The sequence below is a fragment of the Convolutriloba macropyga genome, chromosome 5 (genome assembly GCF_964194025.1).
Source record: "Convolutriloba macropyga chromosome 5, txConMacr16.3, whole genome shotgun sequence".
NCBI classification, from domain to species: Eukaryota; Metazoa; Xenacoelomorpha; order Acoela; family Convolutidae; genus Convolutriloba; species Convolutriloba macropyga.
Window position 1 is genome coordinate 40,343,280 of NC_134472.1, and position 72,089 is coordinate 40,415,368.

At 36.3% G+C, this 72,089-nt stretch overlaps 1 protein-coding gene across 1 annotated transcript; it reads left to right on the forward strand.

Annotated features, from left to right (window-relative positions):
- Window positions 1-2,206: 2,206 nt before the first annotated feature.
- LOC142339393 (GRIP1-associated protein 1-like) lies at window positions 2,207-58,846 on the forward strand. Its single transcript, XM_075389408.1, has 16 exons — window positions 2,207-2,300; window positions 2,422-2,488; window positions 2,551-2,609; window positions 2,676-2,831; window positions 3,050-3,182; window positions 3,458-3,499; window positions 3,573-3,664; window positions 3,917-3,964; window positions 4,043-4,300; window positions 11,360-11,587; window positions 13,606-13,701; window positions 13,826-14,164; window positions 30,914-31,501; window positions 31,882-31,978; window positions 32,964-33,208; window positions 57,950-58,846. Exons 1-16 carry the CDS (start codon window positions 2,265-2,267, stop codon window positions 58,004-58,006), a joined length of 2,541 nt encoding a protein of 846 aa, XP_075245523.1. The 5' UTR covers window positions 2,207-2,264; the 3' UTR covers window positions 58,007-58,846.
- Window positions 58,847-72,089: the final 13,243 nt, after the last annotated feature.

The window sequence follows — 72,089 nt, forward strand, 5'->3', positions numbered from 1 at the left end:
TTTCATTTTTTTTGTTGTGCAGTTCCATCAAGCACAGGTAGGAGTGTTATAGCCCGCAGAGAAGTCGGAAGTAACAAAAGTCAAAATTTTTCAAAAAATCGTGATTTTTGACAATTTTTTCGTGATTTTTGACTTTTCTCGGAAATGAATGACTTTTGGACTTTGACCTTTATGGTAAAAGTTGCCTGTCGTCGAAAAGTAGTGGGGGTCACAGAAGTGTAGTTTTGGCGTAGGAGCACTCTAAACGTCATTTTCGATCAACGTTTTTTTAACGGTTGGGGGGCACAAGGGCCCTTTTCATAAGGAGTTTACTGCTAAACTAAAATAGCTATTGATGTTCTGTAAAGTTCAGTCGGTCATCCAAGTAGTTAGTAATGCACGCGATGAATAAAAAACGCAAAAAAACTTAAAGTTTTTGAAAAAATTGAAAATCAATTTTTGAATTTTTGACACAATTTTTCGAAAATTTGACCAAAAAACGCTTAAGTCCGAAAAAAATTAAACTTTCGAAAAAGTGATTTTTGATGTCAAAAACGTGCTTCTCGGGTGAAAATTAGTACTGGCTGATATATTTTGCCCAAAAAATCAAAGAAAAAACGCTTTTTCAAAAATTTTGAAAAATTTGCGATCTTATGATTTTTTCATTATAAGGCAAAATCGGGACTGGCTGAGGGGCTTGTCCCTGAAGACAGTCCCCACATTAAACAGAAGGACATGATGATGCTGACCCTAGAAAACTCATTCCTAGCCGGAACGGCTCGGCCAGGTACACTTTGATGATATGACAAAGAGAACAAATTTTGTGCTTTCCTATCTTCAGTTTGATTGAAAAGCATATCAGATTTCTTGTTTTAGAGCAGGCAGTCAACGCAGTTTGGCGAACGCGTGGCACTACTGTGAGCGGCAAACACCTGAATAGTTTGACCGCTTGCCGAGAGGCGAAACTCCTGACCCGCTCTAGATGATGACACATAGGGCAAAAAACATTTTGTGAATGACAAAACGAAGTTTGCAAAACCTCCAAAAGAGGGATACTTAAGTTTAGGGCAAATTCGGAATAACCCTTAAAATACAAGAACATGGCCAAAATCGAAAAATCCGGAATAGGAATGTTTTTAAGTAAATTGATAACGGATGTAAATATGAGTTGTAAATAAGCTACATATTGTACATATGGAAAAATTTTTGATTGAATTTTTTAAAATAGTTCCTAGAATTGTTTTAAGTGTGGTCTCAGACAAATGTAAATACATATTTTTTTTATCTTTTAACAATTTGTAAAACAGCTTTAACCTGACGATGAACGTAAAGTTCGAAAACGTTTGTTTTAAATATCGGAAATAATTTTAATTTGACAAATCGGTTTCTTTTGCAATAATAATAGATATATTAGTAGTAGTGTGACTGCCTATCCACAACTTGCTTGTGGAGCGGCGACCTGTGTGCATATACGCCATGGTGAATGACATGCGTTCTTTGGGTTAGGGGCAAGGAGGGCGGATTATTCTGTGCAGTGTTCGTGTAGGACTGATGGTATTAATTCCAGCCATTTGGCTATCTCTTGGTCTTTCCCACAGGTCAATCACGTAATGATATTCCCTCTCCTCAGCCCGAGCCTAACCCTGTAATCTTTCCGTAAGTAACAGTATGCTCTGTCATGCTTATAATCTGTTGAACTTGTTCATGCCTTGATACGTTCAGTAAGACTTTGCATTGTGAACTCAACACGTTTATGAGAAAGTTGAACCGATCTCCCGTGGGACTGAGCATACCGGTACTTACGGAGAAATGACTAACTTCTATCTGGATTATCTCTGTAAGTAAGATTGTCCGTTTATCGAAATTATTATGAGTCGATTAATTTTAAAGATTTTCCGTTTATCCAGATGATTATGCGTCGATTAATGTAAAAGTCATGAGAAACGACCAAAGTTATGTTGAGTAAAATTGGCTTCTTGAACGGATAGTTTACCATGTGAAATTGTTTTTTGTGCGTTTCCTTTTGTCAAGATTGTATATTCCCTATTTTGAAAACTATGAAGAAAAGTTAATTTTACAGGCCATTGAAATAAACCAGTGCCATTGCCATAGCTTTTGCATATTTTGAGGGACGATCTTTAAGACCATGTAAGTGAATAATGACATGCGTAAGTTTTGTATGGAATATATCAACAAAGAAAATTCTAACCTCATCTAAACGATCCAGTTGCCAAGGTTCTATATTTTAGAAGAATGCAACTCTGACGTGTATAATAACATGACCCATGTCGCTGTCAGGAGAAGAGTTTTCTCGACTACAGGTAATTCCGATTTCTGTTATATAGCAGTGCTGGGGCTTGGCTTATGAGATTAGTGTTTGATGGAAGTTATTGCCTCTAAGTAAACTCTCTTAGACAGTGATGGAAAGGTTTTAATGTTCAGGGTCAGATCTTGGATCTCCGAAAAGCTAACTACGAACTCAAAGAGAAGCTTGACAAGCAAACAACAGGTTAGAAATTTTAGAGATTTTACAAAAAATTTTCCCAAAGCATGTTGTTGTTTGCGTTCTAGAGAATAATGGCCTGAGAGAAATTCTACAAAGGCAGAAAGTTGAGCTAACTAAGAACAAGGTATGTGTTGGCGATGGGTTTACTAAATTTTAAAGCTTGACAATTCTTATATACTTATTACAATAGGTCCAAGGTTCACTTTTGTCTACAATCAGCAAAGTTGGCCGTAATCAAGATGCGGAGCAAATCAGTCAAGAGAGAGATAAGCTGCAACAAAAATTGCAGCAACAAGAAGAGGAATTCAAACTTCAGAACAACACGCTCATAGCCGAAGTGGAGAAGGTTTGGGCCCTCAGCCTCTTGTCTATTTCGGATTATAACCTTGAAAATATTGACATCCGGTAGAGTGCATTTGAGCCAATGAGGGTCTTTAAGTCCAGCAATAAAAGCGGAGTGGGTTATAATAAGAGCTAACGCAGGATTAATCTTCGTGTAATTCTACCTATAAAGTTTTGACGTTTTTTTCAAGCGAGATTTTACGCTTCATTTCCTTGCTTTAGCTACAAAGTGATAACAATGCCTTGTTGAAGCAAATAAGTGATCTGCAGTCAGATGCCGAAGGCAGCCAGTCTTCTCTTGAAGTCAGGAGGTTGCAGCTGGAAAACGCCACTCTGCGTAGTCGCATTCAAAATGGTTGGTCCCCACAACTTTTTGAGATATGATTCGTTTAACTAATGTCAGTTTGCAGAAAGATGATTGAATCCATGCACGAGCGCCGTCTAATCGCCCGTTCTCAATTTTCAGCGAAAATTGTAAATAGGTATCAAGGTTGCCGTTAATTTTTAACACGGATCTCAACTTACAACACATTGTTTAATGTGGTTTCACCATAGTACTTGCAGCATGGATTGAACGCTTGTTACTTGTTTACTGTAATGATTGAATGACTATACCTGTAAATGTTACAGGTGACAGTGAAGTGGTGACGGAAGAAAATTCTGAATGTGCATGTAAGTTAACCTCGAATCTTGACTGCGAACTGTTTTCCTGTTCTGCTGTGATTTTGTCATGTTTTGTTTACAGCTGAATGTTCTTCGGCCGCGGATGTGGATGGCATGATGCTAATGAACAACGAAGAGAGGCGAATGATATCTGACCAAATGAGGGATGCGCAGGTCGGTAAACTATGTATATCGCAATTTTACTAAATGAGCTATGCAAGCGTTAGAGAATTATGAGTCGATCTCAAATGATATCAGTTTTTCAGCAGTAAATCGATAGCATTGTGTGATATCCGATTACTTTGAGATAAAACTAGGCCTTTTCCCGTTATCAATAAAACAACGAATTATTTAAAATGTTAGTTGAGAACTTAGATATACAAACACGCAGTCATGATCGTTATAAAAAGCTATATCATGTTTCAGGCTTCATATAAAACAGAAAATGATAAGTTGAAATCGGAGGTAGAAAAGGTAAGTAAATTATCCTACGTAATTTGATATGCTTTTTGGTTATGCATAAAGATTGCAAATGTTACTGTTTCATTTTAGCTGCAAGAGAAAGTGCGCAAAAAGCAGGAAAGCATAGTTCTATTGCAAGAGGAGAAAGAGCACCTCTATAATGACAATGCGAGGTTGCAGGAGGAAATAAAACACATGGCAATTGACAAACAGAGGGAAATATTACAAGAAAAAGAAAATTTAAACAAAGTGATCAGCCTAAAAAGTGACGAGGTCGATCAGCTGAAGTCTTTCTCAACCAATAGGATTCGAGAGTTGGAGAACATTATTTCATCACTAAATAGAGAAGTAAGCTTGAAATGTATCATGTTTAAATTTGAGAATTCAACTTGAAAGTACGTTTTACTGACATAGAGAGCAGAAACTCGACTTATCATAGCTGTGAAGCTGTAAGCTGAGCGTAGCTATTTGCGGTGCTCTTGATTTTTGCGGTGCTCTCCTCTTTTTTAAATGCTATTCTCTAAGTGTAGAATTTATCGGTCATTTGTTAGCAGTTGACCCGACGTTATTTGGTTATTAATAACCGCAAAGCAAAAACTGGGGCCCTTATTAGCTTTCTCTTGGTTTTTAAAATTCAAAGAAGTTGAATTGTATTGGGGAGCTGGTTTTTTTAAGATCTGTTCACTCATTTGCACGATGTTTGAAGTCAAATTTGAATAGTGATTTTGGTAACGTTGAAAAGGGAAATGGAGCGAGAAAGCGAGTGGTTATGCGGCGTGAACTTTTGTCTGTCGAATTTTCAAGTAGAGTGAGAAAACGGTGTTTGAACAAAACGGTGCTTTCTCGATTGTGATTTTTTGTTCACGTGCGGCAATTTGACATAGATTTTCTGTTTTTTTTTTAAGTTTTTTCCTCAATTCACTCATAGTCCGTTCTAGGTCTAGTTTTTTGTGTGGTCGATGAAAATTCTTTGATTTGTACGTCAGGACTTGTCCTGCTATGTTTTTTTTTCGTCAAGATTGTTGTTACGACCATATGACGTCACCACAATCACTTCAAATCTGCTTTTTATTCGTTCGTTCATGCAATTTTAACTAACTTGCGTGCGTGACGTCGTTTTTCGAGCTCAGTGTAGCGATTTTTCTATAGCTCTGAAGCTGTAAGCTGAGCGTAGCTATTTGCGGTGCTCTTGGTTTTTGCCGTGCTCTCCTCATTTTTAAATGCTATTCTCTAAGTGTACAATTTATCGGTCATTTGTTAGCAGTTGACCCGACGTTATTTGGTTATTAATAGCCGCAAAGCAAAAACTTGGGCTCTTATTAGCTTTCTCTTTGTTTTTAAAATTCAAAGAAGTTGAATTGTATTGGGGAGCTGGTTTTTTTAAGATCTGTTCACTCATTTTCACGATGTTTGAAGTCAAATTTGAATAGTGATTTTGGTAACGTTGAAAAGGGAAATGGAGCGAGAAAGCGAGTGGTTATGCGGCGTGAACTTTTGTCTGTCGAATTTTCAAGTAGAGTGAGAAAATGGTGTTTGAACAAAACGGGGTTTTCTCGATTGTTATTTTTTGTTCACTTGCGGCAATTTGACATAGATTTTCTGTTTTTTTTTTAAGTTTTTTCCTCAATTCACTCATAGTCCGTTCTAGGTCTAGTTTTTTGTGTGGTCGATGAAAATTTTTTGATTTGTACGTCAGGACTTGTCCTGCTATGTTTTTTTCGTCAAGATTGTTGTTACGACCACATGACGTCACCACAATCACTTCAAATCTGCTTTTTATTCGTTCGTTCATGCAATTTTAACTAACTTGCGTGCGTGACGTCGTTTTTCGAGCTCAGTGTAGCGAGTTTTCTATAGCTCTGAAGCTGTAAGCTGAGCGTAGCTATTTGCGGTGCTCTTGGTTTTTGCCGTGCTCTCCTCATTTTTAAATGCTATTCTCTAAGTGTACAAATTATCGGTCATTTGTTAGCAGTTGACCCGACGTTATTTGGTTATTAATAGCCGCAAAGCAAAAACTTGGGCTCTTATTAGCTTTCTCTTTGTTTTTAAAATTCAAAGAAGTTGAATTGTATTGGGGAGCTGGTTTTTTTAAGATCTGTTCACTCATTTTCACGATGTTTGAAGTCAAATTTGAATAGTGATTTTGGTAACGTTGAAAAGGGAAATGGAGCGAGAAAGCGAGTGGTTATGCGGCGTGAACTTTTGTCTGTCGAATTTTCAAGTAGAGTGAGAAAATGGTGTTTGAACAAAACGGGGTTTTCTCGATTGTTATTTTTTGTTCACTTGCGGCAATTTGACATAGATTTTCTGTTTTTTTTTTAAGTTTTTTCCTCAATTCACTCATAGTCCGTTCTAGGTCTAGTTTTTTGTGTGGTCGATGAAAATTCTTTGATTTGTACGTCAGGAGTCGTCCTGCTATGTTTTTTTTTCGTCAAGATTGTTGTTACGACCATATGACGTCACCACAATCACTTCAAATCTGCTTTTTATTCGTTCGTTCATGCAATTTTAACTAACTTGCGTGCGTGACGTCGTTTTTCGAGCTCAGTGTAGCGAGTTTTCTATAGCTCTGAAGCTGTAAGCTGAGCGTAGCTATTTGCGATGCTCTTGGTTTTTGCCGTGCTCTCCTCATTTTTAAATGCTATTCTCTAAGTGTACAATTTATCGGTCATTTGTTAGCAGTTGACCCAACGTTATTTGGTTATTAATAACCGCAAAGCAAAAACGGGCTCTTATTAGCTTTCTCTTGGTTTTTAAAATTCAAAGAAGTTGAATTGTATTGGGGAGCTGATTTTTTTAAGATCTGTTCACTCAATTTCACGATGTTTGAAGTCAAATTTGAGTAGTGATTTTGGTAACGTCGAAACGGGAAATGGAGCGAGAAAGCGAGTGGTTATGCGGCGTAAACTTTTGTCTGTCGAGTTTTCAAGTAGAGTGAGAAAACGGTGTTTGAACGAAACGTTGCTTTCTCGATTGTGATTTTTTGTTCACGTGCGGCAATTTGACATAGATTTTCTGTTTTTTTTTTTAAAATTTTTTCTCAATTCACTCATAGTCCGTTCTAGGTCTAGTTTTTTGTGTGGTCGATGAAAATTTTTTGATTTGTACGTCAGGACTTGTCCTGCTATGTTTTTTTCGTCAAGATTGTTGTTACGACCACATGACGTCACCACAATCACTTCAAATCTGCTTTTTATTCGTTCGTTCATGCAATTTTAACTAACTTGCGTGCGTGACGTCGTTTTTCGAGCTCAGTGTAGCGAGTTTTCTATAGCTCTGAAGCTGTAAGCTGAGCGTAGCTATTTGCGGTGCTCTTGGTTTTTGCCGTGCTCTCCTCATTTTTAAATGCTATTCTCTAAGTGTACAAATTATCGGTCATTTGTTAGCAGTTGACCCGACGTTATTTGGTTATTAATAGCCGCAAAGCAAAAACTTGGGCTCTTATTAGCTTTCTCTTTGTTTTTAAAATTCAAAGAAGTTCAATCTAGGTCTAGTTTTTTTGTTTAGTCAATAAAAGTTCTTTGAATTGTATGCCAGGACTTGTTCTGCTATGTTTTTTTTTTCGCCGTCGAGGTTTTTGCTACGACCATGATGTCACAATCATTTAATTGCTTTTCCATTCGTCCATGCTGTTTCAACTGAATTGCGTGCGTGACATTTTTTTTACTTTTAGTGGAGAGAGTTTTTATTCATTCGCGTGAATAAATTTTCGGTCACACGTGACTTTCTTAACTCTCAAAAATGAGTTCCTGATTCTGAAATTGACTTTTGTTCATTTCAAATAAGGTCAAGTGAGTGTGTGTCACTTTAATTGAAGATTCCTGAGAGCAGCTAATTAAGCAGCAAAATTTGTACAGTTTCTTAATCTAAAATCTCAGCATTCAATAAAATGATTTCTTTGAGACTGCTGATCTACAACGTTTTTGTTGCTGTTTTCTGGCAATCTGCCACCTGTTATTTGTTTGTATCAAATTTTTATGATTACTAATCCGATTTAGTCAGTTTTGTCCAATTCTTCTGTTTTGTTTGTATTTGGGTTTTATTTGTATGTCTTTGTGTACTGTCTGGGATTTAAATTTCTTGTGAGAGTTTTTTTGTCGTTAAGTGTTTGACATTTAAAGGAAATTTGTTTCATAAGTGCAGTTTTAACAATATTTTGGCAATTTTTTAAAAAATATATTCACTGTTTCAAATGTTTGCGCAGTTCTTTATTTTTTGGACATGAGAATAGCTGTATTTTTCCTAAGCCTAGAATGCGAAATAATGAAATGTGTTTGGATCTTTATTCAATTTCATTTTTAACTTTCAAAAGTTACGAACTTGTCTTCTTGTTTTTATCATGTGTCTGCGTTTTCCTCATTTTAGGATGTCATTCTAAGATTCTGGTAGGACCTATATTTTATTCGGTATGCTTTTATTTTCCGCTTTAACTTTTACAAAAATTTTTCAATTTTTTGCTTAGCAATTGGATGTTTTTGACTGATATTTTAATGAAGTTCTCTTAATGTCAGAGTTATGACTTAAGATTAAAATTTGTGCAACTTTTTTTTTCGTCATTGTTTTTGTTTTAGCTTGTACCTGTTTTGATTTTAGCGCACAGAGAATAATTGTTGTAAGACTTTTTGCCTCTGAAAGGTGTTATTGATAGAGTGACCAATTAATATAGATAACCCTTCTTAGCCGTTTGTTTGTCCATTTGTCTAATTTTGTGTAATTTGGTTTTGTCTAGAAATACTTTGACGGATGCTGCCTTACTATGTAAACCTCTGATATCACAAAGTTGTTTGGGAGGCTAATAATGCGTTTGAAGTTTTTTTTATTTATAGTTTTTTGTTAACTTTCTGTCTTTTCCGCGCGGATTTTTTTTAAAAAGAAATCAATGTGTATGGCAACGTAATTTTGCTAATTGATTCATTGATCGCCTCTTTTTGACGCCAGTTTTTTTTTAATAATTGTACACGTACTAATCCGATTTTGGTGGTTTTTATCCAAATTTTTCAAACTATTCCAAAGTTTTTTTGTGGGGTTCACTTAAAAGAAAAATTCTTTCAGTGCACCATCAGGGATTTTAGATTTGTCTTATTTCTAATTGAATTTTTTTGGCTTTTTGTATTTAATATTCAGTGAAAATTTTTCGTGTACTTTTTAACAATACCTTGATAGTTTGTTTGGCTAAGTGTTTCAATGTATCGAATCTTTGAGTTGTTTTCTGGTTTTCTGATGATCATTCCTTGTTTTTCTACTTTAGTTTTTTGTCAATTTGATTTTTAACTTTCAGAAATTAAGAGGTAGTGGGTTTGTTTTTCAATTTGTGAATTTTCCCCATTCTGTCTTGTGGCATTCTAATATTTCAACTAAGAACTGAAGTTTTAGTCGATCTGCTTTTAGTTTTAGTACAAAAAGTTACGATTTTAGCCTTTTTAAAATTTTTTCAGGTTTTGCTTTACAAGTTCATTAAATTTTATGAACCTAAATTCATTAAGAAGTTTTGAAGTAATATTTTAAGTGGTTTTTTTGTCCCGAGTTTCATTATGTATCATTCAGTTCAGTTTTTGAATATTAGCTGACTTGTGATTTTGCAATGTGTCTTTCGGGTCGCCGAGTTAATTGCAGATGTGCAATTTCGGGAAACCATTATCTTTGGAATTTGTCCATCCTAAGAATTTTGCCCTTTTTAATATACGAAATATGACATTTTGAGGTATCAAGATTTCACTGTCAGTTCTTTCTGTCATAATTTTTTGACAGATTTTGGACTGTGCGGCTGTTTTCGATGTTTTCTGAATGATATTGTAATCGTTTTTCTAGCTGTAAGCTGAGCGGAGCTATATTGTGGTGATCTTGGTTTTTTACAATCCAAGAATTGGATTGTATTGGGGCTCTTGTCTTTTTGTTTTGTTTTCACTTATTCTTCAATGACTTTGATCTTTCAAAACGGGATAAACAGGTAAAGAGATGGGCATTAACTTTCATTGGAGGCTTTAGTAGTCGTTCAAGTGCTTAGTTGTCCCGACTATCATGACTATATTTCGATCATGCGTTACCAACCTCACCCAGAAAATCGATCTTTGCACTATGAAAACTTAAATTTACTTTAGTATATTGTTTAATAGCCGCCCTCATCTTCTCAGCCGGCTATTATAGCGCTCCTATTTTTTTTTACAATTCAAAGAATTTGAATTGTATTGGGGCGCTGTCTTTTTTTTAAGATCTGTTCACACATTTTCATGATTTTTGAAGTCAAATTGGAGTAGTGATTTTGGTCACGCCGAAATAGGAAATGGAGCGAAAAGCGAGTGGTTTTGCGGCGTGAATTTTTTTCGCTGTAATTTTAAAGTGGAGTGAGAAAACGGTGTTTGAACAAAAATTCGGTTTCTCAGTAGTGGTTTTTTGTTCACATGCGGCAATTTCACTCTGATTTTTACTGTTTTTTTTTTTCGATTTTTGGATCGGATTTTTTTCCAAATGGTTTTCCCAATCCATTCACAGCTCACTCTAGGCCTAGTTTTTTGTTTGAATTAAATTTTCATTCCTCGCTAGTGGTTTTTTTTGTTCACATGCGGCATTTTGATATTGATTTTCTGTTTTTTTCTTATTTTTTTTATCTGATTTTTTTTTAAATGGTTTTCTCAATTCACTCATAGTCCATTCTAGGTCTGGTTTTTCGGTATAGTCAATGAAAATTCTTTGAATTGTACGTCAGGACTTGTCCTGCTATGTTTTTTAACTTCGTCGAATAAAAAAATGTTTCGCTTTACCTCATTTTGCCGCTTTTTCAACATTTTGCGTGATATCTTTTTGACTTCTCTAGGCTAGTTTCTCTCTTCTCTCATTCTGCTAAAAGTGATTTTGAACATAGGTTGCTCAGCAAAGCAATTCAAAATGAACAGATTCAGTATAAAAAATTGAAGTCAGAAGTAGAAACGGGATAAACCCATAAAGCCCAATTTTAGATGCCCGCTATTTGAACGTCGTTCCTATAAGTCTTAGTTACCATATCTAATGCTTATTGGTATTGATAGTAGCCCCTGTAGCCTCTCTCTGAGAAACAGAAGTACGTTATGTTCAACTACGAAATGCCATCAAAATAAATCGGACTTAAAAAATGTTTTTGTACAAAATTTTTTTTTTCAATATCTTCTATTCTTTCAATCCCAATCATGCTTATTGGAATCAACGGCGGCTATTTTCCGGCAATCTGCCGGGTATGTTTTTAAGAGGCGTCGATAACTTTTTCAACTCATTTTTATATCTGTTTATATCAGTATTTTACTGTGCGGAAGTCTTCTTCGCAGCTATTCCGGCAATTTGCATTCTATGTTTCGCCCTTGATCGATAATTTAGAGTTTCTGGTTGCTCTAAAGGTTTTTCATTGCTCTGAGATTGAATATAGCAATCAATTTGCAGACAACAGAGACAGTGAATAATTCTTCAAAACAAGCAGCAGAGCTCGAAGTGGCATTGAAAGAGGCGAGTGACAGGTACGACAATCAGTGTATTCTCTACAAGCAGTTGCAGGCATCACACGATGAGTTAGTTGCCACTAATGACTCGTTGAGGTCTCATTCGGAGAGTGTACAGGATGAGCTGGACAAGTTCAAAGTGGAGAATCAGGAGTTCCGAAATGCCCTCGATGTTAGTATGCTCTCACACCCAGTTTTTAGTATCAGGAATAGATGATCCCGAAATCGAAGTGGACGTTAGGGAGTTATTAATAGCCGCACAGTGATAGCTGGGGCTATTATTGGCCTTCTCTTGGTTTTTTACAATTCAAAGAATTTGAATTGTATTGGGGCGCTGTGTTTTTTTTTTAAGATGTGTTCACACATTTTTCAATGACTTTGATCTTTCAAAACGGGATAAACAGGTAAAGCCCAGCGGGCATTAAGTTTCATTAGAGAACCACAGAGTGCTTTAGTAGTCATTCAAGTGCTTAGAGTGGTACAGCTGCTGGGATGGCCTTAATTGAAGGTTAAAATGTCGTTTTTAGGAGTTTTTGGGCTCAAAATGCTGCAATTTTTCATGTTTTTGTTGTGATTTTTTTAGTTTTTTGTTTGATTAGTCTTATGTTGAAGTTTTTAAAAGTTGACGAAGGCCTTTTTCGAGACAAATTTACTTTTTATGACTATTTTATGAGCTATATGTTTTGGTTTTAAAAACACAAACACGCAAAATGATACTAATTTTTGCAATTTTTTTCAAGTTTTTTAAAAAATTTGTCATTTTTTGAGTTTTTCCAGCTTCAGGGGCCAAGGAATCTCCTTTGAGGTTTGATAATAGGGCACTGCATAGTTTCTAATAACAACGGATTAGTCTTCAACATTTTAATGTCTCAAATTTGAGCACACTTTTGATAAAATTTGCAATTTTTTTCAAGGTTTTTAAAAGTTTCTGTCAGTTTTTCGTATTTGTCCATTCTCAAGTACCAAAAAACCTATTCTACGGTCTGATGAAAGTTACTGAATGGTTGTTAATTTCATGGGATTTGTTTTCAACAATTTAACCTTTCGAATGTTAGAAATTTCTTGATAAAATTTGCAATTTTTTTAAGTTTTTCCAAAACATTTGTCTTTTTGTCAGATTTTAATATCACGATTTTCCGTAACATTTCATTAAAATTTGCAATTGATTTCTTTTTTTTGAATTTTTTGGTTATTTTCGAGTTAATCGATCTTCAAGGTCTAATGAATTTCTTTCACTTATTGCAGATATAATACTGGACTGATTTCAGAAACGAAAATTGGTTTTGAACATATTTTTAAATAGGTTTATTTAAAGAGATCAAATTTTGCCTTAGGGTAAAAGCTTCTAGAGTTTTAGCAATGAGTATATTTTTGTTCAGTTTTTTTGATTGTTTTAATTTCTCAGTTTTTTGGAGATGAGTTGTTTCTGTTTTCGCTGGCATTGTTCACGTGATCTGCTATTCAGTTAGAGTACTTCTAAGTTTTTCATTCAGTTCTTTGAATTGTATTTCAGGACTTGTCCTGCTATGTTTTTTTTATTTCGTCGTCATGATTTTTGTTACGACCATATGACGTCACAGCCACTTTTTGTTCATTCGTTCATGCAATTTCAACTGAATTGCATGTGTGACGTCATTTTTCGCTCTTAGTGGAGCGAGTTTTTTTTTGTTCATGCGCGTGATTAAATTTTTGGTCACACTTGAATTACCTCACTCTCAAAAATGACTTCCTCACTTTGAAATTGACTTTTATTTACTTTAATTCAAAGAGATAAGGTCAAATGGGTGTGTGTCACTCTAAATGAAGGTTATTTGAGATCAGCTAATAGAGGCAGCAATAACTTATACAGATTTTTAATCAAAATATAACAGATCAGCTTTCAATGAAAAGACAAATTTTTTTGGTCTGTCTTTTTTACTGTCTTTTTAGACTGCCGATCCACGAATCTATTGCGGCTATTTTCTGGCAATCTGCCAGCTATGTTTTGTCTTTTGGTCAGTCGCCGGTGGATATTTCAAACTTGCTTCCGAAACGGGGAATTATAGTGATCAGAATAGCGCCTTGAGAAATTTACAACATTTAAATTTGAGACTGCTTTGGAAGTAATTCCAATTCAGTTTTCTCCTTATTCCTAGAAACTCTGTCTGGAACTATGCAAAAGTTAGAACGATTGAACAGAACCTGTTTTAGGACATGAAGTTGACTGTGGGAAACTTGACGGCTGAAAATGGGAAGAATGTTGCCAGAATTCGACAGTTGGAAGCGTCACTAGAAGAGACAACTGCGGTAAGCGAAAAGGAAAGTCTCCCAATTGTTCTAGAATACTAATCAACTGAACGAGCAATCATTAACATAAAGGACATAAACACTGATTTGCGATCTCATTTAGCCATGTGTGTATCATTTTCAGCTGGCCGAGAAGCGGAAGAACATGATGGAAGACATCGCGAACCAGCATTCAAAAAATCTAGAGAATGTGAAAGCAGAAAATCAAAGTGCAATCAATGCGGAGTCCCAGTTACGCGAGGACCTTAAAGTGAGTCAGTTACAGAACTGCGACTTAGAATCACAAATCCAAAAGGTCGCAGAAGAAAACACGGCACTATCTGGACTCCTGGACCAACTGAAAAAGCAGAACTCAGAGCTACGAAGTAAACTTAGCACTTGTGAGGAGCAGTTGAATGCAGTTAAAATTGAGCTGGGAACCAAAGTGGAAGCTTTAGAATCACAACATTCCAATGCATGCAAGGTATGGCAAAAATTAGATGTGCATTTTTCTGTTTCCCAAGGTTTAGAAAAGTGGCTGCTGGATATTTTTCATACATGGTACTGTAAGTAAACAGGGCTTTTATAATTAAGCTGAACCCAATGGCTTTATTAATAGCCGCCCTCATCTTCTCAGCCGGCTATTATTGCGCTCGTATTTTTTTACAATTCAAAGAATTTGAATTGTATTGGTGCGCTGTGTTTTTTTTTAAGATGTGTTCACACATTTTTCAATGACTTTGATCTTTCAAAACGGGATAAACAGGTAAAGCCCAGCGGGCATTAAGTTTCATTAGAGGCCCAATGTGGGTTTCAGTGGTCCTTCAAGTGCGTATAGTGGTGCAGCTGCTGGAATGGCCATAATTTAAGGTTAAAAGGTCATTTTTAGGAGTTTTTCGGCTCAAAATGGTGCAATTTTTCATGTTTTTTTCTGATTTTTTTAAGATTTTTGTTGATTAGTCTTAGGTTGAAGTTTTTAAAAGCTGATGAAGTCCTTTTGCGAGACAAAATTGCTTGTTATGACCATTTTATGAGCTATTTGTCGTGGTACTACAAACACAAAAACACAAAAAAATACTAATTTTTGCAATTTTTTTCAGGTTTTTTGAAAATTCAGGTTTTGAGTTTTTTAGCCCTAGGTGTCACGAAACCTCCTCTAAGGTTTGATGAAGGTTTTGATGATAGATTACTGCACAGTTTCTAGTGGTAATGGAACGGTTTTCAACTTTTTGACATCATAAATTTTAGCATTTTTTGATAAAAGTTGCATATTTTTCATGTTTTTTGTCATATTTGTTGACATCATTCAAGTTGTTTGAGTCCCAGGAGCAAGAAAACCTCATTAGGGAATGGATAATAAAATACTGAAAAATTTTAGTTGCCATGGAATAGGTTTCAACTTTTGAATATCACAAAATTTAGCAATTTTTTTGAACAAATTTGCATTTTTTTCAAGTTTTTGAAGTTTCAGGGACGAGACAATCTTCTTTGAGGTTTCAGGGACGAGACAATCTTCTTTGAGGTTTTTTAATAAGAAACTGCAAAGTTTCTTGTAACAATGGAATGATTTTTAACTTTTTATGGTCTCGAATTTTAGCATTTTTTTGGTAAGATCTGCAATTTTTTTAATGTTTGCTAAAGTTTTTGTCAGTTTTTGATATTCGTCCATTCTCAAGTGCAAGAAAACCTATTCCACGTTCTGATAAAAAGTTACTCTATGGTTTTAGTTTCAATGGATTTGTTTTCAACAAATTAACCTTTCGACTTTTAGAAATTTTTTGATAGAATTTGGAATTTTTTTCTGCAAGTTTTTTTAGCAAGTTTTTAACACATTTTTTAGCAAGTTTTTATTGACACATTTATTTTTTATTTATTTTTTCTGGCCTCAGTAGCCAGGTAACCGCATCCAGGGTTTGACAGTATGTTTTTAAATAGTTGCTAGGGGGCAATTGAATGGCTTTCAACATTTTAATAGAACGAATTTCTATTTTTTTAAGTTTGAAATTTTTTCTAAAAGTTATTGCCTATCGATCTATGAGCCATTGAGTTTTTTAAATCTTGAAATTGGGTTACTGATTAGCCTCTAGAGACACAGAAATGATTCTGAAGATATTTATATCACGATTTTCAGCAACATTTCCTTATAATTTGCAATTGATTTTTTTTTTCTTAACTTTTTTGGGTCATTCTCGAGTTAATCGATCTTCAAGGACCAATGAATATTTTTCAGGTCTTGCAGATATAATACTGGACCGATTTCAGAATAAATTGGTTTTAACATATTTTTGTAATAGGTGTTTTTAAAGGGAAAAAAATTTTGCCTTAGGTTTAAAAGCTTCAAGAGTTTTAGCAATGAGTTTGTCTTTGATTAGTTTTGATTCTTTTAGTTTCTCAATCCTTTGATGGTTTTTGTGTTCTGGCTGACATTGTCCGATTGATCTGCTGGTCAGGTGGAGTACGTCTGAGTTTTTCATACAATTCTTTGAATTGTATTTCAGGACTTGTCCTGCTATGTTTTTTTTTTACTTCGTCAAACTTTTTTTCGCTTTACCATTTTGCCGCTTTTTCGACATTTTGCGTGAAATCTTTTTGACTTTTCTAGGCTAGTTTCTCTCTTCTCTCATTCTGCTAAAAGTGTATTTGAACATCAGTTGCTAGGCAAAGCAATTCAAAATGAACAGAGTCGGTATAAAAAATTGAAGTCAGAAATAGAAACGGGATAAACCCATAAAGCCCAATTTTAGATGCCCGCTATTTGAACGTCGTTCCTATAAGTCTTAGTTACCATCTCTAATGCTCATTGGTATTGATAGTAGCCCCTGTAGCCTCTTTCTAAGAAACAGAAGTACGTTATGTTACACTACGAAAAGCCATCAAATTAAATCGGACTTAAAAAATGTTTTTGTACAAAATTTTTTTTTCAATATCTTCTATTTTTTCAATCCCAATCATGCTTATTGGAATCAACGGCGGCTTTTTTCGGCAATCTGCCGGGTATGTTTAATGACTGCAAAGCGATAGCTTCGGCTATTATTGGCCTTCACTTGGTTTTACAATTCAAAGTAGTGATTTTGGTCATGCTGAAACAGGAAGCGGAGCATAAAAGCGACTGGTTTTGCGGCGTGAATATTGAATCTATCTATATCTTCTTTCTATCTATCAATATCTATCTTTTAAACGTAACTCGAATACCTATACCACCATGTTTGAGCTGCCCTCTCATTGGGTGAGTCGAGAAGAATCAATAAATTAAGTTCCCTCCCATTGGGTGACATAGTGGTTCAGCTTCAAAAATGAAGCGATCATTCTGCGATATTATCACTCGATCTACTCATCTTCTATATATCTCCCCACTTTTTGGGCGAGCAATTATTAATTTTGGGCGCTATCCCCCTCTCGTTGGGCGGTAAAACATCAAGGTAGCTTCTGTCGCCGTTGGCATCTCGTACCCAGCTCTTGCTACAGGCTCACAGGTCTACCTTTCTTGCTATCAACATTATAGCGTTTCCTCGCATTAGTGTGACTGAAACCGATTTAGCAGCCTGCTGAAAGCAACTGACAAACCAGCTGGGTGAAAACATCTGTTGTCAGTGAGTAGCGCTAATCAATTCAATGTCTTCCTCACCAATTCAGAGTCTCCACCAAATGAATCAAAAGCCATGGGAATGAATTGAGCTCCTAAATCTTTGAGCTCCTAATCTTCAGCATAGCGTTTTGCAGGCATTTTGAAAAAGATCAATGAACGAAAAGTTGCTCTTGCCAAAAGAGTCCATGACCGAAAAGCTACCTATGCCATGAAGGTTAAGACCGAAAAGCTGCCATTGACCGAAAAGTTCCCTGTGCCAAAACGGTAATGCCCGCAAAGCGGCGGATGCAAAAATAGGTCAATGACCGAAAAGCTGCTAATACAAAATGAGTGAGAAGTGCTCTGATGCTTCACAGATAACGACAGAAAAAAATTTCTCTAAGTAAACTCAATTACCGAAATGCAATCGAAGTTGGAAAATTTTCCACATAAAATTGTTTAATTTGGCTAGGTAATGCGACGGGGACAGGTTAGACGATTTATTGCGTTTTCTTTTTCACGTGTGCTTGATCTCAATCTCATAATAGTTTAAACAACTTAGTTTAAACAACTGAATCATATGTTGGCAGTTGTTTTGTTGATAAATTAAGTTATTTTTACTCTCGAACAAAGTACGTTTCTCTCTGTGGCATCTCTTTGATTCTCTTCTTCTTTTCTCTTATTTCTTTCGTTTCTGTCTTTATTATTCTTTATTCGTTTCTGTTCTTTTCTTCTGTTTTTCTTTTTTTCGTTTTTTTTTCTTTTGTCTCTCATGTGTTTCTCTTGCTTTTTTCTGTATTCTTTTTTTTGTCTTTCATTTGTTCTTTTCTGCCTTTTTTCGTTGCTAATTTTTAAATCTTTTTGTTTCTCTTTCATTTCTCTGATTCTTTTCTCTTTTTTTGTCTATCTCTCGTTCTGTTCTTTCCTTTCCGTTCTTCTTTTGTCTTTCTTTTTTTCTTGTTTCTTATTTCTTTCTTATTCTCTTTTCTCTTTCTTTCCTTCTTTTCTTTTTAAAATCTCTTTCCTCTGTTTTATTCTTTACTCTTTCTTTCGTCTTCTTTGTGTATTTTTCTCTTGTTGTTTTTCTTTCGTTTTCTTATTTTTTCTTTCTTTCTTGTCTTTCATTTCTGTTTCTTTTCCTTTCGTATCTCTTTCCTGTCTTTTTTACTCTTTTATCTATCTGCTTCTCTGTTCTTTTGTCTCCTTTCCTTTTCTCTTTCTTATACTTTTTTCTTTTTCTTTCTTTTCTGTGCTTTTGTTTCGTTTTTCCTCTGTTCTCTTTGTTTTCTGTCTTGGTTTTCCTTTTTTTTGTCTTTCAATTCAGCTTTCTTTTCTGTTCTTAATTTATTCTCTGTTGTCTGACTTTTCTTTTTTGTTTCTTTTTGTTTCAGTTCTTTTCTTTCTCTTGTCTGTCTTTCTCGTTTTACTCTTTCTTTTCTGTTCGTTTCTTCTGCATATCTTTCACTTATTTTTTGTTTGTCTTGCGTTTCTTTCTTTTTTGTCGTTTTTCTCCCTTTCCTTTCTCTCTGTCTCTACTGTCTTTTCTCGTTCTGCATTGTTTCTCTTCTCTATTTCGTCTTTTTTCTGTCTTTCTTTTCTCTCTATTTTCTCTCTTTCTTCTCTTTTTTTTCTCTTTCGTTTCTGTCTTTATTATCTTTTTTTCTTACTCTTTTCTGTTCTTTTCTGTTTTTCATTTTTTGTTGTTTTTGTCTCTCGTGTGTTTCTCTTCCGTTTTTGCTTCTATTCTTTCTCTTTTTTTGGGTCGTACTTTTTTTTTCTCTTCTGCCTTTTTCTTACTTTTTTCATTGCTAATTTTTTTAATCTTTTTGTTTCTCTTCATTTCTCCGAATCTTTTCTCTTTCTTTTTTCTTTCTCTCTTTTTCTCTCGTTCTGCTCTTTCTCTTCCGTTCTTCTTTTTTCTTCCTTTTTTCCTGTTTCTTGTTTCTTTTTTTTCTCTTTTCTCTCTTTCCTTTCTTTTTCTTTTTTAGAAATCTTTAGTCTTTCTTTTCTCTTTATTTTTTCTTTCTTTTTTCTGTTGTCTTTTTTGTGTATTATTCTCTTGCCGTTTTTCTTTCAATTTCTTATTTTGTCTTTTTTTCTTGTCTTTCCTTTCTTTTTCTTTTCCATCTTTCGTTTCTCTTTCCTGTCTTTTTTACTCTTTTATCTATCTGCTTCTCTGTTCTTTTGTCTCCTTTCCTTTTCTCTTTCTTAAACTTTTTTCTTTTTCTTTTTTCTTTCTTTTCTGTGCTTTTGTTTCTTTCGTTTTTCCGCTGTTCTCTTTGTTTTCTGTCTTGGTTTTCCTTTTTTCTGTCTTTCATTTTAGCTTTCTTTTCTGTTCTTAATTTATTCTCTATTGTCTGACTTTTCTTTTTCGTTTCTTTTTGTTTCATTTCTTTTCTTTCTCTTGTCTGTCTTCCTCTCTTTTTACTCGTTCTTTTCGGTTACTTTTTCCGCATATCTTTCTCTTATTTTTTCTTTGTCTTCCGTTTCTTTCTTTTTTCTTTCTTTTCTTCTCCCTTTCCTCTGGCTCTGTCTTTTCTCTTTCTGAACTGTTTCTCTTTATTTCGTCTTTTTTCTGTCTTTCTTTTCTCTCTATTTTCTCTCTTTCTTTTCTCTTTTTTTTCCTCTTTCGTTTCTGTCTTTATTATCTTTTTTTTCTTACTCTTTTCTGTTCTTTTCTGTTTTTCATTTTTTGTTGTTTTTGTCTCTCGTGTGTTTCTCTTCCGTTTTTGCTTCTATTCTTTCTCTTTTTTTGGGTCGTACTTTTTTGTTCTCTTCTGCCTTTTTCTTACTTTTTTCATTGCTAATTTTTTTAAATCTTTTTGTTTCTCTTCATTTCTCCGAATCTTTTCTCTTTCTTTTTTTCTTTCTCTCTTTTTCTCTCGTTCTGCTCTTTCTCTTCCGTTCTTCTTTTTTCTTCCTTTTTTTCCTGTTTCTTGTTTCTTTTTTTTCTCTTTTCGCTCTTTCCTTTCTTTTTCTTTTTTAGAAATCTTTAGTCTTTCTTTTCTCTTTATTTTTTCTTTCTTTTTTCTGTTGTCTTTTTTGTGTATTATTCTCTTGCCGTTTTTCTTTCAATTTCTTATTTTGTCTTTTTTTCTTGTCTTTCCTTTCTTTTTCTTTTCCATCTTTCGTTTCTCTTTCCTGTCTTTTTTACTCTTTTATCTATCTGCTTCTCTGTTCTTTTGTCTCCTTTCCTTTTCTCTTTCTTAAACTTTTTTCTTTTTCTTTTTTCTTTCTTTTCTGTGCTTTTGTTTCTTTCGTTTTTCCGCTGTTCTCTTTGTTTTCTGTCTTGGTTTTCCTTTTTTCTGTCTTTCATTTTAGCTTTCTTTTCTGTTCTTAATTTATTCTCTATTGTCTGACTTTTCTTTTTCGTTTCTTTTTGTTTCATTTCTTTTCTTTCTCTTGTCTGTCTTCCTCTCTTTTTACTCGTTCTTTTCGGTTACTTTTTCCGCATATCTTTCTCTTATTTTTTCTTTGTCTTCCGTTTCTTTCTTTTTTCTCTCTTTTCTTCTCCCTTTCCTCTGGCTCTGTCTTTTCTCTTTCTGAACTGTTTCTCTTTATTTCGTCTTTTTTCTGTCTTTCTTTTCTCTCTATTTTCTCTCTTTCTTTTCTCTTTTTTTTCCTCTTTCGTTTCTGTCTTTATTATCTTGCTTTCTTACTCTTTTCTGTTCTTTTCTTGTTTTTCATTTTTTCTTGTTTTTGTCTCGTGTGTTTCTCTTGCGTTTTTCCTTCTTTTCTTTCTCTTTTTTGGTCGTTCTTTTTTTGTTCTCTTCTGCCTTTTTCTTACTTTTTTCGTTGCTAATTTTTTTTAATCTTTTTGTTTCTCTCTCTTCATTTCTCCGATCCTTTTTCTTTCTTTTCGTTTCCTTTTGTCTCTTTCTTTTCTTATATTTTCTCTTTCTTTTCTATCTCATCCTTTTTTCATCTGTTTGTTTGCTGACTTTGTGTTCATTTTTCTTGCTTTCTTTTCTTATCTCTTCTTTTTGTCCTTCTTTTCTCCTTTGCTCTTTTCTTTTCGCTTTCCTTTTTTTCTCCATTTCTTTTCTGTCCTTTTCTCTTTCTCGCTGTCTTTTCTCTCCTTTTTCTGTCTTATCTTTTCTCTTTCTGTTTGTTCTGCCTCCCTTTTCTCTTTTCTTTTTTCCTTCTTTCGTTGCTCGTCTTTTATCTCTTTCATTTTCCTCTTTTTTCACTTTCTTTTGTTCTTTCTTTTCTGATCGTGGTCCTCGTGCTCTTTCTTTTCCGTTCTTCTTTTGTCTTCCTTTTTTTCTTGTTTCTTGTTTTTTTTTTCTCTTTTCTCTCTTTCCTTTCTTTTTTCTTTTTCAAAAATCTCTTTTGGCTTTCTTTTATCTTTATTTATTCTTTTCTCTTTTCTGTTGTCTTTTTTGTGTGTTATTCTCTTGTCGTTTTTCAATTTATTTTGTCTTTCTTTCTTGTCTTTCATTTCTGTTTCTTTCCCATCTCTGGTTTCTCTCTTTCCTGTCTTTTTGACTCTTTTCTCTTTCTGCTTCTTTTGTCTTCTTTCCTTTTCTCGTTCTTATTCTTTTTTTCTTTTTTTTCTCTTCCTTTTCTGTGCTTTTCTTTTCGTTTCTCTTTCGTTTTTCCTCTGTTCTGTTTTTCTGTCTTTGTTTTCCTTTCTTTTTTCTTTTCTAGTTTTCTTTGCTGTTCTTAATTTTTTCTCTTTTCTCTTACTTTTCTTTTTCGTTTGTTTTTCTTTCTGTTCTTTTCTTTTGTCTGTCTTCCTCCTTTTACTCGTTTTTTTCGGTTCGTTTTTTCTGCATCTTTTATTTTTTCTTTGTCTTCCGTTTCTTTCTTTTTCTTTCTTTTCTTTCTCCCTTTCCTTTGTCTGTCTTTTCTCTTTCTGAACTGTTTCTGTTCTCTATTTCGTATTTTTTGTCTTCCTTTTCTCTCTATTTTCTCTTTCCTTCTATCTTTTCTCTTTTTTTTCTCTTTCATTTCTGTCTTTGTTTTCTCTCTTTCGGTCCTCCCTCCTTTGCTCTCGTTTCTCTCCTCTTTCTTTTCGTTTCCTTTTGTCTTTCTATTTTCTCTTTCTTTTCTATCTCGTCCTTTTTTCCCATCTGTTTGTTTGCTGACTTTCTGTTCATTTTTCTGTCTTTCTTTTCTCCTAACTTTTTTCTTTTTCTGTCCTTCTTTTCTTCTTTGCTCTTTTCTTTTCGCTTTCTTTCTTTCTTCATTTCTTTTGTCCGTTTCTCTTTTTTCTCGCCTTCTTTTCTCTCTTTTTTCTGTCTTATCTTTTCTTTCTGTTTGTTCTGTCTTCCTTTTCTCTTTTCTTTTTTCCTTCTCTCGTTTCTCTTCTTTTATCTCTTTCATTTTCCTCTTTTTTGAGTTTCTTTTCGTTCTTTTTTTTCTTTTCTGATCGTGGTCTTTGTGCCTTTCTTATTTTTTCTGTCGTAAGTTTCTTTGTTCCCTCGTGTCTTTTTTCCTTTGTTCTTTCTTTTTTGACTTTCTTTTCTCTCTTTCTGTTCACACTTTCCTCTCCTTTCTTTTTCGTTTCTTTTCTTTAGTCTCTTTTTTCTATTTCATTGCTTTTTTCTTTATCTTTCTGTCTCTGATCTGCTTTTTTCCTATCATTCTTGTCTATCTTTTTTTTTCTTTTTCGTTCTCTCTTCTCACTTTCCTATCTCTTTAACAGCTAAGAAGTGTTAGCTGAGGCTATTATTGGCCTTCTCTTGGTTTTTATTTCGTCAAGATATTTTGTTACGACCATATGACGTCAGTTACTTCAAATCTGCGTTTTTGTTCATTCGTTCATGCAATTGAAAATGAATTGCGTGCGTGACGTCATTTTTCACTCTTAGTGGAGCGAGTTTTTGTTCATTCGCGTGATTAAATTCTTGTTCACAAGTGATTTACTACTCCACTCTGAAAAATGAATCCCTCACTCTTGAAATTGAGTTTTCTTTACGTTAATTCAAAGAGATAATGTCAAGTGAGTGTATAGCACTCTAAGTGAAGGTTATTTAAGAGCAGTTAATAGAAACAGCAATAAGTTATACAGATTCTGAATCAAAATGTAACTTCTTAGCCCTTAATGAAAAGAAAATGTTTTTGTGGTCGGTCTTTTTTTACTTTTTTTGAGAATGCAGATCTAGGAAGCTATTGCGACTATTTTCTGGCAACATGCCAGCTATTTTTCTATTCTCTTTTTATTCCATTTTTTGCTCTTTCTTTTCGTCTTCTCTTTTTTCTCCCTCTTTTCTTTTCTCTCCTTATGTTTTTTTTTAGTTGTATTCATTTTTTGTTTTTCTTTCTTCTAAATCTTTAATAGCCGCATATCGATAGCTGGGGCTATTATTGTCCGTCGCTTGGTTTTTTATTTCGTCGCGATTTTTGTTATGACCATATAACGTCACAACCACTTCAAATCTCTCTTTTTGTTCATTCGCTCATGCAAATTCAACTGAAGTGCTTGTGTGACGTCATTTTCCGCTCTTAGTGGAGCGAGTTTTTTTGTTCATTCGCGTGACTAAATATTTGGTCACACTTGACTTACCTTACTCTCAAAAATGACTTCGTCGTTTTGAAGTTTACTATAATTCAATGAGATAAGGTCAAATGGGTTTGTGTCTCTCTAAATGGAGGTTATTTGAGAGCAGCAAACAGCGATCAGATTTCAATGAAAAGTCGAACTCTTTTGGTCTGTCTTTTTTACTGTTTTTTTGAGGCTGCAGATCTACGAAGCTATTGCCGCTATTTTCTGGCAATCTGCCAGCTATGTTTCATTTCTTTCCCTCATTTTCTCCGTTTTTTTCTCTGTTTCTTTTCTCTCTTCCTTTTCTGTTCTTTATTTTTCCTTTTTGTCTCATTTTTCTTTTTTTTTGGTTTTTGACTTTCGTTTCTTTGTTTCTTGTCCCTCTTTCGCTTCTTTCTTTCTTTTTTCCGTCTTTTTTAATATTCAATGTGTTATTTTTATTACTGTCTTATCGCTTTGTCTGAAAAATAACAGTTCTAGAATTTCGATTGTCTTAGTTCTCTGTCTTTTTTGTAAGATTTTTGTTCACACATTTTCCCATAACTTTGAGCTCTCAAAACGGGATAAACAGGTAACAGTCAGTGGACCCTAAGTTTCGTTAGAAGCCCTAATCTGGTTGCAGTAGTATTTCAAGTGCTTAGGGTGTTTAGCTTGCTCGGAAGTCCTAAATTCAAGGTGAGAAGGTCATTTGGTAGTTTTTGTGCCCAAATTGGTTCAATTTTTCACGTTTCTTCGTCTTGAATTATTGGTTTTTATAGGCCGTAAGTCTTTTTTATATTGGTTGTTTTGCTATATGTTGTGGTAATAAAAAATTAAACACCCAAAATGGTGATTTTTGCCTTTTGTGAAATTCGTTGTAATTTTTTGAGTGTTTCCTTTTTTAAGGTTTAGTTCAACTCTTTTATGGCGTCAAAATTGATAACTTGATAGACATTACAGACAACTAATTGGTCTTATCAAGTTTTTCGTTTTCGGGTTTTTTACTTAAGAGGCCAATGAAACATGAATGAATTTCAAGGAATGAAACCGTGCTATTGAATAGTTTAGCCAAAAAACTTCTTTCAAAAACCATCTTTAACTTAGTGAATTTTAGATTGATTTACGTAATATAGGGAATACGGTCAAAGACTAAAGAGCAAAATCAAAGAAAAAGTAGAAACATATTTCATTAAAGCGATTGCTAGCCGGCATTATTATTGATAAGCTGTGTATTGATGTGTGTGAGAGAGAGAGAGAGAAGTATTAATCAATGTTTCAATTGGCGGCAAGATTTGTTACAAATCAGTCGGTTTATATAGCATTATGTTCCCGCAATCATAGCTTAATGGTTGTGACATTCTCAACTCGAACTGTAACTTTTAAATCAAAAATCGTAAAGTATCGGAAGTCATTCTTGACTTCCTTCACCCCTCCTTTCGGGTTGGGTGTCACCTCAGAGAGCCGCGGAAAACCTAGCGTGTTTTTCCCTAGCTCTTGGTGAGGACATCTGCGATCTTTTGGTCAGTTTGTAAGTATTTCAATTCAAGCTCTCCCCTTTCTACAAGCTCCCTTATGAAATGAAGTTTAAGTGCGAAGTGTTTTGTTTTTCCATAGTGAGTGGACTCCTTGCTGAGCGCTATGCATGCCTGGTTGTCAATGAAAATCTCAATAGGTTTTTGTACCTCAACGCTTAAGTCCTGAAGCAGATCTCTCAAGTGAATGGCCTCCTTTGTTGCCTCTACTAAGGAATTAATTTCGGCTTCTGCCGTTGATGTAGCAACACATCTTTGAACCTTTGTTGACCAGCTGACAACGGCTGAGGTACTACTAAGTTTGAAACAATATCCTGAAGTGCTTTTCCTATGGTCTAAATTTCCCGCCCAATCGGCATCGGAGAAACACTCTAATGTTAACTTGTGTCCCCTCCTAAAAACTAAACTGTTTGACTTAGAACCTTTGAGTTATCTCAAAACTCTTTTTCCGGCTTTCCAGTGCGTTTCCCCTAGATTCTCAACAAAAGAACTTAAGAAATTTGCTGCAAAAGCAATGTCTGGTCGACTTGAGCAAGCTAAATAATTCAAGCAACCCACTAAATTTCTAAAATCAAAATTTTTCATGCGCTCTTGGTCTTCACTCCCCTCCTGAGGGCAGTCTTCTCTTGTTAGTTTCATTTCTGCAAGTGGTGTCTCTACTGATTTGCAACTTTCTAGTCCAAATCTCTCTAACAGCTTTTCAATATACTGTTCTTGGTTGATTTCAATGGAATTTTCCTTTTTTACAATTTTCATTCCAAGAAACCAACAATGATCCCTACAATCACTTATTTTGAAATTCTTAGACAGCTCACTCTCGAACCAAGACGAGAAGTTTTCCTGAAATTCACAGCTTATTATATCATGTACCCACAAAGAAACTGCGCCTTGAAGTTGTCTTTCACTTTTCTTTATGAACAAACAATTATCATGAACCGAAGATTCAAAACCTTTAGCTACCAAAAAGTTCCTAAATGTCTGATACCAATTCCTTCCTGACTGCTTAAGACCGTAAAGACTTTTCTCCATTAAACAAATAAGATGTTTTCCTTTGTTGTCTAATTGCTCAAAACCTTCTGGTTGTTTCATGTAAATTTCTTCAGCTATAAGTGCATTAAGATATGCCGTTTTTATATCCATTTGTCTTATTTTCGACCCTTTTTGAACAGACAAGCTCACGATTAAACGAATTGTTGACAACCTAGTTGTTGGTGAGTATGTTTCATGAAAATCCTTCCCTAAGACTTGACCGTAACCTTTGGCCACGAATTGTGCTTTGAATCTACTTATCTCCCCCGTCGGACCATATTTAACTCCAAAATACCATCTACTACCCACTACTTTGGCTCCATTATCCTCAACTAGATCCCAAACTTTATTTTCGCTCAGTGAGTTATTTTCGTCCTGCATTGCCTTCTACCAGTTTTCATTCTTAGCGCCTCTTTTGCGTTTTTAGGTAACAAATTTTGATCAACAATTTCACTTAAAAAAACTATTTCACTCATCTCTTTGTTTACCTCATGTTCTAGATTTGCCTGTTCATTCACTCCGAAGTAATAGTTGTTCTCGTTGAACCTTGCATTCCTTGTTTTTTGAACCTTAAGCTCACCGCGATCGTTATCTATTCCTATCAGAAATGATCTACTATCGAGTGCATGACCTAAGAAAATTCCCTTCTTCGCTTTTCTGTCTATTTTGTTTCTGAACTGTTTCTCTTTGAAAGGGTAAGCAACACAACTGAACACTTTCATGAAACTAAGATTTGGTTTCTCACTATACATGGCTTCATGAGGGGTTTTCTTTATTGCCGAATGATCGCAAAAATTTTTCAAATAGAACGCCATGTTTAGCGAATAAGTCCAATACTTTTTCTCTAAAGAAGCCTGATCTCCTTAAACATCTAGCAGTTCCAACAGTGACGTCCCAAAGTTTTTCAATTTTACCATTTCCTTGTGGCGTGTATGCCGCAGAGTTGTCAAGCCTGATTCCTTTTAGCCGGGCAAACTTTTTAAAGTCGTTAGATATGTACTCTTTTGCACCGTCTGATACTAAAGTTAAAGGTCGGCCTACATCTGCACAAAATTGTTGAAATTTCTCAAGAGTCTCGTCCCTTGACTTCATAAAGTAAACCCTACAAAACCTAGTGAAGCTATCAACAAAACCTATTGCGTACTTGTGGCCATCTACAGCCTCGGGGGTAATGGGCCCTAAGATGTCTGTGTGCACAATGTCCAACACTGCTTGTGCTCTTGTTGTGCAATCTTTTGCTATCGGTTGTTTCTTAGCCTTATTCAACTCACAAATCTCACATACATCTACCGAACTGTCGCTGATACGCATTCCTTCAACGTGTTCAACTAGTTTGCTAAGGTCCGTAAAACTGTTGACCCAATCTTTTGTGCCACATTTTTAAGCTACTGGACAGTAGGCAATTTTCCTTGCAAGTTTTATCAATCTCACTAAAGTCCCAAATGAACAAATTTTTCTCCTGCCTAAATGGGTACTCTAGACCGCTTTTGTCAATTATGCTTAGTTCTGGTCCTATCAAAACTTCAGCTCCTGCTTCTCTAAATTTACGAATTGACATTAGACTATGTGAGTTTTCAGGTATAAACAAGGCGTTCTCTAAGATAATTTTTCTGTTAACCTGATTACTATCCTTAACTAAAAATGCAACTGTACCTCGGCCACAAATCTCAGACTCTGTTTTGTTTGCGTTCTGTACTTTGCCCGAAAAACTATCATCGATATCGATAAACATTTGCCTGTTGTTTATCATGTGACTTGTTGCCCCGAATCTAGCACTAGTCCTACTCCCTCATCATCAACTGGGCATAAAAAGAAACTGAAGTATTCTTCGTCTTTTGCTAAATTCTGTTTCTCATTTCTAACGCTTCGCCTGGCATGACTCAAATTTTTTATTCCTACACTCTATAGCTATGTGTCCAAACTTATTGCAATTGTAGCATTGAATTACTTTGCTGGTATTAGGCTGTGGGTTATTAGGCTTCCGGTTATTATTTGACCGACAGAATTTTGCAATATGTCCCAACTTGCTACAGTTATGGCACCTCTTCTGCTTTGTTAGGAAGACACTTTCACTTGCGTTTTTCCTATCACTCTCTATTCTTCGCTCAGTGTCGAAGTTGATCAGATCTCGCTTCAACTCATCAAGTGATTTATCCTCACTACCGTACGTAACAAGTGTGACAAAATTATCAAATTCGTTCGGCAGACCTTTCAGTAGAATTGATGTGAACATTTTTTCATTCAAACCCTCGTTGACTTGGCTAAGGTTAAATTGTAGTTCCTCTGCTCTTGTTATATACTCTATTATATACTCTTTCGTCGGCTCTTTTAACAAGGCTAGTGAGTTCGCTGACTAACTTTTGTAATCTAGGTCTCTCAAAGCTACGGAATCTCTTAGTTAACACATCCCATGCTTGAGCCCCATCTTTATATGGCCTAAGATAAAGAACTGACTGCTTGTCCAGCGCCGAAACAAGCTCATACCATGTTTGCATTTGTTTTTCTTTAGAAATTTCTCTCCCTTTATCTATAGCTGCGTCTTTTTCGGCTCGTGAAGCGTTAGGGCGTGTAGAAGGGACATAATCTTCAAAAGTGCTACTATACCATCAAGTACCTTGTACAACTTAAGGACAAAAATGCGAGCTTCAAATTGCTCCGAAAAGTACAAAAAGTCTTCCTCTTTCCCGCTGAATCGGACACGTTCGTTCTTATCTCTCATCTCTTGTCTAACCAGTCTATCAATTCAAAGCAAAAATTAGTCTAATCAATTTATCAATTCAAAATTTTTTCACTCGTTACATTCATACAAAAACCAACTCTTTGGAGAACTAGGATTAAAAGGTCGGCAAACAGAGAGGTCCTACATGCACACACTACCCTCTTGTCTATGTCATTACTGGTCGCTGAGAAACAGCCAGGCCACGTCTTTACAAGGTTCAACTGTAAAAGGATCCTCTAGGTCGGGTGTTATCCTAAACGGAACCCAGGTTGCAATAACTTCAGACTCAAGGGCAGTCTCTACATGTAGCGCCCCTTATTAGCATGATTATTTCTCCAAAGTTATATCATTTTTCAATCAAGTTCAACCATATTTGTAGAGTGTTTAAGTTTTGCACTGCTCTACAGGTTTATTACAATTTTTTAAAATCAAAAATCTGGACGTTGTTCAGCAAATCAGCGCTTTTTCAAGAATTAAACGGTGTTCGATTAGGTTGCGCTTTTTCAAAAAAATGTCCGAACGGTATCCGGATATGCACGCGCGTCACAACCAATAAGCTACCTTTTAGGAAAGTAACTTTTTACAAATTTAGAACAATTAATGTTTTCAATCTTGGTTTGGCACTTTGCCGGCACTCAAACAGACTCCTTCAAAACTAGGGCCTGGAACTTCACCCTGTTGATCCTTGCTAGCTACTCTTTTTCGGGACTCTCCTTTGCTCTCTCTTTCTGGCTTTTGTCTCTTTGGCCCTTTCTTGTCTCTTTGGCAGTGTCTTGTCCCTTTGCTGTTTTGTCTGTTTTTGTTTGGCCGCCTTGCAGAAAAATTTTTGTGTGCAGCTGTGCGTTTGGCTGGGCACAGTAACCTGATAAGCTGGGTATTGATGTGCATAATGTTCCCGCAATCATAGCTTAATGGTTGTGACATTCTCAACTCGAACTGTAACTTTTAAATCAATAATCGGAAAGTATCGGAAGTCACTTCACTTCCTTCAATTATTAAGCTTAACAGCCTTGAGTTTAAAATCGGAATTAAATATAGTTTTAGAATCTAGCCATATTGCAGAACTTGCACACCAAATGAATTTCAATATTTGGAAAAATGCTGTCGTCTTTATCTCTTGTTTTTTTTTCAATCCCGATGTTCGTCAAGAGGGTCAACGGCGGCTATTTTTCGGCAAATTGCTGATTATATTTTTGTGACAGTAATTCTCAGTTTTAATTCTACTAATTTTTGAGTCGGTTATGCTTGAGATTTTAATACAGTCAGTCGATTCGTTTGATGGCATTTCATTTTGTTTTGTTTTTGTGTTTAATTGAATGTTTGAGTCAAAAGTCTGTGTGGCTCATTTCGGGAAAGAAGTCTGTGAAGTATATTTTATTTTTGTCGTCTCGATTATCCTTGCGGGTCAATATGCTTAGCAGCTAAATTAATGCGTGGCATCCTTTCTCTTTCTTTTTAGCGTAAAAGTTTTAGATAATAGCTTGATTAGTTTTTTTTCCGTTTTTTTGTTTCAATTGACAAATAACTTGGTTATCATAATTTTAGTCATCAACCCAACAGATTAGCAGTTTAATTAATCTAATATCAGTAGTCCGTTTCTTTTCTTCACAACAAGAAGTAGGCCTTTATTACAATATGCGTTTTTTCTCACCACTTAGTAGTTGTTTGATTATCTGTGACTTACCTCACTCAAGAAACGACCCTTGCATGTTTAATAATCTGCCGAGGACATGTTTTGTCGATGGTCAAGGAATTGCAGCTATATAATATACAAGGAATTGCACCGGCAATCTGTCGCTATGTTACAATTTTTTTTCGATTTCTTATGCTTCCTGAGGTTCTTACACTTCGTAAAGATTGTAGTTGTCTAAAATGTTCTGTAAAAATATCTACACGAACTCATTCTATCCTAATTTCAGGAGCTCAACAACCAAATAGCAAATTTGAAGAGCGAAATTGAGATCCAATCTGGTGCTATGAAAAAGTCCTCTGCTCACATAAGCGATCTCGAGCAACAGATTCTGGACAAAGTCGAAGAACGTAGAATAGGCGAGCAGAAGCTGGTCGTCAAATTAAAAGATATCCAAAAAATTGCCAAGCAAGAGAAACAGCGAGCTGATAAACTGCAAGCCAAATTACAGGAGTTCCTATCAAACGCACCGAAATTGGATTCCCACATAAAAACTGGTTATGACGATGTCTACCTGTCAGTGTCCAAAGCTAAAACGTCAAACAGTGCAGTGGGTGGCGCTGGTGACATTGACTCACTAAGCGTTTCATCTTTCGGTCAATTAAGCGATTTGCCGTTTTCGGTCTCGCCAAACCCTCAACAGCAACTTCATACTGCCAATGCAACACTTATGCCTCAAGAGGGCGCCACAGGGATAGTAGTGGGGAATAGCCAATCACATTCTGCGGGGGTGAACGGATGTGCGGCTGAAGACATTCAGCACCTGTTTGACAGAATTGCAAACTTGCAGCAGGAAAAATGGATGCTCGAGGAAAAGGTTGGTCGCATGAGTTAAGCTCACAAACAGGAGATCAATAGAGCTTAAAACACTCACGTGCATATTTTAAAATGCCGAAAGTCTGCAGTGCCAGAAGTTAAAATGCCAGAAGTTGCTACTTAGCCAGAAGCTCCCTTCCGTTGACTTTCGACATTTTGAAACGTGCGGCGCGTTTCGTGTTTTAAGCATGGTTACGTGACTCTGCAGAACTCACTTCGAAATTGTGACTTAATCTCTCGAACCTCTTCGCGGTTCTCGATAAACGCCAGAAGTTCTCAGTGACTTCAACCAGAGTCACTTAAGCATTACTTAAAGGGCTATGATATAGAGCTGTTACTAAAGTGGATTTATGGGTGTTTGTGATGAGCGTGTGTTTTCAGCTCTCTCACTTGGAGGCCAACTGTGCTAGTCTGTCAGACGACCTCATAGAGAAGTCTCGCATCATTGAGAACTATATTATAGAAAAGGGACACATTGGTTAGTGGTAGTAGTCTTCATAACAAATGGATTAGACGATTAAATCAGGTGGACAAAAAAGCTTTTCTAACTAACCAAATGGTTTCGTATAGAACTAGAGTAGATTCTTAGACTTAAAAAGACCACCGAAAAATCGAATAAACCTTGCATTTGTAGTTAGTTTGCTTGTTGAATACTAATCAATTGGCTCTCGAAAGTAACATCTTTTAGACCCGTGTAAAAGCATTGCTTTAATAGTGGTAAATAAATAAACGTTTGGACAATCAACCAGAAAAATTTTTTGGTAGATTTTTTTGAAACTAACCGAATTGTTGCGATAAGCTTATTAAACAGAAACAGAATTGAAACTAATTGTATTCACACGAGGCCGGCATTGTGTCACTGCGATACCTTTGACAATCTTTTCCCAGGCCTGGCTTACATTTCGTAATACACATTTGAGAGCTGCTTGGAACCAATTTCAATGCCAAATGATTAATTGCTCTCAAAGTTTTGTAGCAATTATATTAGTCCTGTTGGTCTTTTTATGCGATTTTTCACTTGACCAATTTTTCGTCTGACGCTTTTGACTTTTTGTCTTCAAAAACGGGATAAACAGGTAGCGCCCCGAGCGCATTAAGTTCACTTAGAGCCCTTCGGTACTCTCCAAGTATGCGATTCACAGAAAGTGTTTTGGCCAGACTTGTACTTATGGTGTGAAGGGCGGTTCTTAGAGGTTACCCCCCCCCCGCCAAATCTACACCCCTGTACATCTTTAAGGCAGTAAAGGCCTCGTGCAGCCAAAGACCCCCTCCCCCACCGTTGCCCTCCCCCACTGTCCCCCCCCCCCCCCCCCGATGCACCCCCCTCCCGCTGCGCTCACCTCACGCCCCTTCCATTAAGCTAAAGCTGGCCTCACTAAAACGTAGCTAGCTACTGACAAAGCCAACCCCTCGCCGGTCGTTTGAGAGCAATTCGCCCGACGTTAGTCGGTTGTGTGTTTTAGACCGGACGTGTTCTCCATCACCCTCTAATAACAGTGTATCTTCCTCAAATGCAGACCCCAGAAACTCACATCACCATTCCAACTCTCAACAGCAGCAGCCTCTCACAGGACACATGGTGGCACAAGGTCTGAAAAACAGGATGCGGGAGTTCATCAAACAGGATGAACTGAGCAGTAGAGATGTGAACAAGCGACTGCAGAACATGTTAGAAGAGACTCTGACCAAAAACATACAGCTCCAAAAGGTGAGAAGAGAAAGCCATTGCATAGTTGTTTCGCAGATCCTGTGTCACATTGAAATCACAAAACCATCGAGTGGGTGGGGCATCACGGGTAAAAATGTGTTTTGTAGTGTTAGTATTGCAAATGGATGTTCCAAAATTATAGTGGAAAAGAACAGTCCTTTAAGTATTAAAGCAGCTTGGTTTCTATTCTCTCTTAAACTACTCTTAATTTTTGTACTCTGATTTGGTCTCTTCGGTTCTTTTTTTAATAGCCGCACAGCGATAGCTGGGGCTATTATTGGCCTTCTCTTGGTTTTTTACAATTCAAAGAATTTGAATTGTATTGGGGCGCTGTCTTTTTTTTTTAAGAACTGTTCACACATTTTCATGATTTTTGAAGTCAAATTGGAGTAGTGATTTTGGTCACGCCGAAACAGGAAGTGGAGCGAAAAAGCGAGTGGTTTTGCGGCGTGAAATTTTTTCGCTCTAAATTTAAAGTAGAGTGAGAAAACGGTGTTTGAACAAAAATTCACTTTCTCGCTAGTGGTTTTTTGTTCACATGCGGCAATTTCACTTTGATTTTTACTGTTTTTTCGATTTTTTGGATCGGATTTTTTTTCTACTAAATGGTTTTCCCAATCCATTCATTGTCCGTTCAAGGTCTAGTTTTCTGGTTAGTCAATGAAAATTCTTTGAATTGTGCGTCGGGACTTGTCCTGCTATGTTTTTTTATTTCGTCGTCATGATTTTTGTTACGACCATATGACGTCACAGCAACTTTTTGTTCATTCGTTCATGCAATTTCAACTGAATTGCATGCGTGACGTCATTTTTCGCTCTTAGTAGAGCGAGTTTTTTGTTCATTCGCGTGATTAAATTTTTGGTCACACTTGACTTACCTCACTCTCAAAAATGACTTCCTCACTTTGAAATTGACTTTTATTTACTTTAATTCAAAGAGATAAGGTCAAATGGGTGTGTGTCACTCTAAATGAAGGTTATTTGAGATCAGCTAATAGAGGCAGCAATAACTTATACAGATTTTTAATCAAAATATAACAGATAAGCTTTCAATCAAAAGACAATTTTTTTTGATCTGTCTTTTTTACTGTTTTTTAGACTGCCGATCTACGAATCTATTGCGGCTATTTTCTGGCAATCTGCCAGCTATGTTCGTATAGAGCTATGAGTTAATTGTTTCAACCACACTTAGTGAGGGGGAGAACTATATGCTCAATTTTTGTTTTGTTCAGTCAGTTTTGGCCGATCGATGTACGTATTAATAGCCGCGAGGCGATAGCGGCTATTATTGGGGACATCGTGGTTTTTTAATAGCCGCGAAGCGATAGCGGCTATTATTCGGGACATCGTGGTTTTTTACAATTCAAAAGGGCGCTGTGTTTTTTCAAAGAAGTGTCCACACATTTTTCAATGACCTTGATCTTTCTAAACGGGATAAACAGGTAAAGCCCAGCGGGCATTAAGTTTTATTAGAGGCCCAAAGTGGGCTTTAGTAGTCCTTAAAGTGCTTAGAGTAGTGAAGCGGCTGGGATGGCTTTAATTTAAGGTTAAAAGGTAATTTAAGGTTAAAAGGTCATTTAAGGTTAAGAGATCATTCCTTAGGTTAAGGTTAAAAGTACCATTTTATGAGCTATATGTTTTGGTACTACAAACACAAACACGCAAAATGATACTATTTTTTGCATTTTTTTCCGAGTTTTTTTGAAAAGTTTTATCATTTTTGAGTTTTTCCAGCTTCAGGGAATCTCCTTTAAGGTTTGATAATAGGGAACTGCATGGTTTCTAGTAACGATGGATTGGTTTTCATTATTTTAATGTCTCGAAGTTTTACCATTTTTTGATAAAATCTGCAATTCTTTTAAAGTTTTTGTTAATTTTTGATATTTGTCCATTCCCAAGTGCCAGAAAACTTATTCCACGGTCTGATAAAAAAAAGTTACTGCATGGTTGTTAGTTTCAATGGATTTGTTTTCAACAAAACCTTCAGATTTTGCATTTTTTTCAAATTTTTTCAAAAGATTGCCTATCGATATTTGAGCCAATGAATTTTTTATAGCTTGGAATTGGGATACTGGATAGCCTCTAGAGACACAGAAATGATTCTGAAGATATTAATATCACGATTTTCAGCACCAATTGGATTAAAATGTGCAATTGATATCATTTTTAAATTTCTTGGTCATTTTCGAGTTAATCGATCTTTAAGGGCCAATGAATTTTTTTCAGGTCTTGCAGATATAATACTGGACCGATTTCAGAAAGAAAAATTGGTGTTGAACATATTTTGAAGTAGGTTTATTTAAAGGGATCAAATCTTGCCTTAGGGGTAAACGCTTAAGAGTTTTAGCAATGAGTATTTTTTGTTTAGTTTGTTTGATTGTTTTAGTTTTTTAATTTTGATTGTGAGATAATTTTGTTTGTGTTTTGGCTGCATCCTTCAATTGATCTGCTAGTCAAGTAAAGTACTTCTAAGTTTTTCATTCAATTCTTTGAATTGTATTTCAGGACTTGTTCCGCTATGTTTTTTTATTTCGTCGTCTCCATCGATGATTCTTACGACCCCACTTAATTGACTTTTGTAATGACTTCAGCGACCTCTACTGCTTCGCAGTTAAAATTTGTGTCCGTGGCGTCATTTCTGCTTTTAGATGAATTGCGTGACTTACCTCACTAAAAAAATGGCTTCTGAACTCTATTATGGAACTTCATTTTATGAACATTTACTAGTTAAAGATCAATAATGTGCATCTAAGAGTGCCAAACTTAGTGTGTACATCTAAGTAGTGTCTATCTTATATGCCCTAGTTCTTGAGTATTTGTCTTGAAATTTTGATTTCAAATATTAATTTGAAAAAACTCTGAGGTCTTTTTCCTTATAGACCGTATGTGTCATAAAATTGACAGTCCGAATCTAACCCAAAGGTCTACTGGTCTATTAAAGGACTGGTGGTCGATCTATCTATCCCATTTCTTCAGTTGTTTCAATTCAAGAACGGCCACAAGCATCTATCGCGGCTATTTTCCGGCAATCTGCCGGCTATGTTTTTACAATTCAAAGAATTTGAATTGTATTTGGGCACTGTCTTTTTTTTAAAGATCTGTTCAAACTTTTTCATGATTTTTAAAGTCAAATTTGAGTAGTTATTTTGTTCACGCCGAAAAAGGAAGTGGAGAAAAAGCGAGTGGTTTTGCGGCGTGAAATTTCACTCTAATTTTAAAGTGGAGAGAAAACGGTGTTTAAACAAAAATTCGCTTTCTCGCTGGTGGTGTTTTGTTCACATGCGTCAATTTCACTTTGATCTTTTTCGTTTTTCGTTTTTTTTGGATCGGATTTTTTCTAAATGGTTTTTCTATCATATGCATCAAATGGTTTAATCCATTCATAGTTTATTCTGGGCCTAAATTTTTGTTTGAACCAAATTTCTCTTTCTCGCTAGTGGTTTTTGGTTCACATTCGGCATTTGGACTTTACTGCTTTGCAGTTAAAATTTGAAAATGACTTCTGAACTCACTTATGGAACTTCTTTTTATGAACATTTACTATTTAAAGATCAATATTGTGCATCTAAGTAGTGCCAAACTTATATGCCCTAATTCTTGAGTATTAGTCTTGAGTTTTTGATTTTGAAAATCAATTTTGAAAAAGCTGTTTTAGATCTTTTTCCTCATAGACCGTATGTGTATGATAAAAATGACAGTACGTATCTAACCCAAAAAATCTAGTGGTCTACTAAAGGACTTTCGGTCAATCTGCCTATCTTGTTTCTTTAGTTGTTTCAATTCATGGAAGGCCACAAGCGCCTATCGCGGCTATTTTCCAGCAATATGTCGGCTATGTTTATAGCTGCGATGCTGTAAGCAGAGCAGAGCTATATTGCTGCGCTCTTGGTTTTTTGTTTCCTCGTGTGACGCTCTTTTGACGTTTTACTTTTCACACAGCAAAGCTGAGAAAGTCAAATTTTCTGAATGACTGCTTTCTCTCGATAACGGTCTTTGCGCAAGTGACGTCATTTCTCACTCTTTTTAGCCAACGTTTTTAGCTCATTCGCGTTATAAAATTTTGATCATACGTGACTTTCACTCAATAAAATGACTAGCTCGCTTTAAGATTTGAGTTTATTTCGATTTAGTTTAAGGTTAAAGGCCCCTAATGGAAAGGCCTCTGCGCAATGAATTTAAACAAGCTTCCTTAATTTATCGCAGAATTTTTTATAGCTTTTTGAGCGGCGTCGAAAACTTTTTTAACGTATTTTATCTGTTTCTATCTCTATTATACGGCACGGAAGTCTATTATTTCCAGGCTATTCCGTCAATCTGCCGGATATGTTTTTAGTTTATCTGATTTTTTTATGGTTTTCCCAATTGACTCGAAGTCCGCTCTAGGTCTTTTCTTTTGTTTAGTCAATTGAATTGTACATCAAGACTTGTTCTGCTATGTTTTTATTTCGTCGTCTGACGCTCTTTTTCGTTTTACATTTGTTCACACATCCAAGCTGAAAAATTTTTCTGAATTTCTAACAGTAGTGAGAAATGGGGGGTCTACCGCACAGATTTAGGATCCCAACCACCCAGTCTCGAACTCGGGCCAATATTTTCAATTTCATCAATGTTTTGATAGCCATACCCACTGAACCATGGATACATGACTGAGCCATATTCAACTTGCATTTAAACCGAAATAATCAAGGCTTAAACAAGGCAACTTGGCTCAGTGATCAATGACCCACTGGGACAAGTTGCGTTTGGAATTTTCCCCTAAACCATATATGTAGAAAATTTTGACCTGCATTGCCAAATTGGCTGTGGATTTTTCCATCCATTTCTATCTTTATAACTATCTTATCAAAAGCAAACAAAAAGAGCCTATAAAAGAAACAGATTTCATTCCAATATAATTTTCAGCAAAATGCTAAGCAACTCACCGAACAACTTTCGTTTCATTGTGTATACTGCTCAGTTACTAATACCAACCCAACAAGCGACCGAGTTCATTTCGGGAAAACGCCGTAAAACAGAAAACCCTCAGTTGTCTTTAACCTCACAGCGACAGCCCAAATGTAGCCCACTGGATTGATCAGTTTACAGATTGGCAGTTTGCAATCGTCAACCATGAACCCAACAGGAGTGAAACAAGTGCATCCTCTAGATGGTGCGAAGACATCTCGACAGAACACCAGCACATCATTGTCCATACAAACGATAATCCTAAACACATGGAGAAGACTATCAAGTCCTTTATTCGACATGAGAGCAAAATTCTCAATGAAATCAGAGCACGATTGTTCGTACCACAGAGCTCCTTTCAAACGTTTAATCAACAGTTCCTCCGATTCAATGCATCAGAGATTTTTAGACGAGGAGGTATCTTTGAGGAGTTCATACGAAACCCTGAACCTTTAATAGAGGATATACCAAAGCGGAGCCATCAGACGGATTTGGTTTGGGAAATTGAGAGATCTAGTCCCGCTCGCAGAACAGAAATAAACACATTGACGGAGTACCAACGCAGGCTCATCGCTAAAATTGAAAGCCTAGAAAGTACCGACTCACCTTTCAAGGATAGCGTTGAAGCTTTCATAGATATTCTAGCAACTGGCTGGGGATCTCTCTACAAAGCTGAACACTCAACATACATTGAAGTGCACTGTGGACTGACAAACTCTCAATGTTCCTGCTGGGAATGCTGGGATGCTGCACTAGAGAAAATTTTGACCTGCATTGCCAAATTGGCTGTGGGTTTTTCCAGCCATTTCTATCTTTATAACTATCTTATCAAAAGCAAACAAAAAGAGCCTATAAAAGAAACAGATTTCATTCCAATATAATTTTCAGCAAAATGCTAAGCAACTCACCGAACAAATTTCGTTTCATTGTGTATACTGCTCAGTTACTAATACCAACCCAACAAGCGACCGAGTCCATTTCGGGAAAACGCCGTAAAACAGAAAACCCTCAGTTGTCTTTAACCTCACAGCGACAGCCCAAATGTTTAGCCCACTGGATTGATCAGTTTACAGATTGGCAGTTTGCAGTCGTCAACCATGAACCCAACAGGAGTGAAACAAGTGCATCCTCTAGATGGTGCGAAGACATCTCGACAGAACACCAGCACATCATTGTCCATACAAACGATAATCCTAAACACATGGAGAAGACTATCAAGTCCTTTATTCGACATGAGAGCAAAATTCTCAATGAAATCAGAGCACGATTGTTCGTACCACAGAGCTCCTTTCAAACGTTTAATCAACAGTTCCTCCGATTCAATGCATCAGAGATTTTTAGACGAGGAGGTATCTTTGAGAACACCAGCACATCATTGTCCATACAAACGATAATCCTAAACACATGGAGAAGACTATCAAGTCCTTTATTTGACATGAGAGCAAAATTCTCAATGAAATCAGAGCACGATTGTTCGTGCCACAGAGCTCCTTTCAAACGTTTAATCAACAGTTCCTCCGATTCAATGCATCAGAGATTTTTAGACGAGGAGGTATCTTTGAGGAGTTCATACGAAACCCTGAACCTTTAATAGAGGATATACCAAAGCGGAGCCATCAGACGGATTTGGTTTGGGAAATTGAGAGATCTAGTCCCGCTCGCAGAACAGAAATAAACACATTGACGGAGTACCAACGCAGGCTCATCGCTAAAATTGAAAGCCTAGAAAGTACCGACTCACCTTTCAAGGATAGCGTTGAAGCTTTCATAGATATTCTAGCAACTGGCTGGGGATCTCTCTACAAAGCTGAACACTCAACATACATTGAAGTGCACTGTGGACTGACAAACTCTCTATGTTCCTGCTGGGAATGCTGGGATGCTGCACTAGAGGACAGTGATACAAGGGAAAATTCCGATGAGTCATCTAAACAAATAAAAAACTGATAAATAGAGATAACATTACTTAACTCTTTCATTTACTACCTTATTTATCTAGAAATTAGTCGCATGTACAATATTGGGGATATAAATAAAGTTTTGTGTAATCTCAAGCGTGTATCCCGAGTGTTCCCTCAGAACGAGAAATCTAAAAATGGCTTTATTGCCGTTTGCATGCTCATAGACCCAAAAATTGATGTGCATGCAGTTAACAAGCTGGCTCCATATGGTGGACTCATTGGACCTGGGAACAATGCGTTACATAATTATTTGAAAGATTCAAAAATTCTGAGAGTGCATGCAATTTTCCATGACGCCTATGGTTTCATGAAAGAGGCACATGATAAAGGACCCGGTTATGTCTACATGATTTCTAATTTCCCTAGTCATTTCTTATTGGGTCATATTAGCGGTATCGTTTACTGGTCCAGCTTTAAAATCTTTTGGTCTAAAGAGTTCGAACAATTACCGTTTTGACATGACAACATTCGATCCAAACTTATTCACCTTGCATATTTCAAAACCAGCAGCTCTTCAACTTTCACATAACAATAACAACCTATCTATTTTGTTAAGAAAACAATGCTGGAAAAAAGTCAACCAGCAAACAGTTTTAGTTCTGACTGAATTAGACTTAACTTTCAGTGAGCTGCAATTACTTTCCGAAGCAGGAAAATTGGCTGAGTACTTTTTGTTGGCATCAGAAGAAGCTGCCAAGTCACCACCACCAAAACCACCAAGGAATTGATAATGACTGACTCGCCTGACTGCTCAATCGATTTAGCCAATAAAATAATTTTTGACAAGGACGATCAAGAACCGACCTCCTTGGAAAATTGGCTGCAACGTCGAGAGATCAATGATAATTTGCTTCATTCATTTTTTTGTTCTCATCTGCTCAATTGTTTTGTGCACTCTCTACCTGTTTGTTTTCAATTCTGATGGTGAGGATCATTCATACCTCTGGTCAGTTTTAGCATTTTCCGTGGGTTGTATTATACCAACGTCGAATTGATCAAGAGAATATCTACTGATCCGCACTTACTTATGACAGTTGTAGGTCCAAGTGGTTCCGGAAAATCAGTAGTTGTGGCTGACCTATTAGTTCAAGCAAAAGTTTTTCAACCTCCATTCGACAAAATTTTATATATTTACCAACACTGGCAACGCAACCTCTTTATGACGAGCTGAAAACAAAGATTGACAATATTACGTTTGTCCAGGGATTGGATAGGACTAAACTAAAATCGTGCGGTAAAACAAAACGACAACTTTTAGTATTTGATGACATTTATAATGAAGCAAGTAACCAAGCAGAGTTTCTGCAACTTGTTGTTTCGGGCAGGCATCAGAATCAGCATGCCATTATATTGAAACATAATTTGTACAAAAAAGGTCAAAACGCAAATCCATCGACCTCAATGTAATCAATATTCTTTTGATGAAGAACCCTCGCGACATTGTTCAAATTGACTGCCTTGGAAGACAGTTGGGTTGCCGATCACTCCTACTATCGGCATACAAAACCGCAACGGCAGCACCATTCGGTCATTTATTGATTGATTTAGATCCTCGATGTGACGAAAAATTACGTTTATGCTCACAGATTAACGAAGATGTAGCAGTATTTTTCTGTGCAAAAACGCTACAAAACGTTATCAAACTTGATGAGTCATTCACGTCATCTGAATACTTTAAGTCTCTTTATAACTTTTAAACCCTTGCTGAGAAAATTTTTCGTCCTACATTGTCCACATGCATTTGTAAAATTTATCCTAGATTGTGTTTATAACATTGTCAAAGGCACAGTCATCCTTGATCCTGCAATATTATCTGCCCAGAAAATAAAAAAGTTTGAAAAACTTATTTCTTCTTTATGTGACCGTCGCGTGAAAGTCAACACAAAGCGAAAACTACTGGCAACAAATCAAGGTATAAATTTAATTGTACTTATCACTGCCCCAATTCAAAATCATTTTTCTTCTTGATCATGACACAGTCAGCCGACGAATTTATACTGATATCAACAGAAACGTATAAACAGTTGCTGACATCAAACTCATTAGAAAAAGAAGAAAGTACAAAACAGAAGATCCTAGAAAAGAGAAATGTTGGTAATAGCGAAGCAATCGCACAATAAAGCGCTGCATCAGCACTCAATTCGCCAACAAAAGTTACGGAGTCAGTCCCAGATTCAAAAACTTATAAAAACAATTCAAAACATCCATCTAACTTATCAGATAATCAAATCCAATGTGTCACTGACGAGCTCTTAAAAGCAGGTTTGAGTGGCGGAAAAATAGAGCGGAGCAAAACAATTCTTACTTTCCTAAGCAAATCAAACATTATTACAGTAAATCAAAGCACAGGAAAGCTGCATTGCGAATTAGACAGCAGTGCGTCAACATCAGATCTTCTGGAGTTCCTCACAAACCTTCAACTTCCAACCAAGAAAATCAGTCAGGACCACCTCAACATTTTTCTTAAATTAAAAATTGGGAGTCACCTTGTTGCCAATAAAACCGCAAAGGCAGCTGCTACAAACGATATTCAAACAGTTTCTACTACTAATCAACAGCTTCCATGGCTCTCGATGTTCTGAATCTTTCTGAGAAGAAAACATTTGCCTGTTCAAGAATCACAAGAGTTTTATTGGTAATTGCAGGTATCGAAACAAATCCTGGCCCATCCTCGAAGAAACTGAAATGTGGATCATGCAAAAAACTACTGAGAAAAAGCACAAAACAACGACCACTTTTTTATTGCACAATATGTGGCTTGGTTCATTTCATTTGCAGTGGGCTTTCCAATGCTTCTGAATACAACAAAGACACGTTCGCTTGCACGAAATGCAAAAACGAGAGAGTAATATCTACAAAGCTCAGACTATAAAAAAGCTCATAAGTTTTATTCAGAAAATGGGTTTCCCAGCTCATATATCAGTCTGAACCGTCTATGTGCTGAAACCAGCTTAAGAAGAAAAACAGTAGAAAACTACTTGGCAACAAACTCAACATTCACAAAATTCAAGCAAGCAAGACAAAGATTCCTACGCCTGAAAGTGCAATCGTATAGGATCAATGAAATTTGGTCAATGGATTTAGCTGATATGCAGTCGATTGCGAATGACAACAAGGGAATCAGATATCTGTTGGTTGCAGTAGATACACTAAGTCGCTATTTGTGTGTCGAACCAATGAAAGATAAAAATGCAACAACAAAAAGAGCATTCTTAAAAATGTTTAAAACAGTTAGGCGCAAAGCTTTTCCTGAGAAAGTCTGGGTTGACGATGGAAAGGAATTTCGTGGAGCGTTCAAAAATTTTTGTAAGGCTTATAATATAACTGTTTATCAGACTCATAACGAGAAAAAGAGTGCATTCGCAGAGCGGAACATTCGGTCTCTGAAGGCCCTCATTTACAAATACATGAACCAAAGTCACGCATCAGAATACATAGATCAGCTGCCGAAATTAGTAAAAGTTATAAACGGGCGCGTAAATAGAGTCACGGGTTTAGCACCACAGAACGTAACGAAAGATCACACCAGTTATCTCGTCTCGCTCAACCTGAACGGCAGAATACAGAAACCAAAATTTAAAATAGGCGACACAGTTCGAATACGCCGAAAAATAGAAACTTTTCATCGTGGATATAAAATTCAGTTTAGTCACGAAATTTTTCGGATAACAAACATCTCAACAGTTGATCCGCCAACATATCGGATAGTCTCTCACGACACAAACGAAGAAATTCAGGGAACATTTTACGAGTCTGAGCTTGTTAAATTTCTGGAAGAATAATGACAAATCTAACAAACACCTTCATAGTAAATCTCATTTCTAACTCATCAACCGACACTTTTCCCAACAACACCTTGGCAACCTTCACAAATCTACTACCAACAGTGATTGATCTCAACAAATCCAAAGGTTTGTGGCAAGTAGCTTTACTGCAGATGTCATGGCCCTCTAAATTTAAAAACGTCACAAACGGCATGATTGAGGTAGAATATTTTCAAAATGAAGCCACCACTGAAATCGAGTAAGAATCAGATGTTGAGTCGTCTCCTATTGAACCGTCCTCAAACACGAGTTTATTTGTACCTATTTCACGGAGAAGGCGAAAACCATCAAGACCGCGTGCCAACGGCTCTGCGACACGACCAACCAAAATGAAAATTCCCCAGGGGAACTATCAATCTACAGATACGCTTCTGCAGAAGATCTGCGAAAAAGTTTTCAAATCGAAGGAGCCTGATTCATGGCCTTTTGAGTGGTCAGTCAGTGACCACAGTCAATTGTTGAGAGTCAGGGAAAGACGTAGCCACGGTATAGAAAAGGAGCACGAGGATGAGGCAGGCTTCATAACTGCGGATACAAACACCAGTGAGGAAGCAGAAAACTCAACCACAAACAAAACCGAGAAAAGAATCAAAATCGTTTCGGCGGATTTGAAGAACATATTGGGCATTAAGGTGCTTTCCCCGCACTCAAAGCCAATATATCCCGTAGATATATCTGGAGGACGGCATACAATGTTCGTCTATTGTGACTTTATTCAGGACGAAATTCTCGGTAGCAAATTTACGTCCCTTCTACGAACAGTGGCACTGACAGCAAACACGAACAACCATAGTAACCATGGTGACATTATCAGTTATCAATCGTTTTCAAACCTGCAATGGAAGACAGTTGTCAAGTCATCCTTTCAATCGATATCAATAACGCTGAGACGAAACAGGCCAATTAATTCCCTTTCTTTCCATTGGCCGGACTTGTCTGACATTGATATTTCGACTGAGTCAATAGAACTATTCATTCGAAAAACAATCACCGAGACAATCAGTCTATGAAGCAAGCAAGCAATTCGATTTTCATACATCGAAAGAACACTTTTTTTTACACAACTTCTCAGTAAAGCACAAATTGTAAAATTCAACGAATGGACACCCACTACGAAGCTCAGATTGGGTTCAGCAACAACGTACAAGCGCATGGAGGACCAGCTCGACAATTTGGATCGGGAGCAGCGGGACTTGGAGCGCTTGCTGTACGGGTTGGGCGGTGCGCTCTACCACTGGTTAAAAAGTATGCTTTACCCTTGGCAAAGAAGCTCAGAAGGAACTTAGTAACAGCAGCAATACCAGAAATTGGACAAATAATTGCAGGTAGAAAGAAAATCAAAAAGGCAGCAAAAGATTCAGTAAAACGATCAATCTCTAAAAGCATTGAGCAATCGATAAAGCCGTCCGGAGCGTCGCGGAACTGAGCGGCGCAGCACTCGCGCCCGGGCGCGCCGCGATCGGCGGGGCGGGGGGCTCAGCCCCGAGCGAGTAAGATGCAAGTGAGCAAACAAGACAAAGCAATATCAGCAGGAAATAAAAGCAGAAAGCGGAAAACCTCTACAACCATCAGTTCGACAAAATTACCTACCAAACGCAGTCGGTCAGAAACTTTATCTAACATCAAGTACTACTAGCACCATTACTAACACAACAAAAGCAGCCTTCGAATTAGAATGACAACGCAGTCTTCAAGTTTTGAATTCAAAAGCCTTGCAGACGATATCGCAAATCCCGTCACCCATACAGCTTTGGACTTTTTTGAAAAACCAAGCGTATTGATAAATTACGAAAGCGGTCATGATCAGGAGGTTTTCCCACAAACTGGTCCACGAGGGCCAACATTAGATTTTGTTATAAGTGGTGATCAAAGGAACTGTATCGACATGAACTATATTCACATGGCTGTGCAAGCAGCAATCTATAACTCAGATGGCAACGAAAAGATAAAACCAAGCGATGGAGAAGCGGTCGTTTTTACCAACAACACATTACATAGTCTATTTTCCCAAATTGATGTTTATTTGAACGGGATTCTGGTTGCTGACAGCAACAATACGTACCACCATCGAGCATTTCTAGAGACCGAACTTACAACAAAGAGTGTTAGTAAAGAATCCTGGGCTATTTGCCAAGGCTACGAATTTGATTCATCAATTGCAGATGGCGACAAAGGCAAATGGTTCACGGACAGATTAGCAAACACGATGAAAACAAACTACATCACTGACCTATATGGTGCACTGTATGTGGACTTTTTCACCTGCGAAAAATTACTGATACCAGAAGTCGAACTTCGAATAAAACTCTATCGTGCCAGTAATGAGTTTAGCTTAATATCTCCTGATACTAAACGATTTACAGCGATAATAGAAAAATCATCTCTATTCGTTCGCAAAATAACACTTACAGAGTCAGTGCGGCTCTCTATTGAGCGAGCTCTCACAAAAGCTCCCGCCCGCTACCCCTATATAGAATCTCTGTGTAAAAGTTTCATCATTCAAGCAGGACAGAATTCATTCATAAAAGAATCGATCTTCGGAACTGAACCCATACGACGCTTGACACTCTGCATGGTCCCAAACGCCCAATTCAGAGGATCATTGACGACTAATCCCTTTGACTACCAAGAATTTGATTTAAAACGTATTGAAATCTTGAGAGGCAACGGCTTGCCCATAGCAGGGACTCCAATCGATACAGAACACAACACCCGACTATATTACAACACCTTAACTGCATTAGGCTTCCAGAACGGAGGAAATAAAATTAGTCTCGAACACTTTCAAGACAAGTTTATTGCTTTTTTTGATTTAACTTCATCCCAGGAAGCATTCAAAAACCTTACGCTGTTCCCAGAGCTCACGGGAGCACCAATTACTTTCAAATTATTATTTTCAAAAGCACTTCCCGAGGCTGTCGAACTATTCTTAGTTGGTGAACGATTCAGTCAAATTTTTGTCGACGGAAAACGAAACGTTGCCAAGAATCAAACCATTTTGAATGGATAATATTACCATCGAAAAAGTTTGTCAGCAATTTAGTTTATTGAAGTTCGCTTTTTGTGGAGTGTGGAGCGCGGATAATTTACCTCGACTCAAAGTCAGCAACAAAATACGATTTCAAGTTGTCAATACTTCGCCAAGAAATTTACCAGGAACTCATTGGATACTTGTCATATCTTTTCCTCTACTCTTTCGTGCCAACACACATATTAGACCTCGTTTTTCAAACATAGTGATTTGGAACAGTCTTGATATATCTCTCAGTTACTTTGATATTCTGCCTAGTCGAATTAATGAGCTGTATTCCGACAAGTGCTTAAATGAAGTATTTTCAATTGTTTCGTCTCCACCAATTCAATCAAAATCCTTCAACCTATGCGGACTCTGCTGCATTTATACTGCACTTGAACTGATAGCAAACAGTCATTATTTTGAGCAAAACAAAACTTATAATATTAGCCGAAAGCTGGAGACTACGAAACAATTGAAAATTAAAATTTTGAAAATAGTAAAAACCGTGGGGAGAATTAATTTGATACGATACTTTAATAGCAAATTGAAATCAAGATACCTATTTTGCATTTTGTAATTAAATCTTGGAAACAGGAGAATTTTGGTGCTATAAGAAGCTTCACGCACGCAGACCAAACTTATTCCAAGTCAATCAATAGTCCAGGCCATCTTTCTTGCTTTTGAAACAGGTTGCTCATCTTCACTGTCGTCAATGATAGTAGTGGTAGCAGTAGTGCTGTTGCTATTATAATAAGATTCCAAGAAGACTTCTCCCTCATTAGAGCTTGCAAAATTGTTATCGGATGCTAGATCCTCAAGTTCATCAAAATTGCTTTCTGATGCACTACACTCCCTAGCTTCGTCATAATAAAAGGATTACGATTCCTGAGCCCCGCTTCTGAAACGCTTTCCATATCACTTAGATCACTCCATTGAACCACTGGCTCACTGTCATCAATCTCGCGGTGAAAGAAGCCTGGGTCAGGGGGAACTGAAACAAGCAAAACAAGATGAGACAGAATAATATCATGAAGAAAGTAACCCCGATATCGCATAAAAACAATAACTAAAAGAAACTGGAGAAGACGCAAAGCTACTATTGTTGGGTGCTGTAACAGAATACTGAGATTGCTTTTCATCTGGACGGCTCTCACTGTCACTGCTTAGAGTTTCTCTCTCAGAAAACACAAATTCATCTTTTGGCTGCTCTTGAAGTAAACTAAAATGTCCATGTGGCAGAGTGCTGATACCATCGGACTGAATGAACCTCTTGTCATCAAAGCAGCTCAGCGCGACCTTGTTTGTAGTTGAAACTTTGATCTGGTGGTTGTCAGAGTGAATTCGGGTCATTGCCGCTCTACTACTTTTTCCAGACTCCAGACAACCCAAGTATTTGTCATGATGAGGAGTCTTTTTCACACTCTTTCGAACTCCTTTCGCAGTCTGCTTGGCTCCACTTTGAAATTTGATGCTGTACATCTTTGATCGGAGTATGACACATTCCTCCAAAACCTCACCATTAAGTTCATCAGGCATAGTCAACGGAACTTTCTTATTGATCGGATCGTACAATGGATGATCAGTGGGGTAGTCACTGAGATCTAAAAGGTGCTTAAATTTTTTCATATCTTCGTACAAGTCAACGGTTTCTATTCGATATAACAAAGAATCAGTGTCCTTATAGGTGACACAAATTCTCTCACCATAGCGAGGTTTCATTTCATTATAATGAAAATTGTACAAGGCCAGTTTCGATAAGTCAAGTATAGCTGCGCCAACAGGAGTCGGTTTATCCCATTTAATTTTTGGAATCGAAGAGTAAACAGAACATAAATCATCGTTAATAATCTGGAACGCTTTAAAAGTTGGTTTTGCCGTTAGTTTTTGAGCCTGAGACTCGTTTGACACAAACTGAATATTTCTTCTGTTACGTTTATTTTCCATTGTCTTGCCAAAACAAGCATTGGACATTAATTTGTAGAAGTTTTTTTCAAAAGCAGTGGCTGCTTTTTTCCGCATTTCAGTGTTTTTTTCGATATAAGAGGAAAGCCAATTGGACTGATTGAATTGAAGTACGCGATGAACTGCTGTTACCAGGAGACCCTGACCACAATAAAATTTCGGGTTCTCAATATGACAAACGTAGCGCTTTTTCTCAAACAGAGTCTCAACAAGCTTTGGCACGGACGCACGATTTCCCGCTAGTTTTCTGCTATAAGGAGAAAGCTAGTCATCTTTGATAAAAAGTTTTTCGGGTGCGAGAGGAAAGTCGTAATGTTCATCATGAATACAAGAAGGATAACTGAGATCAACTTCAACAAAAAATCCAACGCTACTGTCTGCTTCATACTTTCTAAATAACTCCTGTATAGAATTACACTCTAACCATCGATAGCCATCTTTGGGCAGTTTCTTCATTATTCCTGCGTATAGAGAGGTAACGTCAAAAAAAGCACCAAATACAGATTTCTCAGCAGGATTAAAACTACTGAGGTACTTATTGTTCGCTTTGAAGTAACGGAGAGCTCCGACACCATTAAGACCACCGCGGATTGCCTTTTCACAAAACAGGAGCATGTCATTGTCATCTACTCAACTTAATTCTACGCCAGTTGTTACCAGCATAGCATCACAGCTCAAATTTGGAGCACTGTAAAAGTAAGCAGGATCTAACCGCTAAACTGAAATACAAACTGTTCGGAACAACTCAAAAACATCTGCCAACAATTAAACCTCAATTTGTAAATAGGCATCGTGGTAATCACCAAAATTTAAAGTCAAACAATTTGTGCATTTCAACAGCTTGCTCGTACATTTCGGGAGAAACGTCTATTGTACCGGTTAAAGTGTTTCTCTACTCCTCACCATGCTCTGGTAAGGGAGAAAAAAATTTCTTTTGAGTCGAGAAATGAATAAGGGAATATGCCTTTTGCCCTAATTTTTCTAAACTCTGAGTCAGTAAACTCTTGGAATCGATAGCGAAGAAGCTTTAGGTCAGAGTCTTGAAGAGTGTTGGCAAGAGCATCAAGAGAAGCGGCCATAAAATTTATGCTATCAAGAAAACGAATTTCATGTCGATTTTTTTTCGCCACACCAACTTTGTTAATGTAAGAACGAACGGGAACGTGAACCGAGAAAGATATAAAAGTCTCCTCTGTTCTCGAAATAGCTGAAAGCTGTTCATTTTCTTCAAGCTTGAGATACTTGACAATGTGATGAGCATCATAGCGCTACAGGTTATGAAAATAAACCGGAAGAAAAGATACTACGGTCACTTTTAAATTGCACGAACTGTGCGCAACACCAAAAACTTTCCCTGTAACATGGCAATGATGAACAACTTTTCTTCTGACATTTCTGAAAACTCGTCTATAAGGTTTTTATGGCAAATGCAGCAGGGCGAAGTCCAATCTTCAATCATTTTTTGTCTCTTAGACTGTGACATGGAGAGATAGCGATATCTCTGACGCTCCTTGTCGGCCCATTTCACCCAAGATCTCAAAGTGTCCATTAGGATAGCAATACAATCGTCACCACGATAAAACTTTTCTATTTTGACATGCGAATAGCGCACATCCACGAGAACAGCACCAAAGCTGCAGGGATACTGGTATTCAACAACTGTTGTCAACGCTCCGTCCTTATTGAGGCCATTCTGCATTTGTTCGGCAGCTAGATCAAAATCTTCCGTTCTAACATCAAATGCTTCCAGGTCAGCGTAAACAACAAACGGGCACTTGAAAGTTTTATGCCAGTTTTTGAAAGTAATTGTGGTTCCTTTCGGTGCCATTTCAATGATTTGCGGCTGCTCAGATGAGCATAAGAACTTATGCAGGATAAATTTATCACGCGCAATGCTTTGAAGGCAAACTTCGCAAAATTTGCGTGCATTATTTTTGGAGTTAGCTGTGTTCGGAGTTCGCAAGAGAATTTTTAATAGGTGGTCTAGGTTTTTAATTAAGCAATAATGCCAACTGTTTTCATCTGACAACAGCAATAGATGAACTCTTCGAGCAACACCAGCGTTTTTAGTTAAATAAACCGGGTAAATTTTGCGCTGTTCGAAGGCGTAAACATTTATTTTAAGATGATTATATTTCTCAAATTTAGGAATGTCGGATAAGGCCAGAGGCATTTTACGAGCATTGTAAATAAGAGAACTCAAATTATTCTTGTAACTCTGCGGCCGTTCTTGATTTTGTTTAACCGGAAAAAGAAAAGCAAGGACTGAATAAATGAAACAGAGGTTGTCCTTCAAATTTCTAATATTGAGCAAGGATTTTCTCTGATTTTCTAAAACACTGGGCGTCATTATGTAGGAACCAGCACGAAGTGGAACATGCTTTGAGAATTTGATCTCAACCATATTTAACTTTTCGATAACCCAACCACTGCCAGCTGTGCAAAATACATTAATGTTAGTAAGTAACTTATCAACATGAGCAAAGTACTCATCTGTAGTCAAACAAGTGGTGACAATGCTTTGAGAATTTGATCTCAACCATATTTAACTTTTCGATAACCCAACCACTGCCAGCTGTGCAAAATACATTAATTTTAGTAACTTATCAACATGAGCAAAATACTCATCTGTAGTCAAACAAGTGGTAACAGTCTCCATGGGACTGTGAAAAAACGAGAGTGTACTTTCATCGAGTAAAGGCTTGGAAAACTTAACTTCAATACATAGTCCTACTTTGGCGGAACAAATTTCGGTTAAACGGTTGGTAATGAAGTTTCTAATCTTAACCTCGTTTGTTACTAAATACTCGAAAGGATCAAAAACTTGGTCACCAACAATTTTGAGGCGATATGTTTGAAAGTGTCCCCTTATTGCCTTTCTGTCTCTCTAACACAAAATCTGCTCCTTCATCTCCCGGCAAGGCTGAGCGTTGCACTTCCGAAACACCAGAATGTTCCGTCCTGGAGTGTAGTTTCCAAGACGCCTCAGTTCCAAAAAAAGTTTGACATGTATTGCACCGAAGGGTCCTGGAAAATTTGTGAATGTTCTTCAGATGGCGCACTAAATTCTTTGCTAAAGTGAACGTCACTGTGCAGTGCCCACATCTGAAGTTGGTGTCGGGTAAGTTTGAGTGCTTTTGCTCTCGATGCACAGCGAGATCTCTCCTGTTCGTGAAAGTCTCATTGCAGAAGCTACAGGAGATCATGAGTAGAACCTATTAAAATGAACAAACGTGAAAAATTTGGACATAAATTATCCCTTAGTGATGCAAATTTTTCCAATTTAACTCATTCTTAAAACAGTTTGGCCTTAGCCCTTCAACCAAATCATTCAAAATTATAAGAGCATATTCATTTTGACGAATGAGAAAGGGGCAAAAATTAACCCCTGTAATGCATTGCTTAGAAGCAACTATAGAAGCGAAAACCTGAAATCGACTCATTAAATTTCATTTTGTCTACAAATTGATCGTCAGTTAAATCGGCCCGTGCATATTCATCAGTAGAAAGAAATTTGGGCATAAATTAACCATTAAATTCATCCCCAATAATTTTGAAACAAAAATTGGTCCATATTGAAATCGACCCGTGCATATTAATCAGTGAAAGAAAAAATCGGGCATGAATTAACCCCCGAAGTGTCCTTTCTCAATTGAGTGGAAAAAAATGATGCACAATGAAGAGAAATTTAGCAAGGTTGGTCATGAAATAACCCCAAAAAACTTTCTTATTTAGCTAATTGTGGCAAGAATTAACCCCTTTTAGATAATTCTATCTTTTTTTAGATGCATCGTAACATTAAATCGACAAAATCGACCCACTGCGAAGTTCGATAGTTCACATTTAGCAGATCTAGAAAAAAACTGGGCATAAATTAACCCCTAGGGCTTTCCTCTAATGTGAAAAAGTAGACAAAACCTGTTGCACAAATTTTATAAATTGGCAATAAATTAACCCCTATAAAACACTCTTTCAGCAAATTTGAGCATAAGTTAACTCCTGGAAGCTTTTCGTTAATTTCAAAGCAAGAGGAGAAAGTTGTAGAAACAACAGGAGTGAAAGAAAATCGGGCATAAATTAACCCCCGAAGTGTCCTTTCTAATTTGGGAACACAAAGGAGAAAAATTGAGCAAGGTCGTTCATGAATTAACCCCAGAGAACTCCTTGTTATTAAGCTAAATCGGGCAAGAATGAACCCTTTTATAGTTCTGGCATTTTTGAATTAGATGTAAAAATTTGCACCAGCTTATATTTAGCAGCTCTAGAAAAAAATGGGCATAAATTAACCCCTAGGGCTTTTCTCTAATTTGAAAAAGTAAGCAAAAACTGTTGCACAAATTTTATAAATTTCAGTGAATTTGGCAATAAATTAACCCCTATCAAACATTGTCTTTCAGCAAATTTGAGCATAAGTTAACCCCTGAAAACCGTTTCGTGAAACTTGAAAGAGGAAAAATTTTGCAGAAAGAACATGAGTGGAACAAAAATTGGGCATAAATTATCCCCCAATTGTGCTTTTTCGTGAATCCAACCACTAATAAAAAGTTGTTAAAAAAGTGCAACAGTTGTTTTGAGCATACACTAACCCAGAATGCTTGATAATTCAACATACCGTTGAAGAATTCCGTGCTAGAAGGAGAGAGCTGATGAAGTTCCAATTTGAAACCACCGCCACAAGATAGCTCGAAGGGTCCCTCAATTCTGTTTACCAATTTTGGTGAGAATAATTTCAGATGAAGATTGAAGAAAGCTTTCTCCGCTTAATAACTTTAAGAAAATGATCCAACAATTTAACAAAACAGTGCCGCTCTTATCTTTGTTAGCTAACTAACCATCACGTAAAAGAAACTAACTATCCGATAAAGATCTTGGAAATTTCTTTTCTTTACCGCACAAAAGCGCCTGAACAAAACCGAATAAGGAAAATGTTACGTAACACAGTTCTCTGATAGAGACCGTGAATTGTGATTTCATCGAATTTTGCTTAGTCTTGTAAAGATAAGCTGTATAAAATCCCACAAAATTCGATCGCTAAACTATCCTCAAAATTTGAACTTACAAAGTTAAGAGCAGCAATCAAATTACAAACGAGATGTCGGGATATCTGTTTGAGTACAAAACTTCAACGCATTTTGTCCGAGTTCGACGGGAGGACAACACTGAGGGCTCAATGATGGAGATCACGCTCTATAAATTTTACAACGGAGAAAGGTTTCTTTATCAGACACTGACTCTCCCAGAGCAACATTTCAAGGACTTGCTCGATTCAATATGGTTCGAATCAGACCTGATGCGAGTCCTAATGGAGGGGAAAATCAACGCCGAGGGAAGAACTATTGTTCACATTGAAGCGTGTGAGAGAATGCGTCTCGACTCGAAGAACTGCGAGGTCATCAGAGATATCAAAGGTAGTATAAAACATTTTATCTTTAGAATTAGTACTAAGAATAAATTCGGAAAAGCGAAAGATTAAAATTAATAACGTTATTTGATATTCACGTTTCCATTTAAACTTTGAAAATAAATACTTAGCTTAGGAAAGGGAGCAATTCTTGAAGGCTTAAAGCTGTAGTTAATTACAAAAGCCTATGATAGTGTGTGTATGTTTAGATACCGACCGAGTCTACTACAGGCTGTCGATGAAATACTTGGACCCTGATGACCTCATGCTCTGTCTTCTTCCATATAAAGAAATTCCAAAATCAAGGAGAGATGTGGGAGCTCAAGTATGTTGCCCTGGGACTTCGTGAATTCGCCGCACTCATTTTGTACAACAAAGAAAAACAGAGACTAACAGTGAAGCGGGTTAAACCCGTTGCTACAGTTAAACCTACGAAACAACTGAAGATAACGTCTACAAAGTCAATTCAGCCCGAGGAAGAAAATGACGTTATCGTTTTACCCTCGGATGAGGAAAACTATTAAACCGTTTAAGAAACTTTATTCCATATAATTTGTAATCATTTGATAATTCTGTACACGGGAATGTTTTGGTTCAAGTTCAAAATTTAAATATTCTAAAACACCTTTCTCATTGATCGCAGAATCAGTAAGATTATCAGTTGAACAGACAGTCACAAAATATAACAAAGCCATAACACAGGACTAAGCTTACCTGAAAACAGCAAACAGCCACATTTCAATTTGATGATAAAAATTGAATCTAAAACTTTGATCAAAACATCGATAAAAATACGTTCCAATAAAGAGTTTGGTAAGAATTGGTCAAAACGATACCTAAATGTAGTTTAAATCAATCTAACAAACGTACCTAAGGCACAATCTCTCATGACTATTAATTATTGAACCAACTTTGGGTGTTTGCCATATGTCAAAAGCAACGATAAAAGCGCTGAAGAATAGCTAACTTTGATTTCGGATCCTGAATAAAAATACATCTGTAACACAAAAATCATGTTCCCTTGGTTCAGTGGTTACGACAGCTTCTAAAAAAAGGATTATATAATAAAAAATACATCAGAAGTAGTTTCGAGACTAAGAAGTGGTGGGATCCTTTTTTTGTGCGGTAGACCCCCCCCCCCGTTTCTCACTACTTCTAACTCACACTAACGGCATTTATGCGCGTGACGTCATTTCTCACTCTCTTTTAAAACGTTTTTAGCTCTTTTGCGTGATTAGATTTTGATCATACGTGACTTACCTCACCCAATAAAATATCTTCTGCATTTTAAAACTTAAGTTAAATTTGAATTGGTTTAAGGTCAAAGGAACTCATATGTGTAATAAAGGTCCCTAATGAAACGGCTTCTGCGCAATGAATTTTAACACGCTTTATTAATTTATCGCTGAATATTTTATGGCTTTTTGAGCGGCGTTGATTATTTTTCAAACTTTTTATATGTATCTTTATATCTGTATTATACGGCACGCAAGTTTATTCTTTTGCAGCTGTTGCGGCTATCTGCCGGCAATAATTACGATTTTAACTTTTTAAGAGAAAAGGTTAATTTTCATCATGTTTCTTCTATTTTCTTAGCACTTTGTCTCAAAAGTAAGTTTTTATTGGCCTGTCGAATTTGGAGTAGTCAACGTTTTGCTTAACTGAGATATCGTTTGTTTTCAAACTATTTGAGTGAGTTTGCGAATCTTGCCTTCATTTGTAGTTCTTTTGTCCCTGCAACTCTTAGAAAAAACGTATTTTCTGACTTCTGAAATGATTTTATATCCTGTTAATCAGGATTCTGGCATGTAGTTATATATGGTTCTCTTACTTTGGCGCCTTTAAATTTGAAAGATCTTCTAATTTTTGACAGTTTTTTAAAGTTTTTGCCTCTTGCTTTGTCTTTCTTTCATTCTCACAAGGTTATTGTGTACTTATTCCAAGGATACTAAGTCTTTATTTTCATTAAGTGTCATTGTTTTTAGTGGCTCCTAAACCATCTAATCTTGGGAGGAGAAGTTTTGTATTTAATGTTTATTGTTCAATTTTGCGCACGAAGGGTTTTATCGGCCGTTTTGACTGTATTAGTTTGCTGTTGCTCATATAGTTTTATTTGTCATGACATTAATAAATTCAATTCTTTGGCTTGTAATTCAGGACTTGTCTTGCTATGTTTCTCAATAGCAACAAAGCGATAACTGAGGCTATTATTGTCCTTCTCTTGTTTTTTTTAAATTCTGTCGTCAAGATTTTGTTCTGACAATATGACGTCGCAATCACTTTAAATCTCTTTTTTGTTTGTTGATTCATATTCGTTTCAACTGAATTGCGGGCGTGAGGTCATTAGTTGTTCTTGAACGAAGTTCGTAGCAATTATTGTAAACGTGTTGGTCTTGTTTATGCAAATTTTTTGCTGGACCGTTTTTGCGCTTTTTCTTCTAGAACATTCCTTGACTTCTCAGGTGACTTTTCACGCCTTTGTTCATTTTTTAGTGATCTCTCTTGTTCTCACTCCGAAGTAAAGCTTGTTGCTAAAATAAAGTCAATTTCAGCATAGCAAAAAGTAGGGACTGATAGCTGAGTGGGCAATGCTTCTAGTTAGGGATCGGGAGGACCATGGTTCGAATCCCGGCGTGGTGAAGGATTTGTGTACCCATAAAGAAAAGTTTATCTAGGCTACAGCCCCTCAATTAAATTGCCTCGCCTGTCGTTCGGGAGCAATTGTTTGGCCATTAGTCGGCTTATGTTTTCTCACTCTTAGTAGAAGGATTTTTCTTGTTCATTTGCTTGAATAAGCTTTTAATCACACGAGATTTACCTCACTCTCATAAATGCCTACCTCAATCTGAAATTAACTTTTCTTTACGTTAATTCAAAGAGGTAAGGTCAAGTGAATATTTGTCACTCTGATTGAAGGTTATTTGAGAGCAGCTAACAGAAGCAGCAATAAGTTATACAGATTTCTAATCAAAATATCACATCTCAGCATTTAATAAAAAGAAATTTTTCTTTTGGTATATTTCTTTCAGTATCTTTTTGAGACTGCAGATCTACGAAGCTATTGCGGCTATTTTCTGGCAATCTTCTAGCTAGGTTTAATTCGTTGTCTTCCCCGGCTTTTAATACGAACATCTTATAACGAGCCAGGAAGTCAAGCGATGATTTTTTGATTACTTTCTACCGCTCAGCAGCCGAATTTCCGTTGTTACAAACGCAGGTGGTTCATTAAATTGTATTTTTTCTAATGGAAAATTAGCAACCAAACGTTTTGATCAGTTCATCTTTTGTGCAATGAAAACACTAACTTCACTGGTATAAACATCACTGGTGTACACATGTCTGTCATGTTTTTAGAATCCATCAAATTTTAATTTTCAAATTAAAATTTACAAAGAATTCAGAAAATTTCCTGTCTCTGCTTCATTTGGAACACAGTTAGGTCAAAAGTTAGGATGAGCGGGAGCGGAACATTAAGTGCGAATGTACATTACGGAGCCTCCTGGTTAAATATTAAGCTGTTCTTGAACATTTGGTTAGTAGCTAAAAGTTGCGAATTGTTGGCACCGGTAACTTTAAATGTCGACGTTAAGAGGTGAGCTGGCTCTCAATTTCCTTCAACAATATGCTACCTAGGATGTGGATTTCTTGAGCGGAGAACTAGCAAAACTGCAACCGGTTGGCCAAAAATAACAAGCATGCCAAAATAACAAGTATCCAAGTATATTCACACAGAAACCGTCACCCGAATGCTGCATAGTTCCGAAATAAGGAGAGCGACTGTTTCCCTGTCATAGGATGCTACATTATAATACGCACAACACAACTAGCAGTCTCAAATCTTCCCCATGTTATTGTCACCGTATAACCATTTGTGGAGTATCTACCAAACTAGTTTACAGTTTTGATCAACTCGTGATTTTATAATGTACCGACTCTACTACATTGTTTTAACAAAACTGCAAATCGTTATTTTATACTAGTTTCTTTGCTCTATTTTTCGATTGCGGAATTCAATCCAATGTAATGTTATAATATATCTTATAGATTTTGGCTTTTATTCCTCCAGATTTAGCTCAGAATTTTACTTTTCGAAGATAAATTTATCAGTGTTCGAACTGAATCATGTGCAATCATTTGCTTACGTCATTCTTATTTCTCAGAATATCTTTTCAACTGTTCGAGGAATATTTCATCTGTCAAGACATTTTTCAAGGAGCTCAACTTAGAGACCAGAAAAGACACCATTAATGCATTTTGTTAACCAGAATGTGATTGGTACTTGATGGAGCTGTTCTTGATAGAATATTCCCATGGTTGTTTCATTTAAAAAGGTCAGCAAGTATATGTAAATTTAGGTGCTACTACCATTTGGTCTGATCAAATGTCAAAAGTTTTAAATGGATTAAATTGAATATTTCAAATGTAAAATTGATAACTTAGTCATAATTTATGTATATTTGAATCAAATTTTATGAATGAACATTTATATAATCTGTGTCTATTGCTGCTCAATTTATAAGTTGTTCCAAACTGGATTTTTGAGTCATTTGATTGATTTTCAGAGCAAAATCGAATTATCGGGCATATTTAGAGTGTCCATTGAGTTTTTGAACTAGATTGTTTGAGCTACTAAACTAATTGAAAATGGAATCCAAGACTAACAGTGAGGTTGGCCATTAGGCACAATCGTCCAATCGATTAAACGTGATGCGTGAAGTCAGTACTTTTCGACAATGTTCAGTTCAAATGTACTGAATATCTTAGCTATACATCAAAGAAGTTTGAAACGGAAATTATAATTAAGGTCTGTGTAAGTTATGAGTTTTTTAATAGCCGCCATCAGGCTCTCAACGACTATTATTTAGGCGCTCTCCTTTTTTGCAATTCAAAGAATTTGAATTGTATTGGGGTGCTGTTTTTTTTACAACTCGAAGAGGAGTATTGGAGAAGTCCTTTTTAAATCAATTTTCTTGGAGTGAATTTAGAAGCGGGAAATGAAACACGTGAAAAAAATTTGGAGTGATTTTGGTGCTGAACAAAAGTGAAGAGCGGAGCAAAAAGAAAGTGGTTTTTGTTCATACCGCTGTTTTTGAGAGCGAGAAATTGATGTGTGAAAAAATTTTCTAAGCGAGATAACTTATGAGATTTGATTATAATATTGTATTAGTTTTAGGCTTATTTTGATAGGAATTGAAGGTTTCAAGTAATTAATTTGAGTCTAATGACAATTTGGAGGTTTTTGATCAGTTTTGCTGATTTTTATACGAAATTTATGATTTTTTTTAACTGTTTTGTTGTTTTACTGCTGCTTTTTGCAGCTTTTCCTTTTTTAATTTTAAACAAGTTTCTTAGCCTATTATGACTCGCCCGTTGTTTTACGAGCTTTTTTCATTGCTCTAATTGCAAAGGAATTTTATTTGGTTTTATGTTAGCATGTACTATTTGAAAAAACTTGTACGTTTGTTTTTGAATGCCGTTTCTATTCTTCCTAAATTTTTTTATGGCATTTGTGGAGGTTTAGGGTTCACAATAAATGTTTTAGTTGTTTAGTCATAAGTATGTGCAATTTTCTTCGAGTCGTTTTCGGAATTCCTCCGGCTATTATTTTTTTCAGATGTGTTCACAAATTTTCATGATTTTTGAAGTCAAATTGGAGTAGTGATTTCGGTCACGCCGAAACAGGCAGTGGAGCGAAAAAGCGAGTGGTTTTGCGGCGTGAAACTGTTTTGCTCTAATTTAAAATTAGAGAGAGAACGGTGTTTGAACAAAAATTTGCTTTCTCGCTAGTGGTTTTTGTTCACATGCGGTAATTTCACTTTGATTTTTGATGTTTTTTCGATTTTTTGGATCGGATTTTTTTTCTAAATGGTTTTCCCAATCCAATCATATTTTCTCTAGGCCTAGTTTTTTGTTTGAATCAAATTTCCTTTTCTCGCTAGCGGTTTTTTGTTCACATGCGATATTTTAGCTTTGATTTTGTTTTTGAATTTTTTTATCTGATTGTTTTGGAAATGGTTTTCCCAATTCACTCATTGTTCGTTCTAGGTCTAGTTTTTTGTTTAGTCAATGAAAATTCTTTGAATTGTACGCCAGGACTTGTCCTGTTATGTTTTTAATTCGCTTTACCTATTGATCATGTTTTTCATTGTACATAAGTCACTGACTTCACTCACTGTTTCAACTGAATGGATTTTAAATTCCGTCACTCATTCAATTACGCAATGTAGTGAATACTGTGAATGTCAAAAGATCAAAATCAAAAGAGACGGTTAAACCAATAAAACCCGGTCATTAAATCATTGAAAGTTAGTTTAGCATTTAGCAGAGTTTATTAGAGTGCTTGCTAGCTGACGTTGGGATTAAGCTTATTAGCTTTCAGTTTAGAAGCTGAATTAATTATAGTTTTATCCTACTGAAACAAACAAACTGCACGCCAAATAAGAACACTTAACACAACATTAAATTGGTCAGTTTACCTCTTTATCTTTTTCTGTTTCAATCCCGATGTGTATCAAGCGCGTCAAAGAAGGATTTCCGGCAATCTGCCGATTTTGTTTTAAAATAACGTCTTTCGTGGTCGTAATTATGTAAGACTGTTGTTCCAACCCTACAAGTATATTTCGATTTAGGAACTTTATACCGGCCCTAATTTTTTTGTTCAGCCAAATTAGACCAGTCGAGATTTTTGTGGAGGAGAAAAAACGGTATCGATGGAAAGCCCTTGAAAAACAGCAATTGCTGAAGAGATTTTTTAAGCTGTAAAATTTTCCAATTTTTTTATAGTACAATAATAAATGTGCTACTATTAAAAGTAGCTACAGCAAATAAAATAAGAAACATGAGTTTATAAATTCATATGCATATGTCGAAGCAGTTTTGAAATATGGCTCTAATAGAGAGCAGATTTGGTACACAAGGTAGAAAAACAAATAAAATAACTCATGATTTTTTGAAAATTTTGGCTCAAACGAAGTTTGCAGTAATTATTTTAAACCTCCTGGTTTTCTTTTAAAGGATTTTTGTACTGCGGATTTTTTTTGTCTGACGATTTGACTTTTCAGCATTAAAAAGGGGATAAACAGGTGAAGCCAGGTGATTAAATCACTCAGCAGCCTTCTTAGAATCTGACGGTGTATTAGTTTGTAGGTATGCAAAGATATTATCGAAATCGAGATTATCGAATTGCACTCATTTGAATTATCTTTGGAAAATATTCCAAATTTCACGGTGGCTGTTGCTATTTCACGTTTTTGCGGAATAGAAATGGCAGGGCAGCATACAGATCTATGTAGTCCTGATGTAATAAAACTGCAAATTAAAATTGAACTTGATAATGCTTTTTGTGCAAAAGTTTTTCGCTCTCATATTTCTTACCCTTTTGCTAAAAAATTGAAACTCAAACAAGAACAGGAAAAAAGAGAAGAAGTCAACCATCAGCTATCGACAAGAATAAGAGACAAAATAAGAAACAAAAAAATGAACAAAAATATTTTAAATGTGACCAAAAATCAATATCTGTATTTTACAACCGCTTAATGGCAACAGATAATACCAGACAAAAGTCGAAATAGTATTAATTAAAACATCAATTAACAATTAATTGGCATCCGCAAAAAACTTGTAGGTCATTTGAAAACATGCTTGACCAATATTTACTTAGATGAAGTAAGACAGAAAAAGAAAAGGAGCAAAATTTGACAGCACGTTTGTTTTTAAAAACAATTTCGAAGCAAAAAAAACAATTGGCTCTCAACTGAAAAAACTGGATAAACTCATTTGTACGACCAGACATGGAGCCATTGAGGTCTCTCATTATCCACAATTTTTAATAAGACTACAATAAAAAAATAGTAACAATTAAAAACATATATTCAGCTAAAATTTGGTAGTAAACGGTGTCCAAGTCAGTGAAACAATGTGCTATTCATGGAAAACAATATATATGATCAACTGCTCTCATCGTCAAAGCTAATAGAAACCACCATTAATGTTGTAGTGTGACATGAGACCAAAAAAAAATTGTCAGATACATGAGACAAAAAAATTGTCAGATATTTACAAAAATGTTCAAATATTTCTGATTAACCAAATCACAAAAGATTTATGAAAACTCAAAATAACGGCACCACACATCACTAAAAAACAAAATTAGTAATAACTTAGAAAAGCTAATAATAACTAGAAAAAGCTAAATTTTCAACTTACGGAAATGGGAGATAAACTTTCAACTTCTTGGGATGCCAGATGTAGCTTCAATTGGTGGAGACTAAATTTTAAGACAACAAATTAACAACCAGTACATACAAAAGTCAAATTTCCACAAAAAAAATACAAAACAGATTGTAAGAGCCCTCAAAATCATAAGCTGTTAATTGATCAGATCATGACTGTTTGATTGAGGTATTGTTGATTATCATTGAGACGTTGAGAGGAATGTGCAAAAAAGACAACAAAAACGACCACAGGGATACGCAAGAATACGTATTAAGTTTTGCAAGAAAACGGTTCAAAAACCGTTGAAATCATACGCTATTCACTGAAATAAATTTAATTGTACACATATGTTTTCTTGCAAAATTTATGTGACCTGTTATCAGAATCTGACAAGGCAACAAAAACTGCTTCCACAATGGGCAAATGTCCAAAAGCAAAGAAAAGTTTAGAACCGTGGTATCCAAGCAATGAAATCAATAAATAAAAAGAATAACCTCTGGAATGACTTTACTTTAGCTCACTAGAAGGAAGATCCGGTTTGTGCTTACTGAAACTAAGCAACAAGTTGACAGAATTTTGGAATAGGTGGCAAAAAAATCAGAAGTAAACAGATTTTCTTAAAAAAACAAAGACTCAAATAAAAAAATGCCTTAGGAGTCAACTCAAAGCATTTTATAGGTTCATGTGAAGAATTTGTGGAAACCTATTGGATCTTCGTTAATGAGACTGCAAAATGACAGATTTGGGTAAAACACAAGAATTCGAAACCTCTCAATTTCTCTGTGAAAACATAATATTTGATCATGGGGGCTCATTGTATAAAAAAAACGTGAGTGCCTAGCAGTTTAATTTTTATTTTAAACATTTTGGGTGGTAAATAAACCAAAAAAGGAAAATCGGAATTATTTGAAATCAGAATTATTTTCTCAAAGAAATTCTATTTTTTTAAAAAAATTGAAAAACCACGAACAGACCACGGCTGAACAATGAGACGCGTTCAATTATAACAACTAATTATACCACTGGTAACCAGATAGATAACTTTGCAACAAAATTTGATTTCAAAACACTATAAAAGAAACGCAAGCAGAACTAGTCTTACTTTGAGTTGATTCAAACGACTCTTAGCAGTTTGTGGTCTCTACCTCCGGCAAATAATGATACCAATCACAACTCTCTACGAAGAATATATCAATCGGCCAAAAATGACTGAACAAAATAATAGATCTGGAGTGTAGCTCATGAAAAAATTGAAAGGAATTGACAACATCTTACGTCATTTTGTTTTCTCAGGTTTCAAGATGCGCTTGAAAACATGAACTGTATATATGTCGCGCAAAGATTAAGGTTTAGATATGTTGGCCCGAAGGTTGTTCATTTAACGCCAAATAATGGAGGGACCATTGACCATAAAACTTGAGATGAAATTAATGTCTGCAAAATTTTCATAATGATTTTTCTTTTTTGTCTCTTTACTGTTTTTCTGCTGCAATTCAAAACTGAAAGCTGTTCAGATTACACGAATTGAGAAAGTTTCTTAACAAAAATTTACCAACTGAGTTTTCTTCGTTTCATGTCGGCGAAATTGGTCTATTTTCCCGTCTAGACTATTTAAATAAGCTGTTATGGAACTACTTTTGGTTAAAGACGATTAAATATTGTTTCTTTCTCATTTATTTCACATACTGATATCTCATTTATCTCGCTATCTCGCAGCAAAAGTCAAGTGTATCAAAAAAGTCAAGTGTATCTTTTCATTTTAAATTCTATTTAACGATGCTTGAAGCATTTATTGTAGTCATCTGTGCCTTTATTACGCAAAATGTTTGGCTGACAAAATTTGAGCTATTAAGACAGACCACAATTCGGTTCTTTTCACAGCCTAAGGTTAATCAGGTTGGAACTACTTATTTCCGTGCGCGAAGTAGACATACCTAAATCTGATTGACTGACTGACTCAGGGCAACGCTGAAGGTAAATTTCAATTATTAGAGCTTTAAAAAGATAACACCAGTGTCAATAGAGTAAACAAAAAGTACTAATCTAAGAGACTGACTTTGAAAGGATATCTTGCTCTATATAAAAGATAAAAAATCTTTTCAGTCTGTGATTGGTGAGGAATGCGCATGATAGATTTTTATCTGCTGCATCAATTCGAGGTTAAGAACAATTTTCCAGTTGTAGATTGCAGCCGGAGGTGGGTTGGAATTGTGAATGCATCAGGAGCCAGTGACCAGTGCCGTCAATAAATGGTCCACGGTTGTTCATTTTGAGACCACAGAAGGTGCCAGTCACCGGCTATTCTGGCCAGTAACGTCATCTCCATGCCACTTTTCTCCCATTAACTTGTAATGAGAGTTTCGGTCCCAACAAAAGAAAGCTTTGTAGCCTGTGCGCCGGTTCGGTGGTTCAAAGAGATTTCCTTTTATCACCTAATTTGTACGTTTGCTGATTGGATTGAACAGCTTACCTTCTGGATGGTATCCTATTTATTAGCTACAGTTAGCTATTATTTCCAAATAATTCTTTCGAGAAAAATCCCAACAAAGGAAAAGAAGAAACGGAAAACAGAAAAAAGACTTTAATAATTGTCTTATGATAATAAGGAAGTGGTAAATGAAAAGAAGAAGAATCAGAAAACATAGCAGGACAAGTCCTGACGTACAATTCAAAGAATTTTCATTGACTAAACAGAAAAACTAGACCTAGAATGGACATCAGTGAATTGAAAAAACCATTTTTAAAAAAATCAGATAAAAAAATAAGAAAATAATGGAGACCACGCAGATTTAATTGAGTTTATAAACAGCAAAAAAAAACAGAAAATCAATGTCAAAATGCCGCATGTGAACAAAAAAACCACTAGCGAGAAATGAAAACTTAATTCAAACAAAAAACTAGGCTTAGAATGAGCTGTGAATGGATTGGGAAAACCATTTAGAAAAAAATGCGATCCAAAAAATTGAAAAAACAGTAAAAATCAGAGTGAAATTGCTGCATGTGAACAAAAAACCACTACCGAGAAACCGAATTTTTGTTCAAACACCATTTTCTCACTCTACTTTAAAATTAGAGCGGAAAAAGTTCACGCCGCAAAACCACTCGCTTTTTCGCTCCGTTTCCTGTTTCGGCGTGACCAAAATCACTACTCCAATTTGACTTCAAAAATCATGAAAATGTGTGAACAGATCTTAAAAAAAAAGACAGCGCCCTAATACAATTCAAATTCTTTGAATTGTAATAAAAAAAGCTAAATGAAGAATTAAAAGAGTTGTAAGCATGTGTGAAGAGCGGGATGGCAAGTTTCCCAATTTTGCCAATTTTGGGAACTATCTCGGAGGAGGGGCTATGTCTTGTTCTTTTTAATTGAAAATAGAAGGCTGGAGTTCGATTCTGTGGATCCCGGAAGAACTTTCATACCTCGAGCAAAGCAAGCTGAAAACGCTTTAATGAAAAGAGCCGCATTGCAGTGAGGTTACCTTGCTAGGAGACAACCGTAAATTTCCTTTTCTACCGCAGAGGAAGTGTGGTTGGCGAGGTTATCAGATATCCTGTCAAGGTATCACCCGTTGAAGTTATGGCCTTAGATGCAGTTCGTCGCGCCACCCTCAATGCGTCAAAGATACTGACTGTGACTAGTATGGCGCAATGGTTGGCCGCGTACAGGGGCACAAATAGAAAAACTCGAATTTGTCCCAATTTTCTCAGATGATTATGCATCGAGTGTTACACTGTAAAACGATGGGGTTTTACTTCTGGTATACGCCATAGGGAGCTGTGTTAAGATGGTTGCAAGCAGGTTTGGCCTACGCGAAGAAATGCTTCGAGGTGTTGCCAAAAACGTTTCGTGCCGCGTGGGTTTTAGAGGAAATGTACACAATCAAAAAGAAGATAGCGATTGCGTCCTTCCTCGATGTGTTTATTTTCTATTTGCCTTATAGTGCAACTGAGAACAGTCGGTTTTCGGGGTATGTTCCGTTGGGGTGCCCGGACTTGCTCGTCATAGTGTTTCAGCACTGAATCATTAAGAACGGCATTATGGATTTTTGGCTGCCCCGTTTTCTGATCATGTCAAATTTTTGGCTTCACAGTCTGTAATTTGCACAACTTATGACTCATTGATCCATGGCAATATAATTTATACGCTTCGGGACTTGTATCCAATTTTCAGTATGCTGGAACTTCGGTCCCGTTATTATATAGTACTGCCTCTGTACTGTGAATAAGAACGTTGAGTGGATAAATAGATTTTTGAGCGGTTAAACGTGGGGATGTAGACAAATGGCGTTTGGCGGAGAATGTCTGTTGACACATATGGTCCGAAGGGAACCGTCTGTTCCGAGGACGCTGTCTCCGGGGTGAAAGGTTAATTAATTAATTATAGGTTTAGAGGTCGGTGTTCTTGGGGTAGTGGAATCTGGAGTTTTTCTCGTAATTTTTGGTATAAGGAGGGGGCATTCGACTCCTCCGTGAATTTCCAAAATTTAAAATTACTGTTGCGGGAGTTGATAGTTCGGACTTGACAGCCCAGGAAAACGAAGTTGCCGGTGAGTTTTGCTGAAGCATAATCAAGGCTTTTTTGCCTTGTCATCGGTCGGGTCATAGGCTGGATTGAGCGTAATTAGGCTGGGTGCAAACAGTAAGTGGAGTTCGCTCTCTGTGTCTGGGGGAAAAGAGAAGGTGGCTGTTGAAGGTAATGGACTCTCCCGTGAATTAGACAGACTGACGCAGTGGACATGATTGTGCTATCGTGAATAGCGGAGGAATTTGCTTCGTACCTCGATTCGGTTCCAGGAACGACGGAAGGATGCTACTGTATTTGGTGAGTGGTTAAGTATGCTAGCTTAGGATTGTCTTGTTTTTGTGCTCTTTGGGGTAAGTGAAATTTAAATGTCAGTGCTTGCTTATAAGACATGAAGAACGGTCTGGGAGAAATTAACCAAACAATACTGAGATTATTCGTGATAGTGTAACATTTGGTCCTAATAAGTTTTCTGAGTTTTATTTGGTAAGAACACTTCGGATTATTCCAAAGAGACATTTTAAAAAAATCAACGCTGTCCATGCAATGGCTAATTTTTTAAGTACATACCAGGGGTATCCAAAAAGTACAACAAATGAGGTTTTTAAGTAGTTGCCATTGACAAGATCACTCCAGTTCGAAAGGCTTTTTTGATTTTTTTTTGCAAAAATTGTTTGCAATTTATAGATAATTTTTTAAAATATAAGTTTTGTTTCTGTAATTGCAAATTTTATGGTTGTAATTGAAATTGTTTTGCAGGTTCTGCAAAGTTTACAATTGCAGCTTCTGGCAATTTTTCTGCTGCGTTGTGAATATACCGATTAAATTTCAGATTGTCACTAAATTTTATAACTGAATATTAGAATTTCTTGAGCGGTAAACGTAATGTGGGTGAAGCGACGCTGTAATCTATCGGTTGTGAATGTTTTCCTATCTTTTGTCTAGCCCTAAGTGACTAAGTTGTGAGATAATATGAGCCATCATGACCATCTGCCTCTACTGTAATTAACGGATCTGAATTATCAGCTTTACATGGTGATTAAACTGTCCAGGTGAGAGTCTTACGATTGTATTGAACAACAAATTTACTTTATTCAGGTGATATATTGGAATGCGCACGAAGCATTGGCTTTCTATTACACAAAGAGGAGAAGAAACTGTTTTACCTTGGAAAATTGAATTTACATTACAGCTCTCAAATGGTGCAAGTGTGTTTCTGTTTCCTCTGATAATGTATCCGACTAGTGGGAGTTTTTAGTTTAGGAGAGTAAATGCCGTATGTTTTAGGTCCCTCTCGAGGACTCAAAGTTTTTCATATATGGCTAGACTACTGTCATCCATTTTAAGAATTGCTCGAATAATGGAATAGTCAATTTTGGTGTCGATCTTTACTTTTGGTTGAACTGCTTCAAACCAATTTTTTTTCTGAAGGGTTAGCTCATTTCTCATTTGCAATAACTTTTAGATTGTTCTGATATAACATAGGCAGTTCAAATTTGTGCTTTTGTGTTAGAGGGGCTGAGAATCTGAAACAGTGATATATAAATCTCGAAAAAATTTAGAAGGTACGCTTTTTTACTTCAAACTGTACTCCTGATATTTGTATCATATGGTTGTTCCTCCTTACAATTATGGAAAGGTTTTGTAATGAATTCGGACGGATACAATGCCAAGTCCCCTTAAAATTAGTCTTGAAAATGACTAGTGTAAAGGTGGTTAATGCGCTGATGATCAGTGTTAATTTTTATAAATGGTGAGTGCCTCTGTAAAATACATGCCTTGTTCTGAAATGATACGTGCTGGTGGTTGCCAGGCGTCTCTAGGTTCCCAAATGATGGTGGCGTAAATTGCGTGATTGAGGTACTACCACGATTCAATTTTGCACTTTATGCGGGTGTCTTTATAATAAAGATTTTCTGTTTATAAATCTAATGTTATGTTATGTTTGCTAATTGGAGTGACCCTGGGAGCGTATGTATAACGTGATAGTAGCAGAGGGTTTTTTGGTCTATTTGAACGCGAATTATCCGTAGCGTTTGGAATCTACCTAAGGTCTAAGGGGTTATATATTGAAATTCTGTATTGAAAAGCAAACGGAATCAAGCGATTATACTCGAATCGGCCTTTTCTTAATTCTATATTAGATTGCCAGCGGGGCTCTCCTATGAGGTCAAAGTGCATCAGTTGGGGTTCATAGTGGTTTTTATTGACGAGTTTGATTCTCCGATTTCTCTCCGAGAAAAAAGGTTTCTCTATATTGTTAACATCACAATTATCATGATTTCTTTGTCACTGAGACAACCATATAAAGCACGTGTTTGGATAGTGCTAACTTGTGGGCAAAAGGCTACTTGGGCGGGAAGCTTTGGAAATTGGAGGGTTTAATTTTACTTTCGCCGATTTTATTGAGTTTGTAATAGTGCATGTTTATAATATATTGAACGGAACAACCATATTGTGCTTCTATGAGAACTTGAATTATCGAGTTAGGAATGCAAAATAATGCATTTATCAATCTGACTTCGTTGTTATGCTGGGGCTGTGAGTTAATTATTTGGAAAAAAATGATTAAAATTGATGTGGACATGTGCTTGATAACCCTGAGTGGGGATTTAAATTAGCCTACTGTAAAATATCAAAGTAGCCGATTGTGTTTTTAGTGCAGTAGTCAATTTGGTTGTTCATTCCTTAATAAATAAACCGGGAAGGTTTTTTGGACGCGGAAAATAGATGGAGCAGCTGCCTTTTTGTGAGAAAATAGTTTCTTCTGTTCTACTAATGTCTTTACGAAAAAAGTTGTTTTGATTTTTTATGTAGATCTTGTACCCGGTTCCTTTGTATGGGAGTAATTTCATAAGCTTTTGCATTTCTATGTTTAGCTCAATTTGTGAGAAAATAGGGAAGATGGGAGTTGCCTCTGGGTCCATTCCTAAATAGTAATGAGTATGCTGATCAAGATGTTCGTGTATCAGAGGTAATAATAATTATTCAGGTTGTACCTTGATTGAAAAGTAACAGGTAAGGTCCATGTAGAGATGGGGTAGGTTGATCTAAACTAGAAGAGTGATTCCAATATGCTTCAATTAGATTATTCTTTCTAATTGTGTAATTGCTCCTTGAGGAGGATGAAAGGAGTTGACTGCTATTTGTGAAGCAGTTGGCAAAAAATGTGTGCTTAGAGAGTCAGCGTCTGACAATCATTTTAAAACTAGCCTTGCTAAGCTAATGTTTTGTGATTCCTTAATCGTCGAGACCATGTGTACTGGTTGAGGCAAATCTTAGCTTTATGTTTTGGTTGTCTTAGGAAAATTTATTGGGGTAGTAGAAAAAATTGGAGTGCTTGAATTATTTTAGTCAAGTGGGTGGTGCTCTTGGTGCTGCTGGTATTAAAGGGATTTGTGAAAAAGCTGTGTTTGCTATTTGAAAACCTGTACACGGGGCTAAGCATTGATGGTTTAGTGGTTGATATGGTTGGTAGGCTGATGGTGCCATTAGAGGATTTTTGATTGTGGTGATAAAGCGGGGAATAGTGTCCAGTAGGACAATGTATATCTGTAGATTTGGAAGGAGTAACGATGGAGAGGTGGTGTTCTTCTGTTTCTTGCGCTTGCCGTTTCTTATTAAACAAACTAAGTTATGAATTTTTTGGAGATGGATTGTTTTGGGTTTTCGTAGTTTGAAGAAAGTGGCTCTGCTGTGACCGGGTAGGCTGGGGTTTGTGTGGGAATGAAGGTTAGGAGCCACAATTGTAGATAATGATCTTTTCCAATAGTTAGACAAATATTACAATGACTGATCCTGTTACCGAACTACTGAAAATTAAAAGGTTTAGATGTGGTGTAATTCCTTGGATTACTGCGATAAAACATTCTGGTGAGATAAAATGACATTGTTCTGATAGATGAGGTTTTGGACGTCAATGGAGTATCCGTGACAGATCGTCGATTTTCGGCCGGGAGAACAATTAATATATAGTGTGACTGAAACTTTTGAGATGGTGTTGGCTGCGTTAGCATCAGAGTTAAATGTAAAAAGGAGATCTGTATATAGAAAGTCAGAGGGTTTTGGTGTTGCTTTACTTGGAATTATGGGACAAAAGAAAAGTGCTATTGCTTGCCTATAAAAATTTCTGAAAACTAAAATCCACTCGCAACAATACTCTGCAAACAATATGTACTCTTTTTTGAAGAATTTTCTCGGGTAATTGTTCGTCTTGTTTTAAATTTTTTAGTGTGACGAAAACTCTCTGCATCTGCCAATTGATACAATTACCTTCAACGCGGTAATTAAAAAAGAAATACCCAACAATACTATCGTTCAGGCGATAATTTATTACCTGCTATCTAAGCAGAGGCACAAAATCTTTTTCACCGGGAAATGGAAAAGGAAAAAGCGGTCGGAGCAACCGAGAGATAATATAACTGAAGATTAAATTGACAACTGGCCCACGGAACTGAATGGGATTCGCAAACTCCATTAATCTAATTAGATGACTCTTCAAATTTTTTTCTACCCAAGAGTAACTTGCTGTGAGCCCGAAACAAATCGACTGAAATCACTTCAGTCCTTTTTGCGTTGCATTCAGTTGTCTCTCTTCTTCTCTTGCTTTCAAATAAACTCTCTCTCCTTGAATCTAAATCTAGCTTCTAAATCTAATCAAATCTAACCTTAGCATTTTTCTTATTTTCCTCTCTCAAATCTAACTTTGACTTTCTCCTAACTTTTTTCTATGTAGTCTAACTGCAACTATAATCAAATCTCGTCTACCTCAATCTAACTTTTCAAACTTGAATACTATCCATCTCACAAAAATCCTAACTTCTCTCCCTAAACTGTCTGTAACGGTCCTTTTAAAATATAAACAGCTGTCTTGGAAGAGTTCTACCAATCTTGTTTTCTGTCACAGCAGAGCGCAACCTCGCCATTCTACCCTTTTTCTTTTGCTCATAGCCGCAAATATAACGCAGCTACAACAGTTGTCAAACACAGTCTCAAAAAACACTTGTCTTCAGCTCACAGCAGCCCTCTCTCTCTCTC

Coding starts and splice junctions, on each gene's coding strand:
- LOC142339393 (XM_075389408.1), top strand. CDS start 2,265: ATGTCGCTGTCAGGAGAAGAGTTTTCTCGACTACAG. Junction 2,610..2,675: donor TTGAGCTAACTAAGAACAAG/GTATGTGTTGGC, acceptor TTATTACAATAG/GTCCAAGGTTCACTTTTGTC. Junction 4,301..11,359: donor TTTCATCACTAAATAGAGAA/GTAAGCTTGAAA, acceptor ATCAATTTGCAG/ACAACAGAGACAGTGAATAA.